General features: G+C 44.7%; 2 protein-coding genes across 3 annotated transcripts; both read right to left on the bottom strand.

The window, feature by feature from the left end:
- Positions 1–435: 435 nt before the first annotated feature.
- TMEM179B (transmembrane protein 179B) lies at positions 436–33,788 on the bottom strand. The gene is made up of 5 exons (XM_033954819.1): positions 33,608–33,788; positions 24,273–24,469; positions 19,282–19,416; positions 5,597–5,675; positions 436–1,784 (listed from the first exon to the last, which is right to left on the bottom strand). Exons 1-5 carry the CDS (start codon positions 33,701–33,703, stop codon positions 1,620–1,622), a joined length of 672 nt encoding a protein of 223 aa, XP_033810710.1. The 5' UTR covers positions 33,704–33,788; the 3' UTR covers positions 436–1,619.
- A 5,010-nt stretch (positions 33,789–38,798) lies between these two features.
- On the bottom strand, positions 38,799–48,865 carry TAF6L (TATA-box binding protein associated factor 6 like). 2 transcript variants are annotated; one of them, XM_033954818.1, is made up of 11 exons: positions 48,737–48,865; positions 48,160–48,324; positions 47,714–47,800; positions 47,484–47,634; positions 42,189–42,239; positions 42,000–42,094; positions 41,687–41,761; positions 41,231–41,451; positions 40,912–41,044; positions 40,680–40,808; positions 38,799–40,328 (listed from the first exon to the last, which is right to left on the bottom strand). In XM_033954818.1, the coding sequence occupies exons 2-11, from the start codon at positions 48,304–48,306 to the stop codon at positions 39,585–39,587; spliced, it is 1,833 nt and encodes a 610-aa protein (XP_033810709.1). In that variant the 5' UTR covers positions 48,307–48,324; positions 48,737–48,865; the 3' UTR covers positions 38,799–39,584. The 2 variants fall into 2 exon arrangements, with proteins under 2 accessions (XP_033810709.1, XP_033810708.1); XM_033954817.1 differs by lacking the exon at positions 48,737–48,865 and having other exon boundaries at positions 48,160–48,589.
- Positions 48,866–50,796: the final 1,931 nt, after the last annotated feature.

Raw genomic sequence — 50,796 nt, 5'->3', positions numbered from 1 at the left:
ATGTCTCCATTTTCAAAGCTGCCAACTGTCTCTCTTTTATTTTTGAAAATGAGCAAGGTTTAAGTTTTGGTCCTTAGCACATGTACCTTTTTGGCTCATTTTCAAAAATAAAAATGTCCACGCACAAAACCTACTAAAGCAAGTTTTGTAGATGTACTCACCAACTACCTTGTCTGATTGCGGCAGAAGGAATCCCCATAGCCGAGCTGGTTTCAGGGGATTCCTGGTGGTTCAGCTGATGGGGTAAAGTGGTGAGAAGAGATTGGATGTGCAGTCCTTTCCTAATGAAGTCCTATTACAGACATGTATATTCTATTGACATGATACAGACTCCTCCCCCTCTTGTGGTATCATCCTTGCCCCCTGCAGCTGTTCTAGAATTGTTGAACTTTTAAACTCATTCATTAGCCTTCCAGACAAGGAGCAATATCTCTGTAAATCAAATCAAGTGTACTTTCGTTTATTAGTGTAGAAAGATCATTTTTTGCATATAAGAAAAGGCCTGAAAAAGTGCATGTTAATACAAAGATCTTGTCCTCCTTATTGACAAGAAACAATATTTATATGGTTACCATATAGCTTCCAAAAAAGAAGCAATGGAAGTAAAACACAGATGTCTCAATCCATCCTCCTTCTTCTGGAGCCATATGGTAACCCTACTTATGTAACAGTACTCCTCCATTTCTTACTGAAATGCAACTCTTCACCTAAGAGCTGGTTTGGGTGTCATGAGGAAAAGGCCACTCCGAACCCCAGCGTAACAATCTCCCAAGATCTACAAAGAAGAAATCCACAAAATATGTCTCCATATATAATCAAAGGAGTTTCAGAACACAGCAGGTCAAAGGTTTACCGCAACAAGGCACCTGAGCAAAGCATAAGCATAGACTGGCCATACTTACCCTCAGTGCTACAGTCCTATTTCCTGGTACCTGTTTGTTACCAGAGTGAATGAAGGCATGTGTGTTTAATGAACAGTTCACCCAGTACCACAATCTGCATTCTGTAAAAGCCCTGATGTGTAAAGGAAGAGTGTGTGTGTGGGATGATGCATCTGGATAGTAGGGGAGGTGGTTCATATGTCTGAAAAGATATCTTGGCCAGGATTGAGCAACTGATCACGCACCCACATTTCTTCAAATATAAGAAATTTTAGCTAACTACTGCTTCTCAGCCCTAGGACTGTGTCATAGAAACATTGTTGCAAGAAGGTTCTACCTTAGTGCCTTGTATAAAACTGAAGAGGTCAAGGAAGGGGCAAGAGGAAGAAAACAGACAAAGATAAAAGCCATAAGCAGCAGTATCTAGGGATGGCTTCACAGCTTCCCTATGGCACCAAATCTGGGCAGGGCATAGTAGTTCTTCCATGTTTAACTCTGGCTCTCTAGAACTAAACAATTCCAGAGTGCACAGTCTCTCTCACTAAAATTTCTTGGCATTTTTACTTTCTGAATTCTACTGAAGACTTTAGCATTTTCAGCTTCAGAGAGCTCCTGTTGAGTCCAGCATCCTTCGCTGTTCATTCACACTAAAGGAGATTCTTCTTTCACATCCAGATTCACTCACATTTGCCTCGATGCAGTGTATTTCTGCAATCCAACATAATAACTAGTCCCTGATCAGGCTCGCTGGGTTCCAATGATTGCCTCTGTTTCACTGGTCGTCCACTCCGGGTCCAAGCCAGACAATGGCTGAAATGGGGCACTGGAGGAAGACAGCCGCTTCTGTATCGAAAGCAGAACCACAACCACAATCCAGAAGAAGAAATTCACCCAGGCAGCCGACTATGGTAAGGGAAAACAAACAAACCCACTGTTCTATTATATAGTATAAATAATAAGTTCCTCTGATAAATATAGCGTACCATAAGGTCACAGAACAATTATAAAAGAACCGTGAGGCCGCTATTTGAAAGATTCATTAGGAGGACAAATCTTGCTCTTACAGCATGCCCCCACCCCCCCATGGGCTGGTTCATCATATCCAGTGAAATCACCCAATTCAGGGCAAGAGGCAGTACTAGGGTGCAGTTTTACTTCAGCCACTTTAATATATAGCACAATTCAGTTAAAAGCATCCAGGTAACTTCAGCCAAAAGACAGGATAATTTTATTCAGATTAAATTCAGCACCACAGTTAAGCAGTTAAATGCCACTGAATCTAGATATTAGATATCAAAATATTATAGCCCAACTCAAGAAGTTTCACATTCGCTATATTCAATAAACTAGTGTTTAAGCCCGTTACATTAACGGGTGCTAGAATATATGTATTTCTGTCTTTCTTTCTGTCTGTGCTGCTCCCTGCCCCTGTCTCTTTTAGAGAGTTGCGCGGGGACAGAAATCCCACCCGTCCCCACCCGTCCTCGCCAAAGTCCCACCCGTCCCCGTGAGGAATCCCACCCGTCCCCACCCGTCCCCGTGAGGATTCCCTCCGTCCCCACCCGTCCCCGTGAGGAATCCCCTCCGTCCCCACCCGTCCCCGCCCGTCCCTATAAACTTCAGAAATAGTTATTTCATTTAATTATGCTACTGAATTAAAGGCTCTGGTAGAAACCCATTTACAAATAAGCAAAAAGACTTTATTAATTTGAAAATATTAATTGGGAAAAATACATACTTTGCAAATGGGTTTCTACCAGAGCCTCTAATGTTTATAAATTTTTATCAATACAACTAATATACTACTTTATCCTGAAGCAAAATAAAAAAAAAGAAATATAATTATTTTCCTACCTTTGTTGCCTGGTTTCTGCTTTCCTCATGTTCTCATTCAATTCCTTCCATCCACTGTCTCTCTTCCTTCTGCATCTTCCATTTGCTCTGTTACTGTGCCTCTCCCTTTCTTCCCCCTTCCAAATTGGTCTGGCACCCATCTTCTTCTCTCCGCTCCCCCCATAGTCTGGCATCTGTCTTCTTCCCTGCCAGCGTCTTCTCCCTACTCTCTCTTCCCCATTTCCTTTCAGCGTCCTTCTCCCCCCATCTTCCCCATGTCCTGTCAGCGTCCTTCTCCCCCCTCTGTCTTCCACATGTGCTTTCAGTGTCCTTCTCCCCCCTTTGCTTCCCCATGTCCTTTCAGCGTCCTTCTCCCTCTCTGTCTTCCCCATGGCCTTTCAGCGTCCTTCTCCACCCCCCCCCGTCTTCCCCATGTCCTTTCAGCGTCCTTCTCCACCCCTTTGTCTTCCCCATGTGCTTTCAGCATCCTTCTCCCCCCTCTGTCTTCCACAAGTGCTTTCAGAGTCCTCCCCCCCCACCCTTCCCATGGCCTTTCAGCGTCCTTCTCCACCCCTTTGTATTCCCCATGTGCTTTCAGCGTCCTTCTCCCTCTTCTGTCTTCAAGTGCTTTCAGAGTCCTTCCCCCCCCTCCCGTTTTCCCCATGGCCTTTCAGCGTCCTTCTCCCCACTCCTTCTCTACCGCCCCGGGTGCAGCACAGCCGGCCAGGTCCCCTTACTTTTGTGGCACTTCCCCGACCGACTGACAACAGCCCCGGTCCGACAAACCTCCCTGCCCTTAACTGCGAATCTAAATTACCTTATTACAGCTGCTGTAAGAAGATAATTTAGATTCGCGGCTACAGGGCAGGGAGGATTGTCGGACCGGGGCTGTTGTCGGTCGGTCGGGGAAGTGCCACAAAAGTAAGGGGACCTGGCCGGCTGTGCTGCAACCGGGGCGGGGTGTGGCGGGGCGGACCGCCCCCTCCCTTGGTAGCCACTCGAACCGCGAGGCTACTCTCCTCCTTACCTGCACTGCCTGCAGCACAGAGCCAAACGGAAGTCTTCCTGACGTCGGAAGGAGGGAGGGCTTTGTTTAAGTCCTCCCTCCCCTCCGACGTCAGCGCTGACGTCGGGAAGACTTCCGTTCGGCTCTGTGCTGCAAGCAGAGAAGGTAGGGAGAAGAGCCGCGCGACTGAGTACATCCAGCCCCGCAGGAACCCCGCGACCCTCGGAGGCGTCCCCACGGGATCCCCGCGACCCTAGGGGGCGTCCCCACGGGATCCCCACGACCCTAGGGGCGTCCCCACGGGATCCCCATGACCCAAAGGGGGAACCCGCGGGATGCCCGCGGGATTCCCGTCGTCCCCGTTCCCGTGCAGCTCTCTAGTCTCTTTCTTTCTATATCTCTCCCTCCCACTGTCTTTCTTTCTGTCTCTCTCGCTGTCCACTGTCTTTCTATTTCTCTGTGGCCCCTTGCCTGCCTGCCTTTCTTTGTCTTTCTCTATGGCCCCCTTCTTTATCCTTCCCAAAGCAATCCAAGATTGCTCCCTCCCCCCAAAGTAAAGCACGTTTGCTCCCTGGCCCCCTTTGTCTTCTTCCCCCCCCCCCCTGTGCAGCAGCATTATGTCCTCCAACTCCACTTCCTTGTGAAGCAACAGTTACCTACCCCCACCCCACTTCCCTGTGCAGCAGCATTCCCTCCCCCTTTATTAAAGGTATAGGCACACTCCTTGCCTCATTCAACCTGTTCAGCCTCAGCTCTATATTCCCTCTGGGTCCGATTTTGTACATCGGGCGCCATGGGAGGTGATCGGGGCTATCGGAGGTGGAGCGGCATGCAGGGCTACTTTCAGGATCAGCTGTTTTTGCAGCATCGGATCCTTTGCTTTGGCTGGCCGACTTAGGCCTGTGCGCATCGTTGGCCTGGAGGAGCCGGTCGGGGCGGTGCTCCCATGCGTAGTGGGTGATCGGCCGTTTTTCGAGCGTGGGTTCTGGGGAAGGACGGCAGCGGTGGCGGCAAACTTACAGGAAGGGAGGCTTTATCCTTCAGACGGCAAGAGCCGCCACAGCCAACAGGCTCTGCGCCGCCGCGCGCATGCGCACTCCTACCTGCGGGTCCCTACAGCTCACGGAAAACGGGAGCATGCAGGTGGGAGTGCGCATGCGCGCTTAGGGCTTTATTATATTAGATTCTTTAGATCTCTTCAGAATATTGCATATATCTCCCAGACCTCAGCGACACAACTCACCATGTCAGATCGTCACCACGCCTATTAAACATTTAGTTTTGATTTTGATTCTCTTACTCCAGTCTCCCCAGACCATAGACTAAACAGTTTAAAAAGATAAGTCTAAATTAATATTGAATTCACTCACTTTGCTAATGTGGATTAGTCTTTAAAGTATGTTATTAGTATTTAAAGCAGAAATTATTTATAAACATTGAATAAGAGAATCAAAATCAAGGCTGGTTAAATTTACCGATAACGATCTGGCACGTGAAACAGGACTGCTATGAGATGGTTTGAGCGGTACGTTGTATCGCTGAGGTCCGGGAGATATATGCAATATTCTGAAGAGATACAAAGCATTTATTGAATATAGTGAATGTAACTTCTTGGGACTTGGGATATAATATTTTGATATCTAATCCTAAGTTGAAAGAGTATTAAAAAAAACAACTATACATTAGGGACTAAATCTAGATAAACATATCCAATTATCCGAGTTGCTCAGTAGGTTTTTGAACATGGATTTGTGCACCCTTCAATCCTGTGCAATGCTTATAAAGTGATAATACATGTCCTATACATACACACACAGTTCACCATCTCTAAGCCCTTTTCCCTCCCTTTGCCCCTCTACCAGTGGCAGACACTGACCTCAGCACTGTAAAGATTTGTGTAAAACCTGGAGCCGTCATATGGAGATATCCAGGTTAAGTCCTGAGCCTCGGCACACCTGAAGACAAAAACCTTCTCTAAGTTACCAAGATCTGCACATTATAATGGGTGGAAAAATGCTTGGGCACTATCCAAAACCTTTAGAAGTTAGAGAGCATGTTGCTACCTTTTATATATGGGGGTGGGGAGAATTTCAAATTTTTTTTATAGCGCTTGACCCACGCATGAATGCTTTTGAAAATCTGCCTAGCCAGAGGTACGACTTTGTTGAAGCAAGATACAGTCAAACCTCAGTTTGCGAGTAACCCGGTTTGCGAGTGTTTTGCAAGACGAGCAAAACACTCAGCAAACTTTTGACTCGCAAACCGAGTGTTAACTCGATTTGCGAGCACCCTACCCCCCGATAACTGGCATCGCTTCCCCCGCTCGCAAAGGCCCCCTCGCCCCCCCCCCCTTCTAGCGCAGGCACAGATCGTGTGCCTAGAAGATCTTTCGGGTTCCAGCTTCTGCCTGCCTGCCTGCCTTGAGCATGCATCTGCGCATGCTCAAGGATTTCTAATTCTCCCTCTCGCCGAGATTCTCGGCGAGAGGGAGAATTAGAAGTCCTTGAGCATGCGCAGATGCATGCTCAAGGCAGGCAGATGCCGGAAGATCTTCTAGGCACACGATCTGTGCCTGCGCTAGAAGGGGGGGGGGTAAGTTAAAGTTGTACGGGGGGGGGGGGGGGCGGTTCACGAGGGGGCCTTTGCGAGCAGGGGGGGAAGAAGCGATGCCGGTTATCAGGGGGGGGGTGAACGTATCAAAGCGAGTTTCCATTATTTTCTATGGGGAAACTTAAACGAGCATTTTGGATTACGAGCATGCTCCTAGAACGGATTATGCTCGTAATCCAAGGTACCACTGTAAATGGAACCTGACTTTGTGTGGTCAACCATGGGCCCAAAGACTCAGAATCTGAACAGTTGTTGCAAAATACACAAAGCTTGGCCAGAAGCATGTTACTGATGACATCTGCTAAGTTGTGTTAAAAAGTAAATCACAACATAAAATTTAGACTAAACAAGTTAATGAAACATCAGGTTTTATTTTTGTGGGTGCATTTTGTTCTTTGTCTTACAAATCACACATAAAAATTTGCCGTTGACTACACCAATCCAATCCAAACCAGTAGGTTATATCCTTCAAACACATGGAGGTACAGAAAATAAACTACACTGACATCATCAGCATAAGAGAAGGTGAAACCTGGAGCTAGTCAGTATTTCTACTTCCAGCAGATAATGCAAGTTGGAATTTTTTTGTTTAGGCCTAATGTCCAAAACCTGAGCAACGGCTGGGGATGCCTGTGTTTAGGTCTGGGAGCAATATATTCTCAAGGATCAGCCCACAGGTTCCCTTCTTGAATCGGAGGTGCTGTATTTAGGATTTAACCCCCCCCCCCCCCCCAATTCTGTTCTTAGCCCTAGTCCATGGGTTAGTGCTCTGTAAGGGGCCTGGTGCAGGTTCTAGAGGGCCATTGCCAGTAGGGCCAAGGGCCCTTATGGAAGCCACCGTTCTTCCCAGCCAAAGCTTCTTGGGAGCAAACAAAAACTTAAGAGGCTCTCTGAGCCAAGCAATCTTACTAGCTGTATTCCCCAAAGCTTACTGGAAACAAACAAACAAAACAAATCAGACACAAACAGCAAGTTTAGCTCAGCAGAGGCTCTGGAGCAGGAAGGTGGCCAGAGAAATCTCTAAAAGCAGTGAACCAGATGAGTGGGCCATTTGGAAAAGGGCAGTGCAGTCTAGTGCTGCCCAATTCACAAATTGAATTGATTCACTTCGGGTAAAGCAATTTAAATCAATTTGTTTAAAATAATAATAATAATAATCAGCCTAGCTGATTTAGTGACCCAGGATTTCTCACCGCTCGTTGGGGATATGCAGGCTGACCACTGACTGCCACCGCCGCTGCTCCCCACCACAACTCCAGGAAGGTCAGAGCCAGCGTGCAGCGATTGCACGCCACTGGCCCAGAAGCTCTCCCCAAAGTCAGTTCAGACATCAGAGAGAAGGTCTGTGCCAACCACTGCTTGGCTGGCCTGAACCTTTTCTCTGACATCAGAATTGTGGGCCAACGGCGTGCAATTACTGCACGCTGGCCCTTACCTTCCTGGAGTTGCAGCAAGTAGCGGACCAGGAGGAGAGGGGGAGGAATCGATGGCGAATAGGTAGGCTTCAGTGAGGGAGGGAGGCAAGCTTTGGTGCAGCAGGAAGGGAGGGAGGAAGGGGGCACTAACTTAATTAGGAGGGAGGGAGGAAGGAAGAGGGCACTAACTCACATAGGAAGGAGGGAGAGAGGGAGGAAGGAGAGAATAAAAAGGGACAATTGTTGGTAAGTGAGTGAGTGAGCAAGTAAGTAAGACCAGAGATTCATGAAATCACCGTAGGACAAATGATTTTATTTTCTGTTTTTTGAAATGTGTATCCTGCCAGAGCTGGTAGACTGCAAACATGAGCTAGGAGTTAACAGAGAGAGGAAAAGGCTTGTTTGTTTATACCACAGCGCCAGTGTGGTAGGAGAGGGCAAAGGGGGTGAAGAGGCTATAAAATAAACCCACCTAAAAATATCAACCCGAGTGGTACATGTCTTCAGGATCACAACTCAATGTTTCCTGTATAAACCTGAATAGGTTCTTTTTGTCATACATAAGTACCTCTCCTGGATGTTGTGATCCACCAGGATGTTTGAAAAAAACAAACACCCACTTGGGTAGGAAAATTGAATCGAAAAATCGATTCAATAGGCTGAATCAAATCAAAATTTTTTTTCTTGAATCGGGCAGCTCTAGTGCAGGCAACTAGAAATAGCTAGTTGAAGTGATTGGTGGCTCTCTTCAACCCCTTGCTTTTCCTGCTCCAATTGTGGAGTGGGGTCTTCTAGTATAGTGTCTGAGGGTGCCAAAAAGCTGAACTGGTTGGCAGCAGGTGGTCAGACTAGTTCAGGAACCCCCCTTACCTGTTTTAAAGTTAATTCCTGAAGACATCATTTTTGCAGGATAGGTGACCATTATATTTGGACCATCTGTTTAATACAAGGAGGCTGGTTGACTCAGGGCTGCATTCAGAGAACTGCAACAATGCTCCCTCACCCTCTTTCCTCCTGGACACAGCCTATAGGGCCCAAGATTCTTTTTTTTTTAGTTTCCAGCTGGTGGTGGCCATTGCAGAGGGGCTGACCTGGACCCTGGTGTAGTGTGAACTATCCAGTACAGGTTGCCAGAGGGAACCCAGGATCAGTGTACCCCTTCCTATGTCTCCCTAAATGCCTTAAGGTGTAATGTTTGGGGTTGGAATAAGAGGGACCAGCCCAGCTCCTTGCTCTTTCCCCCTGCATGGATTCAGTTCAGGAGCTGACACACTCAACACCTCCCCCTTGGGCCCTGGAGTCTGTCGGTTGGCTCTCAAAGGGACTGCGAGGAGCTTCAGAAAGATCTGAGACAGCTGGAAACATGGGCGACAAAGTGGCAGATGAATTTCAACATAAATAAATGCAAGGTGATGCATCTATGAAAAAAAATTAAAGAACACGAGTATAGAATGTTTGGAGTAACATTAGCAAAATGCGAACAGGAAAGGGATTTGGGGGTACTGATTAACAGAAACCTGAAGCCATCAGCGCAATGTGCGGCGGCGGCGAAGAGAGCAAACAGGATGTTGGGCATGATTAAGAATGGGATCACGAGTAGATCGGAAGAAGTCATAATGCCACTTTATAGAGCAATGGTCAGACCACACTTAGAATACTGTGTCCAACACTGGTCTCCTTACCTCAAGAAGGATATAACTATATTGGAGAAGGTGCAAAGGCGAGCCACGAAACTAGTCAAAGGAATGAAAAATTTGAGCTATGAAGAACGCCTCAGGAAACTGGGACTGTTCACACTCGAGAGGAGAAGACTGAGAGGAGATTTGATAGAGACTTTTAAAATATTAAAAGGATTGGATGAAATAGACCAAAAAGCAGCATTACTAACATTTTCACAAGTGACACGGACAAGAGGTCACAGCCTGAAACTGGGTGGCAGCAGATTCAGGACGAATGCCAGGAAGTTCTGTTTCTCACAACGTGTGGTGGGCGCTTGGAATTCTCTTCCTGGATGTTGTGGCGGAAACTACTCTTCGAGGTTTCAAGCACAAGTTGGATATACACCTTCTTGCAAATCATATTGAGGGATACGGTAATTTCAGGTTTTCATAATAGAGAACCTAAATGGGCCGCCGCGTGAGCGGAGCGCCGGACTTGATGGACCTCGGTTTGATCCGTTGAAGGCATTTCTTATGTTCTTACTAGCTGATGCCCCGGCGTTGCACGGGTATTTAATTATAGCAATAACACTGTAAATGGATTCAAATAAAGATACTTTATAGTGGTGAATGAAATTATTTTTTTACAGCTTTATAAAAAGTACAATATTCAAATTATAATGTGAAATATTTGACAAAATGAATACAATACAACTAACACAAAACTTGATTATAAACAGCATTTTTAGTTTCAACTCCAGGAGCAAGAACATATAAATTCTTGGGTGAACCCACCCTTGAGCAAGCAACATAGAGTTGACCATGGGAAAAACAGGGGGGATCTTAAATCCACTCCACAGTATGTAATAGTCTGTCCCTGTGATTTGTTGATTGTGATAGAGAATGCAAGTCTCACTGGAATTTGCAAGCTCTTAAACTGAAAAGGAAGATGTGTTGCAAGTTTCGTTCAAATCGGGCAAGCCGTTTTTGCGTTGGCAGCTTTTTACAATTTTTCCATTGACATGAATGGGTGAAATCAGATTTTCTGTTTGTAGCTCCGTCCACATGTGCAGGTGGGCCACGAGACCCCCAGAACATATCACCCCAGGTAGTGAGGGATCTGCATACCAAGTTTAGTTCAAATCGGGCAAGCCGTGTTTGCGTTGGCAGATTTTTACATTTTTTCCATTGACATGAATGGGTGAAATCTGATTTTCTGTTTGTAGCTCCGCCCACGTGTGCAGGAGGGCCGCGAGACCCCCAGAACATATCACCCCAGGTAGTGAGGGATCTGCATACCATGTTTCGTTCAAATCGGTCCCACAGCTTTTTACATTTTTTCCATTGACTTGAATGGGTGAAATCTGATTTTCAGTTTGTAGCTCCGCCCACGTGTGCAGGTGGGCAGCGAGACCCACAGAACATATCACCCCAGGTAGTGAGGGATCTGCATACCAAGTTTCGTTCAAATCGGGCAAGCTGTTTTTGCGTTGGCAGCTTTTTACATTTTTTCCATTGACATGAATGGGTGAAATCTGATTTTCTGTTTGTAGCTCCGCCCACGTGTGCAGGTGGGCCGCGAGACCCCCAGAACATATCATCCCAGGTAGTGAGGGATCTGCATAGCAAGTTTCATTCAAATCGGTCAAGCCGTTTTTGCGTGATCGCGGCACATACACACACACATACATACATACATACCTCCGATTTTATATATATACAGAAGATGTTCTGGGGACAGGCTCCAGTAGTTCATCTCTTGACAGAGAGCTCCCTGCCCTTATTGGCAGGTGGTAACATTTCTGCAAATTGTAGATGGTGGGGGGAGGGGCATGAAGGTACACCCCATTCTTCAAGGTTATTAGAAGCCCACAAAGGCTTTTCCATTTCACCAAGCCTTGTTGGAGATGGTCCTCAAGGAGTAGGAGGTCCTTGGCCTAGTCTCACATAGGTCCAAGATCTTGGGGAGGCTGTACCCTGGGTAATACCCTGATCACTGCTGTGACCAAGATGATTCCATGGAAGGCAGCTTGGCCCTCAAGGATCTTCATGATAGGAAAGTGGCGATGCTCTTAAAAAAGTACCATTTTAGAACTATGGCCCTGGATGTGCAAGCTGCCATTTGTGAGGGCTATATGGCCAGGGCTGTGCATTGCTGGGCACAGCAGCTTCCTCCTTTAGGATGGTGCGACAGGATGCCCACGGGAGTGTGGTCGAAATCTCTGCCGACTCCAGAATGAGGCTTGTAAATGCATTGAGAGGCAACTGGAGAACAAATATGAGGCTTGGAATGTACAAAGATGCAGCTGGAGCATCAGAATGAAGCTTGGAACACTCAATGGTTGAATAGTGAAAACCATCCAAAAAGCCAGGGGGTGCTATTAGGAGGAAACAGAGGCCTGAAAGGAAATAAATATTAGTGTTAACTCCTGTAGGGAGTGGAGATACAATAAATTTTAGTAGGGTATTGGTTAGTTTCCAACTCTCTATTCCTCTTTCCCTGGAGTCTGTAAAACTAAATGCTGTCTTGGTCAGTGTTCTTTATCCAAATTAACGCATGGAAAAATAGTTTGTTCAACTAATCATACAACATGCAACTGTATTTGAACAAACTAATAGCAGTTACTTTTTATACCAAGACCTCAAACACCCAAGACACTACTTAATTCATTTTGTGTCCTTGCTATGGTGACGTGTTCATCGTTGGCCTTGTTTCATTTTTTAATGCAGGCTATATACCCTAACGCATCTATGTGGTGTTAAACATAATTTAAGGAAGAGCACTTAACTTATAGCCCGACAGCTACCCAGCCGTTTCACTGCTATGTTTCCTCAGGGGCTGTTGCTCTTCTCTCTTGTATTATTTAATTGTAATACTGAATGAGCTCTCTCCACACCACTTCTCAGGCTATAAGTTAAGTGCTCTTCCTTAAATTATGTTTAGCACCACATAGATGCATTAGGGTAGAGAGCCTGCATTAAAAAATGAAAAAAAACCAAAAAAACGATGATGAACACGGTACCCCAGCAAGGACACAAAATGATTTACCGTATTTTTCGCTCCGTAAGACACACTTTTTCCATCCCCAAAAAGGGGGGTGGAAATAAGGGTGCATCTTATGGAGCGAATACCCCCCCGGTTACCTTTTTTTTCATTCTGGTGCCCTCCCTCGCTGGATGCGGCTGCCTGCCAGATCCCCGCGAGCAGTGACGGCTGATGTGGCTGCCTCCGAGACCTGTTCTTTTCCCTTGCAGCAGAGCGGCGTGGGACTGAGCAGGCAGCTTTGTGCTGACCCAGACCTTCTCGCTGACATCAGAATCTATGTCAGGAGTTAGGCTTCTGGGCCGGCGGCGTGCAATCGCTGCACCTGCCTGGCCCTTCCTAGCAACTCCTTCTGTTCCGGGTGCCGCGCTGAGCTAGGAGTCCCACCCCACCCACTGCTTCTTCGTCGTCAGGAGTAGAGAATGACACGGGGAAAAAAATCTGTCCCCGTCACCGCCCCATCCCACCATCCTCTGCACCGCTCCGTCACCGCCATCCCTTTCACCGCCCCGTCACCGCCACTGCCATCCCATTCACCACCCCGTCACCGTCCCCGCAGCATCCATATAAGCCTTAGTACTGTAATATTTAGCTTATTCCTTTCTTATAAATCAAAGTTCCTGCTGCTGAACTAGAGAAAGAGATGTTCAGCTGGCAGGGCTTTGTTTATAAATTTTTATCAACACAACTAATATACTACTTTATCCTAAAGCAAAAAATAAATAAATAAATAGAATTTTTTTTCTACCTTTGTTGTCTGGTTTCTGCTTTCCATATCTTCTCATTCAATTCCTTCCATCCACTGTGTGTCTTCTCTCTGCGTCTTCCATTTGCTGTTACTGTGCCTCTCCCTTCACCCTCCCCCAATTGGTCTAGCACCCATCTTCTTCCCTCTGCTCCCCCATAGTCTGGCATCTGTCTTCTTCCCTTCCAGCATCTTCTCCCCACTCTGTCTTCCACATTTCCCTTCAGGGTCTGTTCCTCTCTACCCTCTTTCAATGTCTGTTCTATTCCTTTCCACCACCACCCTTCCCTCCCTCCTTTACAATCTGTTCCTTTCTACCACCCTTCAGCTCCTCTCGCGTGGCCTATCTATCTACCTCCCTCCCTCTTATTTTCGTGGCACGTTACAATGTAATTTGTGCAAGCCGCTGGAGCCTGCGAGCTCTGTCCCTGTCCCATTCCCACAAACTATCTCGCTTCTGTGTTCCTATTTTCCCCATTTCTAATATCTCTTCTATGTATCTGCCATTGCCCCCTCCCCTGTGTCCATATACCATCCCCATGGCATGTCCCCTTTATGTCTCTGTCCCTATGCCCCATGCACATAATTTCCCCTCTTTCTGTTACCTTCCTCTGCCAAGATTTCCCCTATCTTCCTCTTCCATACCAGCGTGTCTCTTCTTTTCAACCCCATCTAGCTTCTTTCCCTCTTTCTCCCCCCCCCCCCCTGCTTCCAGCATCTGGCTCACCTGCCTATCTTCCCCTTTCTTTCCTGCTGTGGGTTTCTTTCTTTCCCTCTTCACCCCTTGGCCCAGAATGTTTTTTCCTTTCACTCCCTCCTTCCTAGTATGAGCCGGGAACAAACGCGATCTCATGGTCTAGCAGCCCCCACCTACCCGATCGCAGCGTTTAGCCAGCTCCCTCCCTCCACCTCACCTTACATTCCGAGTTTGCCAGCTTCCTTTTTCCCCGAGCCGCACGCGTTTAAAAAGACACGTACGTGCAGCTGCGCGAGTCCATCAAGCTTCTCCTCTCCTGCAACTTCCTGTTTCCGGTTGCGTCAGAGGAGAAGCTTGATGGACTCGCGCAGCCGCGCGTGCACAGCTTTTTGAATACGTGTGACTCAGGAAAATGGAAGCCGGCAAACTCAGAATTTAAGGTGAGGTAGAGGGAGGGAGCTGGCTAAACGCTACGGGTGGGCGGTGGCTGCGGGGACCGCACGATCCTAAATGCCTCACTGCGGAGACAAGACCATTCACCGCTCCACGGGCGGTGAATGGCTTTGTCCCCGTCCCCGCAGCGACTGTTATTTTTCATTCCCCGTTCCGGCAGGTTACCCGCGGATAAATGCGGCTAGCCGTGGGTAACCGCCATCGTAATGTAATGTAATGTAATTTATTTCTTATATACCGCTACATCCGTTAGGTTCTAAGCGGTTTACAGAAAATATACATTAAGATTAGAAATAAGAAAGGTACTTGAAAAATTCCCTTACTGTCCCGAAGGCTCACAATCTAACTAAAGTACCTGGAGGGTAATAGAGAAGTGAAAAGTAGAGTTAGAGGAAAAATAAAAATAAAATAAACATTTTAACAAGACAGCATTGATCTAAATACTTTGGAAGGTAGAAGAGAGGAGAGAAAGGAATAGAAGCAGAAGGGGGAGCCGTTGAACAGTAGAATTCTGGAGAAATTTAAATGATAGAAATAGAACAAAACAAAGACAAAAGGCAAAACAATAGATAAGATTAAAGATAAATCATAAGCTGGAAAGAAAAATAAAATAAAACTTAAAATAAAAAATAAAATCGTGTCATTCTCTAGTCAGGAGTAAGGCTTCTGGACTGGTGGCGTGCAATCGCTGCACCCACCTGACCTTTCCAAGCAATTTTTCTTCGTAGGGGGTGGAAACGCGCTGTAGGGAGTGAAGCGCTGCTGGGTCCCTACTCATCCCTCGCTCTCTGTGCTTTAGACAGGAGTCATCCCCCACCCCCGCTGCTTCGTGGACATATTCTCACAGTGGCAGCAGTGGGTGGGAAGGCTTTTGGGGAGGAGGCAGAAGAGGATAGGCTTGAAGGCAGTGAGGGGAACATAGGAGGGAGGGAGGAAGGGACGATTGTTGGGCCTGAGTTGGGGGGGAGGGGAAAGATGACCAAGGCAGTGAGGGGAATATAGGAGGGAGAGAGGGACAATTGTTGGGCCTGAGTTGGGGGGGGGGGGAAGATGACCAAGGCAGTGAGGGAAACATAGGAGGGAGGGAAGAAGGGACAATTGGGCCTTAGGAAAGAAAGAAAGAAATCACCAAACAAAGGTAAGAAAAATGATTTTATTTTCAATTCAGTGATCAAAATGTGTCAGTTTGGAGAATTTATATCTGCTGTCTATATTTTGCCCTATATTTGTCTATTTTTCTATAGTTGTTACTGAGGTGACATTGCATATTTTAAAAAGTCATCTGCCTTGACATCTGTGCCCTGTCCATGCCCGCCCAGTCCCAGCCTACCACTAGACCACCAGAGGGGGGAAAGGGTGCAGAGCTTGGCAATGAGTATGGAGTTGGGTGCAGAGCCTGGCAGGGAGAATTTGGTTTAGAATAGTTTTTTTCTTGTTTTCCTCCTCTAAATTTAGGGTGTGTCTTATGGTCAGGTGCGTCTTATGGAGCGAAAAATACAGTACTTGCTTCTGTATGCTGGAAGGTACTTTCAATTTTGGGCTCTTCCATTTAAGTTGATCACTGCACCCAGGAACTTTTCCAAGGTGATAGTGGTGGTTGCTACCTTTCTCTACAAAGAGGAGATTTGGATCCATCCCTAATTAGATGACTGGAGAAACTTCGGGCAGTCAAATTTTCAAGATATCCACAATGAATATTCATGAAAACCGGACTGGCTGGGGTTTCCCCAAGGACATGTTTGGCAACATTGCGCTGGATAACTGGGCTGAGTGATCAGTTATTCCAAAGTTCACTTTTCCTGGCACAGGAACTAAACTACTTGGGAGTCTGTTTTCATACCCACTAGGGGCATGTGTTCCTCACTCAAGAAAGGATGGACAAGCTCCAATCCCAGAAGAGGGCATTTTGTGCCCAGTTAGCACCAAAGGGATCGATGGCAGCTACCTTGGAGGCGGTTCCCTAGGTGTGGGCTTAAATGAATCATTTTCAGTGGGCATCATTGTTATCACATTGGAATCTCAAGGTCTGTCTACCTGAGGTCTCAGTTCACCTCTTGCTCCTGAATGGATGGTAGCACCCACCAATGCCAGCCTCAAAGACTAGGGTGCTCACCGTCATGGTTGGTGTTACTACTTTGTGGTTTTTGAGAGATGTTTAAATACCTACATGATGTAAATGCATATGAGTTGTGTCTTTTTCATTTGAAAGGAAAGCTGTGGAATGAGAGGGCATAGAATGAGGTTGAGGCAATAGACTCAGTAGTAATCTAAGGAAATACTTTTTTTACAGAGAGGGTGGTAGATGTGTGGAAAAGTCTCCTGGAAGAGGCGATAGAGACAGAGACAGAGACTGTGTCTAAATTGAAGAAAGCCTGGGATAGGCATGTGGGATCTCTTAGAGAGAGAAAAGATAATGGTTACTGTGGATGGACAGACTGAAAAGACCATTTGGCCTTTTATCTGCCATCATATTTCTATGTAAAATCCTATACGTATTCAGCTAACTTGAGATCACGAATGTGTTCAGAAGGCCAGACTACCCATTTGTTTTATTTCATGGTCAACACAAAGGGTTGTTGGCTTCTAAGGCTTCAGGTGCTTGATGGCTCAAGGTGGCCATAGAGGCACCTATACTTTGACAAAATACAGCAATTCAACTCACTTGACTAGAGCCCAGGATAGCTCCTGGATAGAGTCCCTAAGGGTTTCTACAGAGGCTGGCTGGCAGAATTTTGGTCTCCTTTCTTTTGTGAAGCATTGCAAACTTGATATATGGAGGTAACACCACCTTTATTGCTCATCAAGATTTTGTCTTCCTCCTGCTTGGATGTATAGAGCTCCAATATATCCAACTGGTTTGGACTGATCTAGCTGGATAAGGAAGATGAAATTTAATTTAGCATTTAATTTCTTTTCTTTGAGTTTTGCTAGACCAGTCCAACTTCCTGTCCTGGACGACTATGGATTTGGGTATCATCTCTAGCTTCTCTGTGGATTATTCCATTTTTTTCCTCACGCTTTTCGTTTCTTGTTCAATTGTTGTGTCTAATTCGTTGGGGGCCTGATTGTGCCCTGATGGATTCCACTTGGCTTTGGTACAGTATACCGACTAGCTTTTAGCTACACCTTCTCTTATACTGGTGATGTCAGCAAACCTTCTTTTTTCTCTACCTTCTTATGTTAGTCAGGGGATATAATATACTGGTTTGAACTGGAATAGCAGGACTCAAAGAAAGCAAATTAACAAGTTGAGATTTTCCACCTCTTTCCTCCAATCAGTCACACTCAATCCACCCCCACCCCATGCAATAAAAAACAGCTCTAGACTTTGATAATTTGTGAGCATGGGCAAGCATTGAGGGCCCAAGGACTTTTCTACCTTTGTCTTACAGCATACAAAACAGCAAAGGCTCAGATCCAGTGCAGGACCAACCCTCCACCCCCCCCTACAAAAAAGACACAAATGTGCAAATATACAGAAGCATACCCCAATACACAGACCGTGTTTATCTTGGTACATAAGATTATGTTTACAGGATTGGAAACAGATGAAGCACTTTCCTAAATAAGTAAATAAAAAAATGTTTTCTATTACTTAAGATCATATAAAAGTTCTGTTTCAGATCCAGATCTACACTGTGTTCAAAATCTATACAAAGTTGTTTTCTGTATAACTCGACCAAATTCAACAAAATTTGGGATATACAGTACATCCTAAATAAATTTGCAACAAGCCTATCCTATGCCGGCAACATCACCACCACCTAGCAATTATCACCACAATACGCACAGACACCATTTTCCTTTAAAACAAACAGTTACCACAGTTTTCAGTCAGGAGGTTCTGATCCTTAATAAAAATTTGTATCTGGAGAAAGATTTGGGTTCTCAAAGACTGGATGCAAAAGTCTCCAGAAAAGTAGAATAATAATAATTTATTTCTTATATACCGCTATATCGTGAAGTTCGAAGCGGTTTACAATAAACATAGAAACATAGAAGATGACGGCAGAAAAGGGCTACAGCCTATCAAGTCTGCCCACTCTGTCTATGCCCTAATGACCCAATTTCCTTATCTTGACCCTCGTAGGGATCCCACATGGGTATCCCATTTATTCTTAAAGTCTGGCACGCTGTCTGCCTCGATCACCTGCACTGGAAGCTTGTTCCAATGATCAATCACTCTCTCTGTGAAGAAATACTTTCTGGTGTCGCCATGAAATTTTCCGCCCTTGAGTTTGAGCGGGTGCCCTCTTGTGGCCGAGGGTCCCTTGAGATACATTTGACAGTACATGGGATAGAAACGGTTTACAATAAAGATATGTTTAGTCAGTACATGGGATGCAAGTGGTTTACATTAAAGATACATTTTGTCAGTACATGGGATGCAAGTGGGTTACAATACAAGTGGTTTACTATCAAGGTGCATTTTGTCAGTGTATGGGATACAGGTGGGTTACAATAAAGATACATTTAGTCAGTACATGGGTTACAATAAAGATACGTTTTGTCAGTACATGGGGTGCAGGTGGGTTACAATAAAGAGGGTAAGTGTAGAACATGGTTTGAAAAAACTGCCAATCAGGAAGCAGCAGGGCCTGATTAGTTTGAACTGAAAAAAACACCACGATAGTTGAAGAACGAGGTAGTGTGTATGTTAAAACCCGCTTAGTTTAGGTAGACTATAAGCTTTTTAAATAAATAGCAAAAAGGAGATGTTTAGGTAAGGTGACCGGCACGTGTAGGCTTATTGCAAATTTATTTAGGACGCTATATCCCAAATTTTATTGAAATTGGTCTGGTTTTGACAGTTTATGCAGAAAACTGCTTTGTATATATTTTTTGAAACCGTATGTGTGTATATAAATAAGACACACATGAGGGTGCACACACCAATGTGTAAAACCACTCAACACACACACGCTTTACACATTTCTTACTTTTGCACTCTCTTGGTCTTTAGGATAGAGTCACAGAGGTTGTTCATGCCAACCCGAAGAACGCAGGCCGAGACCAGCAGGAAGAAGAGGATTAGAACCGAGACAACAACAGAAATGTTCAGCCACCGGGTGCCCCTTGAGTAAAACAGCATGAATTTGATGTCATTAATACTACTTGTAACATAGTACACAATTGCTCATTCAGTTTGCCCAGTTGAGATGTCTTCTGGCTTCCTTTCACTTCAGGTAGTTGAGCACATAAATTTCCATAAAACAGCTCTGTCTCTCTCCTTGACTTTTCTGACATCTTAACCTTTTTCATACCATACTTCTATTTATCTCTTTCACAAGAATGTTCAAAATTGATTCTATTGATAACAAGAATTAGTAAGCCATTTTAAGCCTTGCCTTCTCTATATTCCCTCTAAGCAGCGCCATTTTTCTCTCCTGCCTGGTGATTGCTGGTCGCTGGTGAATTCAGCTGTGAGCTTTTACAAGCAGTGCAGATTCCCGAAGGGGGTTTTCCCCCCCCCCCGAAACGGAAGCCATTGAATATATGACAAGCATGCATATTTTATGGCTTTTTATGGACTACAGCTAAGAGATAAGTACCACATTAAACTGTTCCTAAAATATACAGCTTAAAATCTTGCTGATCTCCATTTCAGGCTCAATATGAACTATAAATGCTGAATCGTGCTTAATAGCATTAGCCAATACTCGAGTGTTTTTTCAGATTTTTTCACATCCTTTTTCACTGAGGCATGTTTGTGTAAGCCGTATAAGGCATTATAGGGAGTGAGTCTAGGGTTGTTACACTATTTAACCCCATGTAGGTATTAACAGTGACAACTAGTGCTTCATGTCATTAGCGCACAGTTGTGTAAACTGAGGACTCCTCCCACACTTCACTATTAATTTGGTCACTTAGATTCTTGATACTGGCTTCTGATAGTCTCACTATTATTCAAGAAGGATTTTCTTTTTCGCTTTCCCTCTACGCAGAGTGCATGAGCAATCACTCGGACATTTTACATGGTCGCTTACAAAAATACTGACCCAAACTGACTTTCAAACAAAATTAAACTATAAAAAAATTAAACTAAATCAATTACAGTTATGTGTGATGTTTTTTGGGCATTGCTAATACTCAGATCCAAAATTGTTGGTTTTAGAACTTGTTGCTCACTTGAAAGAGAAAAAAAACAAAACAACTCAACAAAAACAAAACTTTGCATGCATCTAGTCACTCCTTTGAGGGAGAATTACTTACATAATCGAAAACACCCAGGGCTCCCTTCTGTATCTTACTGTTAAAATGTTATAATAATCTGCTCAACCACCCAAATTAGTACAAAAACATCCCCATGTTCATTGACAGTTAAAACTAAACTATGGTCATTCCATGCACGTTGCGCCCTGGCCTTCTTAGAAGGCCAAAGCAGTTGTACCATTACTATTAAAGTTAAAACATAAGAAAACTGTCATTCACGCTTACTGACATCACACTGTGCTATTAATACTGGTCATATAATAGGATCAAACTGTGTATCATAGCATTAGAGGCCGACCAAATTTCATTTTTGATGCCAAAACTGTCCCCAAATCCTTTTTCTGCCTGGTTTTGGTGAAAGGCTACAGCCTTGATTTTGGTTTCAGCCAAAACTATATTTTCAGTGGAAGCTGAAAATTTTTGCTATGTCATGTTTATCTCCCTCCGTCCCGAACAGGAGTTGCCTACCCCATGCCCACCTGAAGGTACTCCCTTCAGGCCTATCTTACAAGCCCTGGCATTCTAGGAGTATAGTCAGAGCAGAAGTGATCCCCAGTTGCTTCTGACCATGCTGGTTCTGCTCTCAAAATTTATTTATTTGATTTTTTTAACTCATCCTTCCAAGAGAGCCCAGAACAGGTTACAATAATTACATAAACAGTATAAGACATATCAGATACAGACTCTTGCACAGGGAAAAGTAGGAATTAATATTTCAGAACAGGGAGATTGCCACAACAAGTTACAACAGCCATTTTGAAAGAAGAGCTGATATGGACAAGTGACTGGGGACACTCCTGCCCTGCCTACACCCTAAGGGATTGTAAAGTAGTTGTGGAGGAGGGAACCACTCTTTGCAATTTTTTTTTTTTTTGTATAATATGATTGCAAGTCATGCAGTTATGATCTTGCTTAGTAGTTTATGGTACATAAAATGCTCCAAATTCCTACTAAACTTTTGTAGCAAAAGCAGTTAAATGTATACATTTGGGATAAGAAGCTCCTTAGGATTTAGCCTCTCTGTGAAGATATGACATCAGCTGTCCAAATGTGGTTCAAAGTCAGACTTTGTAAAAGTACTGTGGATTTTAGTTTCATGTTTCATTAGCTGAGATCTATGTGTGGACAGGTTATTTTTCTTGAAGGTAAAATATAGTCTATTATTTATATATACATATATATATATATATATATTCATGGCTTGGATATTATCTGAACAATTCTAAAGAATTTCTAGGCTAGAGCTGCAGAAGGTAGAGTCTATAAGAAAGGAACCTTCAGTTATTGTTTTCAAGCGCAAGTATTGGTCAAGCTTATAATGTTAGCAGGGAACTATTACTACCGGTACTACTATCTATCTATATATTTTTTTTTCTGAAAAATGTATTGCTCTCAACTGTAATTTTTCAAAGCATATAGGACTTGCATTCAATAACATCAGTGTGCTTTTTAAAAAAAATTCTGGATTGTGCATCAGGCTAGTACAGGGGTGTCCAATGTCGGTCCTCGAGGGCCGCAGTCCAGTCGGATTTTCAAGATTTCCCCAATGAATATACATGAGGTCTATTTGCATGCACTGCTTTCATTGTATGCTAATAGATCTCATGCATATTCATTGGGGAAATCCTGAAAACCCAACTGGATTGCGGCCCTCGAGGACCGACATTGGACACCCCTGGCTAGTATAAAGCCCACAATGTAGATCACCGTCTGAACTGTTCAATATCTACCTCGCCTCCCTCAGTAACCTCCTACACAAACTCAAGCTCAAATTCTTCATCTCTGCAGATGACATCACAATAGTCATCCCTCTAACCAGTCTATCCCAGGAACTTCTCACCTACATCACTAGCATACTCAGTCAGATAGAACTCTGGATGCTCTCCTTCAGACTAAAACTAAACCTGGACAAAACAAAATTCTTCCTGGCCACCCCCAAAGACAAAATCAAAGACACTACAATCCAAGTGAAAGGATTGGTTTTCCCACTCGAACAAACATTAAAAATACTGGGAGTCACGCTGGACAAACATTTATCCCTAGAAAATCACACCGACCTCACTGTTAAGAAAGGCCTTTCGGTGCTCTGGAAACTTCGCACCATAAAGAAATACTTTGATGACACCGCATTCCGCCTACTAGTACAATCCTCTATTCTCAGCATACTGGATTACTGTAATATCATTTACCTGAGCTCCACAAAGAAAATCACCAGAAGACTAAAACTGATTCAAAACACAGCCGTCCGCCTCATTTTCGGCCTGAACAAATGGGAACACATCACTCCCTTCTACCACCAACTGCATTGGCTACCTTTCGAATCCCGAGTCCTTTTCAAGTTTGCCTGCATTTGCTACAAAACAGTATTTGGTCTATCACCAAAATACCTCTCCCCCCATTTCACTATGTATTGCTCCAATAAGAAATCCCGCAGAATTCAGCTGTTTGCTTTCCCCTCCATAAAATTATGCCAGCTCAAAAGATTCCTCGACAAAACCTTCGCCTTCCAAGCTGCTAAGCTGAACCCTTGGCTAGCCCAAATGATGCTCGAGGCCCCGACCTACCTCGACTTCAGAAAACTTCTCAAAACATACCTTTTCCACAAACAGGACCCTTAACCCTTATTCCCCTGCAACAAACCAACTCCCGCCCCACCCCCTCCGTTCTCTACCCCTCCCCTCCCTTGGTTCCCTTCTCCCTCCCTCGTCTCTTCCAATCCAACTATGATAAACTTCTGCTAAAACCCCAATACTTCCTTCCTCGTTGCTTGTAATTCCTACAAAATGTTGTAAATCCGTGTTCAGACCGGATCCTAATTTAATTGATGTGAACTGCCTAGAACTCTTTGGGTAGGGCGGTATATAAGAACTTAATAATAATAATAATAATAATAACTCCTTTACCCTATTTTTGAAAGGAGTGGCCTAATGGTTAGGTACAGCCTCAGCGCCCTGAGGTTGTGGTTCAAGCCCTGTGCTACTCCCTGTGACCCTAGGCAAGTCGCTTAATCCTCCATTGCTCCAGGTATGTTAGATAGATTGTGAGCTGTTGAGACAGATAGAGACAAATACTGGAGTACCTGAATGTAAGCCACTTGGAAACCTTGATAGGCAGTATATAAATAAATAATATCATGTTTGCCCTTTCAATAGGAAACATCTCAGTGCCACTTTCTCTTATTTGTGCAGAGTTGGGTAAGCATAAAAAAACAAACCAAAACAACTAGTAATCACAGTTTTGTTTTGTTTTTTTAACATGTTCTCCCAAAGTTCCTGTCTGCACTTACCTGGCAACCTAAAATTGCCAGACTTATTGAGAAGTCTGTTAAAATGGCTCTCAGGTGTCAGCCTATGCTTGCAGTTCCCGGGATTGGAGGATAAATCTCTTGTGGGTTTAGCAGGGAGCTGACAATTGCAAGCTCTGACACTCCCCAAAGGGCCTCTTTGGTTCACATTCACAACCAAATGTTAGTTTTTTGTTTCAGCCAAAGCCAGGTGATAAATTTCAGTTGCAGTCTCGGCTGGAAGTGGTTAGACAGTGTCAGCTTTGGTCGGCCTCTACTTAGCATGATGTCATCATGTTTACAAATGGGTAATGATAGGTGACTACGGATGAGGTCTGTACATGCACGTCATAATTGGTAATCACAGGTGATGTTACTGCCATACATAACATCAGTAATGCATATTACATTATCATACATAACTTCAAAGCTCACCGTGTGACTTCATCAATACAGCTAACATAGACCCAGTACAGCATGATGCAAAAACAGTAGAGAGAAATAAGTAAGGATATGACAGATACAAAATAACAAAGGGAGTAACTGCTGAAGGCAGAGAAGGTGAAGATGGCTTTTCCTGTGCTGTTGGAACTCACATCACCATACAAGATGCAATGTCCCTCAAACTCCCCCTGAAAATAAGCAACAAAATGAAAGTAAACACCAATCATGAACTGTCTTTCTCACTGAAACTGAGAATAAAGAGCACATTGTGTTAGTCCACATTAAAAAATTATTATATAAAATCAGAATACAAGTAGCAGATAAAGTTTTTGAATTGTCCATCCAGTCTGCCCAATAGGTACAAGCATTATAAATTCATGATTAAATTCATCTTTTTAAAATATATTTCTGGGCCACAGAAGTTTGCCTGGTACTGTCCTTAGGTTTCAACTGCCTTTGAAGCTCACTCCAGCCTGTCTAAACCATCTCCAAATTACTTAATACACTGTAGATCCCCCATATAACACAGACTTTGGGGGTCTACGATATTTAACTTTCTCCGGAGACAAGCAGGGGATATGAAGCACAATTGTTAGTGAAGTCCTCTGACTGGTCCTGTGTGTCAGTGCTCTCCCCTAGCAATAGTAAACTTTGAGCTTACTGGGCATGTGCAAGATATCTTACACCAGGGCCTCGAGGGCCGCAATCCAGTCGGGTTTTCAGGATTTCCCCAATGAATATGCATGAGATCTATTTGCATGCACTGCTTTCATTGTATACTAATAGATCTCATGCATATTTCTTTGGGGAAATCCTGAAAACCCGACTGGATTGCGGCCCTCGAGGAGGGACTTTGACACCCCAGCCCTACACCTAGAACCCCTCCACTCGTCCTGTCAGTTTTTTCTTTATCCGCTCCTATACAGGCCCTCCCCTCCCCTTTCAAAAAAAAGAAAGAAAGAAAGCCAAAAGGCTTTCTAGCCATTAGGGCATTCCTTTTTTCATCATTCCTGTTTTAAACATAGAAACATAGAAATAGACGGCAGATAAGGGCCACGGCCCATCTAGTCTGCCCACCCCAATGACCCTCCCCCCTACCTTTCTCTGTGAATAGATCCCACGTGTCTATCCCATTTGGCCTTAAAATCAGGCACGCTGCTGGCCTCAATAACCTGAAGTGGAAGACTATTCCAGCGATCAACCACCCTTTCAGTGAAAAAGAATTTCCTGGTGTCCCCGTGCAGTTTCCCGCCCCTGATTTTCCACGGATGCCCCCTTGTTGCTGCGGGACCCTTGAAAAAGAAGATATCTTCTTCCACCTCGATGCGGCCCGTGAGATACTTGAATGTCTCGATCATGTCACCCCTCTCTCTGCGTTCCTCGAGTGAGTACAGCTGCAACTTATCCAGCCGTTCCTCGTACGGGAGATCCTTGAGTCCCGAGACCATCCGGGTGGCCATTCTCTGGACCGACTCCAGTCTCAGCACATCCTTACGGTAATGCGGCCTCCAGAATTGCACATAGTATTCCAGGTGGGGCCTCACCATGGATCTATACAATGGCATAATGACTTCAGACTTACGGCTGACGAAACTCCTGCATATACAACCTATGATTTGCCTTGCCTTGGATGAAGCTTGCTCCACTTGATTGGCAGTCTTCATGTTCTCACTAACGATCACCCCTAAGTCTCGTTCTGCTTCAGTTCTCGTTAGGATCTCGCCATTAAGGGTGTAAGTCTTGCATGGATTTTGGCTGCCCAGGTGCATGACTTTGCATTTTTTGGCATTGAAGCTGAGTTGCCAGGACCTAGACCAGCGCTCCAGTAGGAGTAGGTCGTGCATCATGTTGTCGGACATTGAATTTATGTTTGTTGTGCTTTTGCCCACTACATTGCTTAGTTTGGCGTCATTGGCAAATAATGTTATTTTACCTCGCAGCCCTTCTGCTAAGTCTCTTATAAAGATGTTGAATAGGATCGGGCCCAGGACCGAGCCCTGTGGCACTCCACTGATTACCTCCGTCATTTCGGAGGTGGTGCTGTTCACCACTACCTTCTGAAACCTACCTCCAAGCCAGTTCCCAACCCATTTCGTCAATGTGTCGCCCAATCCTATAGAACTCATCTTGCTCAGCAACCTGCGGTGTGGTACGCTATCGAATGCTTTACTGAACTCCAGGTATACGATGTCCAGGGACTCCCCAACATCCAGCTTCCTCATCAACCAGTCAAAGAAGCTGATCAGGTTGGATTGGCAGGATCTCCCCTTAGTAAATCCATGTTGACGGGGATCCCGTAGATTCTCCTCATTCAGGATCGTATCCAATTGGCGTTTGATTAGAGTTTCCATTAGTTTGCACACTATTGATGTGAGACTCACCGGTCTGTAGTTTGCTGTCTCCATCTTGGAGCCTTTCTTGTGGAGTGGAATGACGTTAGCCATCTTCCAGTCCAATGGGACATTACCCGTACTAAGGGAGAGATTGAAGAGCGTGGATAGCGGTTCCGCCAAGACATCACATAACTCCCTGAGCACCCTGGTGTGTAGGTTGTCAGGCCCCATTGCCTTGTTAACCTTAAGCTTTGACAGCTCGCAGTAGACACCGCTGGGTGTAAACTCGAAATTACTAAACGGGTCATCTGCGTCAACCCTTGTCTGTAGCTGAGGGCCGAGTCCTGGCGTGTGTGTGGGCAGAAGCATCTCCTCCGGTTGCGTCGGAGAAGCTTCTGCCCACACACACGCAACTGCAGGGCGGCACAGGCAGGCTTCGCCGGCTTCAGTTTATTTTCTAAAGCGCCGCGAAGGTAAGGGGGTGGGAGGGAGATAGATTTGGCCTTAGGTAGGGAAGGGGCCGCGCGTGATCAGTGACTGCGTACCTTCCCTCCCTTAACTGTGGGGACAAGGCCATTCACCGCTCCACGTGCCTGCAGTGAGAACTTTTTCCCCCCCAACGTTTCGGCAGGTTACCTGCAGCTACCCGCGGGTAACTGCCACCGTGTCATTCTCTAGTAGTTCTTATTTCAAACCTTCACCAGCCTTCGCTGCCTCTTCTGCAACCAATTCTAACAGAGGGGTATTCTTATCCTAAATTCTTACAAAAGGTATCTATTCTTCTGAGTCTTCATCATGCTGCTACGCCCACAGGCAGTAAGGATTTTCAAGCTGATCTTCAATCCTGTAAGACTCCAGTAAAGGAGATTATTTCACTGCCAGTAAATCAGATACTACAAGATCTGCAACTGGCTAACTGTCAGAAGCCCTTATCGGTCTTCACAGCTACTAAGTAGCTTAAATTAAAATATAAAGTGCAGAAAGCACCTGGTCATGACCTTCTCCCAACTCCCTTACCATTCTATGGTCTCGGAGTCAGCTATTAAGAAGTCAAAAGCATCAAAATCTCCTTGCAATATGCCCCTAGTAAAAGATTGTTGTCTCTTAGATTCCGCCAGACGCAAAATCTATCAGGGCTCCATGCTTTCATCTAGGATCATGGCTCAGCAGCTTCAAATTTTACATTTTCAACATTCAACTCTTCAGCAACTTGACATGGTTTCTGCGGAAGCCATTCCAAATCTTCATGCGGCGCTACAAGAGTCCACTTATCACTTAAAACCAACTATGATGCCTATGATAACTAGGATAGCAGCAGTGGCTATAGCCGCCCGACGCATAGCGTAGCTTAGGGCGTCAGACCTCAGGAAAGATCTCCATAAATGACTGGCTGGCTGTTTGAGAAACAGCCTGATTGGCAAAAAAGTACAAGCCACTGTCTCACAGCTTAAAGAGGATTCCTCAGCTACTCGTGAACTTTCAGTGCATCCTTCAGATCAATCCCAGCAGTTTTGTCATCCTTCCTCTACCTTTTCTTATTAGATTTAACATTTTTTATTGATTTTTTTCATACAACAACAAGTGTGTCATAAAGATTCATACAATTACCTTAAGTATACACTTGATATCTCCATAACATATTGTACATACAACATATCTTATATAATCCTTACTATAATTTTAGACATCATATAAAATTTAATAATTTTATCAACTATTATTCAATTATGAATCCCTTTCCCTCCCCTTATTTTGTTAGTTGCACACAATATAACAACTATTATGATAATTTATTTATATTTTCTGATAAATAGAATAAACCTACCCCCCTCCCCTCCTTTATCAAGTATCTTATTATAGGAAAAATTATATCAATCATTACAAAAATCTGTTAATGGTCCCCAAATCTTCTTAAACTTATCGATATATCCTTTTTGTGTTGCAAATGTACGCTCCATCTTATATATATGGCAAACTGAATTCCACCAAAAGTTGTAATTTAATCTGTCATAATTCCAATTGTATGTTATTTGTTGAACTGCTACTCCAGTCAATATAAATAAAAGTTTGTTACTCTATCTTTTCTTATTGTAGAGTATACAATCAACAATTTTTTCAACAGTATTATCCTCGGCGATGGTTTACTCCTTAAAGTAAAAACCAGCATGCAACATTCACAGCCTTCTCCTTACGTACCAAAACAACATCCTCTGCATCTCAACTACCTCCGCTTAAACTGTCTCCTAGTTTTTGACCCTCTGCTGGTGGAAGGGTGGCTAACTCTGTTCTCAGCTTTGCAAGACATCACAACAGATCAATGGGTCCTCAGCATCATTTCTCATGGGTATTTACTAAATTTCCTACCCCATATTCTACCCTGTCAGGCACCACCACCATCCACGATGCCTCATCAGTACATTCCACAACTTGCAGCAGAGTTCTCTCTTCTTCTGCAAAACAATGCTATAGAAAAGGTAGCATTTCAAATAAATCGGGGGTTTTATTCAAAAATTTTCCTCATTCCTAAGAAGACGCAAGGACTCCGCCCAATCCTCGATCTCAGACCTCTCAATGCCTGCCTCAAGGAAAAGTTCAGAATGATTTTCCTTCCAGCAATTTTTCCCTTACTGAAACAACATGATTGTTAGCCGCCCTAGACCTCAAGGATGCATATACTTCTACTTCCATTCACACTTCCCATTGGCATTTCCTAAGCTTCAAGTTTCTCAACATGCATTTCTAATACAAGGTCCTACCTTTCGGCCTGTCGTCAGCCCCACGAGTGTTCACAAAAATGTCTAGCTGTGGTAGCAGCACACTTGTGAAACACCATAAAGTGTCTCCTTACCTAGACGATTGGCTCTTGGTAGCTCATTCCATGAATCATCTGCTACTCACCATCCAAACCACAGTGCACACCTTGCAAAACCCGTCATCAATTTCAAAAATTCCAAAATAACTCAGTTCGTTCCCTCAAGTTTGTTGGAACACTTTTAAACACAATCTTTTCATTGGCATACCTTCCTTAAGAATGACATCAAGCCATCATCAATCTAGCATACCAAGTAAGACAATCTTCCCTACCAACTCACACTATTCTGCACCTATTAGGCCATATAGGAGCATCACTTTCCCTAGTGCCACATGCCAGACTCCAAATGCGACCACTACAGTGGCACCTAAAGTTACATTGGAATCACTCCACTTTCCTACAGGTAGGATGTCCGTTCCAGTTTCCACCTACTCTACTTACCATAACAACTGATACTTCGAACCAAGGGTGGGGGGGTGCACCTCAACAGCCTCAAACTCAGGGTTGAAAGGACACATTTTAATGGATAAGTTTTCTGTCTCTGTCCATGCTGGAAGTAATCAAATGTAGAATGTTGGGTGTTTACTCTCTTAATGGTTTGGGAAGAGGTCATTTAATTTATGTTAACGAAGTTAGCTCTCAGACAATGAAGGCTCGACCCCCCACTGCTATGTACCGGTTGAGATAGATAAAGGAAGCTTTTTACATCTTTTAGCTTTAAACAATGAAGTACATATCCTGCTCCTTTGTGATTACTTCTTTGAAGCCTATGTATCCTGTCACCAGATATGGTCTGTACATCATCTGCTAATACCACTGAAAGATATATAAATGAATGCAAACTAATAATAAAACAGGCAAAATCTCTTTAGAATACTGTCTACGTATCTTTCTTTCTAAGGGGAATTGCCTCCAGATGACAGAGTGTTTTGCAGGGCAGTTTTGGGACCAAGAAACGGATCCTGTTCGTTTCAAGGGTCAGTGGTCAACAAGAGAAAAACCCCTGCATATCAATCACTTAGCACTCCAAGTGGTTTATTACGCTCTTCAAGCCTTCTGTCCTTGGATTTCCAAAAAGAACATTTATTCAGACAGACAATTGAATATCAATGCTTTATATAAAAAAGCAAGAGGGTTCGGGATCCCTCCTGCTCTGCAAGGAAGCTTACCATCTATGGAACTATCATCTCTCTTTTCAAGAGAACCTTCATGCGGTATTTATACCAGGGGAGCACAATATTCTGGCGGACTCCTTCAGCAGGAAACTCTATTTTTCAACAATGGGGGAATCCTCAAATGGATCTCTTCAGTTCACAAATCAATGCAACATGTTTTGCTTCCTATATCCAGCTCCATGAGCAACAGCAAGAGCTGCTTTCTCCATTCCATGGGGGAGCAATCTTCTCTAGGCTTTCCCACCGTTTCCTCTCATTTCCAGGGTGCTTCAGAAAGTTACCGGGGACAACGCTCAACTCGTACTCATTGCACCCTGTTAGCCCAGACAGATTTGGTTTCCACTGCTCCTGGACCTTCTGGACGCTCCTCCAATTCCCTTGGGAGATCATCCTTCTCTTCTCTCCCAACAGAATGGCCAACTACTACATCCCAATCTCGGCTGTCTCAATCTCATGGCTTGGAAATTGAGAGTTCATTCCTAACCAACCTTCCTCTCTCGCTGTCAGTGAAGTCAGTTTTAATTATTTATTTTATTATTTATATACCACTTATATCCTAAGTGGTTTACATTCAGGTACTTAATCATATTTCCCTATCTGTCCTGGTGGGCTCAAACTCTATCTAGTGTACCTGGGGCAATGAGGGGGATTAAGTGACTTGCCCAGGGTCACAAGGAGCAGGGAGGGATTTGAACCCACAGCCTCAGAATGCTGAGGCTGGAGCTCTAACCCTTGCACCACACACTTCTTGCAGCAAGACGTCCTTCCACTAGAACAGGGATGTCAAAGTCCCTGCTTGAGGGCCACAATCCAGTCAGGTTTTTGGGATTTCCCCAATGAATATGCATGAGATATTAGCATACAATGAAAAGCAGTGTATGCAAATAGATCTCATGTATATTCATTGGGGAAATCCTGAAAACCCAACTGGATTGCGACCCTCGAGGAGGGACTTTGACACCCCTGCACTAGAAGTCTAATCAAGCTAAATGGAAATGTTTTTCTATATGGGCACATGCTCAAAATCAAGACCCTCTTCATTAACCACTTGACTATATCTTCACTTATCTTCTACACAACTCAGACTCTAGCCTAAAGACAAACTCTAAGATTTCATTTGTCAGCAATCTCAGCACACCATTCCCTGGTGCATGGTAAACCAATTTCACAGCACCCTCCGATTCCTCACATTATGAGAGGTCTCACCATTCTTAGGCCTCCGCTGAGAGACCCTCCTCCATCCTGGGACCTCAATATAGTCTTGGATCAATTGATGAAGGACCCTTTTGAACCACTGGGATCTGCCCCTCTCACATTCCTTTCATGGAAAACAGCTTTTATTACAGCACTCGCATCAGCTAGAAGAGTTAGTGAGCTTCAAGCTTCAGTCATGTATTATTCTTATCTACAATTTTTTGAAGAGAGCAATTACAAACTCATCCGAAGTTTCTTCCCAAAGTGGTCTTGGGCTTACATCTTAATCAAATCATCACTCTGCCTTTATTTTTTCCACCTCCACACTCATTTTCAGCAGAAGAGCATCTCCATATATTAGACTGCAGAAGAGTGCTTCTCTTTTACCTCATGGCAACTTCTCCTTTCTGCAATCCAACCAACTACGGCCAACCAGCAATTCACTTTTGTTACACAAGAGCTCGTATACAACCCTCTGGTCCAATTGAGGCACATAAACTATGAGCTACAACTTCTTCAATAGCACACTTGAAATCAATCCCTATTCAGGATATCTGCAAAGCAGGAATCTGGTCTACAATGCATACTTTTACAAAGCACTATTGTTTAGACCAGGGGTAGGCAATTCTGGTCCTCGAGAGCCACAGGCAGGTCAGATTTTCAAGATATCCACGATGAATATGTACGAGATGGATTTGCATGCACTGCCTCCTTGAGATACAGATCTATCTCATGCATTATTTATTGTGAATATCCTGAAAACCTGACCTGCCTGTGGCTCTCAAGGACCAGAATTTCCGGTTTAGACCAAAGCTTGGCATAGGACATTCATTTTGGACAATGTCTTGCGTAACTTATTTGCACTGTAATTTATATCCACCTCCCTTCTGCTTCTTTAAGCTTGGGACTCACCAGTGTGCCTGCATATCCCCTGCTTGTTTCCGGAGAAAGCAAAGTTGCTTATCTGTAACAGGTGTTCTCAGTAGACAGCAGGTGAATGCAGCCACTCTTGCCCACCTATAGTCCCCTCATCTAGACTTCCTTCTATTGCTAGACAAAACTGATGAGGGGAGGGGCTCTAGATGTAGGGTATCCTGCACATGCTCAGTTAGCTGAAAGCTTACTATAGCTAAGTAAGAACACCTACACACAGGCTCAGCCAGAGAACTTCACCAACAAGTGTGACTGCATTCTGTGTAAAAGGTAAGCAATTTTGCTATATTGTAAATTAATCTGTTTTATATTAGATCTACAATATGTAATAATAAAAAAATGAGGGGAAAAAATCCCACGTTGTTATCAAGTCACAATTTGGGGATTCTAAACATTTTAAAAAAAATATTTATTTAAGTTTAAAATTGTTACAATACATTTTTTTTTAACTATAGGTACTACTTTTGGAAAATTGGAGCCTCTTTCCTCTGGTTAGGAAATCGGGGGGGGGGGGAGGGGGGGGAGTAAGTTGAACGTTTCATTTCGAGGCCAGACTTAGCAAAGATTATTATTGTGCAGAAAGAGATTGTGCTATATAGTATGTACAATGTTAAATACATTAAGAAAAAAAATAAAGACATTTTTTGAGCAAGTGGAATCTATTACTTCCTGCTAAATGAAGCATAGTGAGCAAGATAAAAGGAATTGGAGAGGGAAGGGGAAGCCGAGATCAGAGAAGGGAAGTACCAGTAGGCGCACCAGGTGCGATTAGGGAAACTCAAGGGCGGAATCGCGAGAGTGCCCAACTAAGCAAGGCGAAATGTACGTACAGTATTATGCAAGAGGAAACATTGCCCTCGGCCCACACTCTGGCCTAACCTGGGTCACAGCAAGCGCAGCAGAGCTCACGACACCACATATAAATGAAGCTCCATAAAGCAACAGCTCCACCCGCTCCAGCCACAACAGCGCCATCGCACCCAGACACCAACGGGAAGCGACGTTCTCTCCGTCGGCTATTTGACAGCTAGAGCACGTGAGCCAAGGAGGGCAATGGGCGGGGCCACAGGTCAGGCGGACTGTGCCAATTCGTCCTGAGCGATCGTGGACGTCTCGTGCTTTGAAGCTTTGGCTGCAAGGTTTTCCGCGTCTTTTCTCCCTTCTGAATTAAACAAACAAATAAAAAAAACTGTGGTGACACTTCGGGCCAGATCTGTGGGACAGATTCTATGTACTTATGTGCCAGAGCTGCAAAATTAGTAGCTTCAAGAGGAAGGTTTTAAGCCAGCCCTGAATTTGTGACACGCCTATCCTAGCTCTTCACGAGACCTGAAAGCATGGAGTTTTCAAAGGTAGAATCCGGGTAGAATCCGCGTAGCCACAACTTTTGGATCGACCAATGGGCAAAATAGGTGGGCGAAAGCTCCCTTGAACTTAACTAGGATTCTCTTAGAACAAAGTTAGTCAGCATATCTCACCCCACCCACCGCATGCTCGGTTTTCCTGAAATAAGAACTCTAAATTTAAAAAAAAAAACAGGATTTTTCCCAGAGTAGCCCTCTTAGAACTGGGTAACTTTGTAGTTGTGAAAGACATAAAAAAAAATAAGTAAACGTTCGGTGGAGGCAGGCCAGGATTAATTCTTCGAAGGCCCCTAGGCACCCAAGTACACTGGGCCTCCTGCCCCCGACCTGTCCCGCCCCCATTTATCTGTTTTCTTATTTCCAATTGTATTTCTTTTTTTTAATTCAAAACAAAGATTAGCATACCAGTGCAGTTTTTCTTCTATGCAACCCCCAAACATCTCTGAACAAATCCCCCTTCCTTCCCACCTATGTACCCAGGTCTTTAACTCTGAACCCTTTCCATGCATATATAAAAGGGTTCAAATATTTGTAAAGCAGTAATACTATCTGAAATATAAGTCTATATTAATAACCAAGTTTACAATGCCTCTCAACTTCCTCACTCTACATCAACTGTAACCCATATGTTCAAAGAAGCGTGGGATGAACACAGAGGATCTAGAATCAGAAAATAATATTAAATATTTTTTGGCCAATACTGGGCAGACTTGCACGATCTGTATATGGCCGTTTGGGGGAGGATGGGCTGGAAAGGGCTTCAATGACTGGGAGGGTGTAGATGGGCTGGAGTAGGTTTTGACAAATTTCGGCAGTTGGAACCCAAGCACAGTACCGGGTAGAGCTTTGGATTCTTACCCAGAAATAGCTAAGAAGAAAAAATTTAAATTGAATCAGGTTGGGCAGACTGGATGGACCATTCGGGTCTTTATCTGCCGTCATCTACTATGTTACTATGTATAAACAACCAAATCTGTAACTCCTCTAGTACGTTCCACTCCATGTATGTTAACTTGCAACGAAACAACAAGTCAAGCAGTCCACCGAAGAATCCAACATGAAACAAAAGAAGATTGACAGAAAAATAAGGAAATTCAAATCAGGTTAATTCAAGGTGCTCCCAAGAACCATGCCTGATGCATTTCGCCAAACAAGGCTAGTCAACGCTAACAAAAAAAACATGTCTTTCATACAAACAGAAAACACCTTCGCCTAGTATGGAATATGTAATCACAAACTAACCTCTCCCCCTTTTACAAAACTGTACTATGGTTTATAGCCACGGCCAGCGCTAAAAAATGCTCTACAGTTTTGTAAAATGGGGGAAAAAATAGAAATACATAGACAAAGGTTAAATAAAACCACCAAGAAGCAACACCACAGAAACAGCGATGCATGTCCCCTAAAGCAAAAAAATAAATATAAATTTTTTTTCTACCTTTGTCTTCTCTGGTTTCTGCTCTCATCTTCTTGTCACTCTCTTCCTTTCATCTTTTGTCCTGTGCCTCTTCCAGAAATTGACTGCCTCTCCCTACCATCTCTTCTCCCCCTCCTCATTTGTGTAGCATCCATCATCTTCTCTTCCCTCCTCCAATGGTCTGGCATCTCTCTCCTTCCCTCTCCCACACCCCCATGGTCGGGCAATTCACTCTCTCCTCTCCCTTCCTCCCCCTTCCATCAGCATCTGCCCCCTTTCTCTCTCTCCAACCCAATTCCATCCAGGATCCTCCCACCTTATGTCTCTCTCCCCTTTCCTTGTACCCCAATTCCATCCAGTATCTCTCCCCTTATATCTCTCCCCCTTCCCCTGCACACCAATTCCATTAGCTCCTTTCTCTCCTTCTACCACCCTTCCATACCACCCTGCCATGCTCCTTTCTCTCTCCCCCTCCAAACATTGCAGCTACCGGCTTTGCCCGCTGCCGGCAACTGGTTACCCCTCCACAGCAATGCCCCTCCCCTGCAATGGCAACGGCCCCCCTCCTGCAGCAACAGCTACGCGGCCAAATCTATTACAGGAAAGTCCCATAATGACTGATTCTGCCAGTCCATCCCCCTCCGACATCACTTCTTCCGGAGCAAGTAAGTGTTGTCAGACGGGGTTGGACCGGAAGAAGCAGTCATTGCGGGATCTTCCAGTAACAGATCCGGCCGTGTTGCAGATCCCGCGTAGGGGCAGTCCGTTGCCGTTGCTGCGGGGGGGGGGGGGGGGCGGAGGGGCCCATTGTCATTGCTGTTTAAAAAAATAGCAAGGTTAGTCCTCTCAGTGGGCCCGCTTCACATTTCCAGGCCCTATGCACGTGCCTACTGGGCCTATTGATTAATCCAGCCCTGGGTGGAGGTAGCTTAGAGCAGTGGTTCCCAACCCTGTCCTGGAGGAACACCAGGCCAATTGGGTTTTCAGGCTAGCCCTAATGAATATGCATGAAGCAAATTTGCATGCCTATCACTTCCATCATATGCAAATCTCTCTCATGCATATTCATTAGGGCTAGCCTGAAAACCCGATTGGCCTGGTGTTCCTCCAGGACAGGGTTGGGAATCACTGGCTTAGAGCAGCAGTAAAATCCTTAGGGAACAAACTCAGCCATTTATTTACCGACCCCCTGATAAGTCCTTCCTCCTCACTGAGGCTCAGATTCTCAAAACTTTAACACCGTCGCTAAACTGTTTTCAGTTGGTTTGGACTGCAGGCATTTTAGCAGGGGATTATTGAAACGGCTTATCTGTCTTTAGCGCGGTTTCTAGCAGTCTCCAACACTGAAATGCTAATGGGCTCTTCATCATTGAAATGAGCACTCTGGTAGATTCTTAACAACTGCCGAGCCACTTTCTAAGAGCGGTATCAAAAATCAGCGACTGGTGGTCCAGGGGTGCCGGTACAGTGACAGCACTGTTTAAAACCCCGGCATGGCAGTGTTGGAGACAAGCAGCTGGAGCCTTGAAGTTGTGTGCAGCTGTCGGAAACCTCTCCTCTTACGCAACTTCCTGTTGCATCAGAGAACTATCCAGCAGCCACACACAACTTCAAGGCTCTGGCTGCTTGTTGAGAGAAAATAAAAAATTGCCATAAAGGTGAAGGGAGATGTCCAGATGGTGGCGATCGTTAGGAAGGAGGGAAGGGATTCTGGATCGCGCATTCCCTCCCTTAACTGCGGAGACAAGCCATTCACTGCTCCACAGAACAGTGAATGGCCTTGTCCCCGTACCTACAGCGACCACTTTTTTTCTCCCACCGTGCCACAGATAACAGCCATCATGTCATTCTCTATCCTCAACCTTTCATTCTCTACTGCTACAGTTCCTGTTATCTAGTGTGTTCCCCTTATTTTAATACAATTTGTAAAACGCTTAGAAATCTTGATTTGCGTTTTATCAAAAATTTTAATAAACTTGGATCTTTAAACATGCCATTGTTACATCCATCCTCAAAAAACCCTCACTAGACCCCTGCATCCACCTCAAACTACCGCTCCATCTCCATCCCCTTCCCATCCAAACTACTCAAATGTGCTGTTCACCACCACTGCCTGGACTTCCTTTCTTATATTCTTGACCCGCTTTAATCGGGCTTCAGCTCTATCTTACAGCTGCAATGAAGGGAAAGGAATTTCTGCCTCAAATTTTCTCCAGACACACCAAGCTTACGGATTTTGGGGCTGCCTGTTGGACAGACCCTGACCAAAACCTCTGCCCCCCTCAGAACCTCTCCATATGACCAGGAGTGGGAAAAAGCAGCCTATGCCCTGATACCCTAAGGGCTCTTACTCTGGGCGCACACAGCCTTTGCTTATGGTTAAGCCTCTGACAAGGTCAGGAAGCAAGCTTGCTCCCAGGGGAAGAGTTCCCAAGCACAGCAGGTTGGCTCCACAGGTCCACCCGAAGCTTGCCCTGTGAAGCTGCAGTCTGACTCCACAGAAACTGCTTCCTTTCCCAGGCAGAGATCCTCTCCAAAAGGGGTCTCAAGGCACCAGTCACAAAAAAAGGTCAAGCTTAAGCGAAAAAATAAGAAGAGAAGCAGAGCAGATCAGAAGCACTTCTGCATGGTCTGCTTGCAGAAATAAACTGTAGGGGACTCTGTGCTCCTCAGCTTAAGTGGGTGGAACAGAGAGAAAAAAAGTGTGTGGTTTTTTTGTTTTTGCAAGACTCATCGTACTGACTCCGGCGTAGTTGTAACAGAATTTTTATTTCCTTCTCTCCTACTGTATCTTGGTACAGTATTTTTATGAGTATATTGTAACCTAGGCTTTCTTTAATTTCCTGTCCACCCCTCTTCATCTTTTATCATTGATTTTAAAATTTGTTCACCACTCAGATATTTCTTTTTATAATGTAGTATATCAAATAAATTAAACTATAACTAGTCAACCTCTTTCTGCACTGTGCGACCAATAACATGAATGTACACCCCACAATAACTATATGCTTTGGCTCACAGTAGCTTTCTGAATTGGCCCCTTGATCTGTCCACCCCATCCATTTCCTCTACTGAAGGGAATGAGTTGGAGACCCCCTGGATGGGCCTAGCAAGCCTGTACCTGGAAGTTTCTGGTGTGGCCCCTGAGGTCCATTTTCAAGGTGTTCTCAAGTATGGCTCCTCTACTGCCTTGACATCCCTTTCTAAGAACATGTTACACCAGTTCTGTTTTTACTCTACTATACTGCATAGACCTATTTTTGAGAAAAGTCCATACATGCAATAGGAAGATATGGAAAAAGTTACTTATTTTGTATAAGTTCTTTATTGGATTTTTTCAAAAATGGATTGTGATACAGTATATTACATGTTTTTTAAAGAGTGGAGCTTTATTCAGTTGTCTGTCTTATTACTATGCCACTGCATAACACACCCTTATGTTAAGTAATGCTTACGACTTTAAAGTTGGATTAAATTTATCATGATTGGAGGACAGTTCAACACTTTTATAAAGTTGTTATTTATGAAAAATGTGTTCCACTTTTTGTCATTCCTCTGATATTATAACATAGTGTCAGATAGCATCCTTCATTCTCCACACCTTATTCCCTTGACACCACTTTCCCTCCATAACATCCTTTCACTCTTAACCCCCAGGAGCTCTGGCTTTACTCTTTGTTCACCCACCATTTTACTCATGTGACATCTGATCAGGACCAAGAACAGATAGACAGAGTTGCCAGCCCATGCTGTAGCACCATCAGCTATATAACAATGCCTTTTCAGAGCCAATGCCCTGTTTCCTCTTGTTCTAACATTATTAGATGAACATTAGTGTAGATCTGCCAGATAGTTCTTAGTGATGAAAATCAGTCACTCTCCCAGACAGAATATTGGACTCTTGTCACCTTTAACCTGACCCAGCTTTGCACATTTCAGAGCTGGATGCAGCCTAGTGTAGGCACTGTATTGGACTGAAGTTGGAAGTAATGGCAAAGGACAACAGATCCTTTCCCAAACTGGATCAGCTCTACAGTGGTCACAGCTGGCATTCAAGGAGGAACTCAGCTTGAAGTTACAGTGGTAGATACAGGGAGTTCTCTGAATGCACCCACTTTCTCACAGGCTTGTTGGTCCTGCCGATGACAGGCAGCTTCTGGGCATAGCGTGAGACATGACTGGGCCCATGGTGCTGCGGGAAAACTGTTTGGAACAGTCGACCTTGGCACCGACGCCCCACTTGCCGCCCTGCAATGACAAAGCTAAATTGTGGTGGCCTAGTTGAGAAGCGTGACTTTTGGAAGACATCCCTAATGCTAGGGGCTCGATGGCCCTGCCGAGAAGTGCTACGAGAGCGAGCTACACTGTTGGCAAGTTGGGGTACTGTTGGCCTCTGCTCTGATCGAGGGCTTTCCTCTTCCCGAGGGCTGATGGTGGCATGAGCTGTCAGTTGTGGCATTTTCCGACCTGTGTCAACAAAGGGCTCCTTCTTCACATCTGGAGTTCTTGTGCTAACACTGATGCCTCTCTCTGAGCTCCAAGGCCCAGAACCTGTGCCAAAGCGCACAGCCAAGCTGTCTCCAAAAAAGTCATAGAGCTGTCGATACATCTCTGGCAGAGAGATAGATGGGGACTCACTGGGGAGATCAGAACCTGGAGGTTGCAAGTGACCACCAATTCCATAACCAAACTCAGTCTGTGGATCTTGGAGAGGACTCAGTTGGGGAGAACGCCCTAGCAGACTCTGATCCGGGCACATTCCATCTTTTCCTGCACTAGGGCACTTTGCTCTCATCTTCAGCAGCCGCTCCACTGCCACCTGCCATATAGCCAGATAACAAAAGAATAATGTAACTTTTGGAGTGAATAGTACTTCAGTGAAACCTCTAGATCACTGCATTCTCACAATATCACACCTTGCTATTGTCACAGTCACCCTGCTGTGCCACTGTCAAACACTGTTATAGTGATTCTTCCCAGTACCGCCACATCCTGTCATAGGCTTACTGCATCACTGTCACATCGCCAGACCATCGCTGCAGCATCCTGCTTTAATCAGACTATCATCATCACACCCAGAGACCCTGACATGGTTACACCCTGCCCTACCTCTGCTCCCAGTGGCAGTGCTCTGAACTTCAGGGAAGGGATAGAGGTCAAAGAAACTCACCAGAATGGCTCCATATACTTTATGTCCGTCTGCTTTCACTTGGGCATTAGATACAGAGTAATCATCCAGCACAGCTTGGAGGTTTGACCAGTATGTGGTGAGGTGGGGGTATAGAACGCATTCTACAGCCTGTGTAAGCAAAAAGCACAGAGTCAGATACAGAGATCTGTAACTGTTGAGCTTCTTCAGTAATGGCATTCACATCAGAAGTCTCCATCATTGGTTTCCTCACCTTCCATCCAAGAGCATGGAGTCCCAGCACGGCTCCATAGTGAGAGCACAGTGGCCTCACTGGGTCCACGAGCACCTTCTGGAGAGAAAGGAGGATCTGATGATACAAGCCACTAACCAGGTCACCATGTGTCCTTAGAGACAGGGCAAAAAAACAAAAATACACTTGAACCCCAATGAAAGTAGACATTCCCATAATCCTTTAAAAGCATCAGATATAAACAGTCTGTATTTAAACACTTGTACAAGCAGAAACGGGGCTGTGTATCTCAGTCTGTATGTGTATGGCCATTTCTGGGAGTGGGTGAGCAGTTCCTCACCAGAAGATGTGACTCAGAAGCATGGCTGCATAATCCCTAAGGGTCCAGTGGTCATTGAGGGGATTAATGGAAGCTGCAAGTGGCTCTAGAACACAGTACATGACGCTGGAAATGAGGCTTTTCACATAGGAACCAAGGGAGAGGAATGGATTCTGAATCAGACTCTTCACGATGTGCAGAAGACGGTTCAGCTGCTCCAGGTCGTGACTAACAGATTTCACCTAAAAGGAAACAGTGGTTTATGAGCAGGTTTTAGTCTTCATAGAATCCAGATACAGAGTAGAGGAGAACCCTGGATAGAGTCCTGAAGAGAGGAGTAAGGGAGGTAGTGAGACCCAGATGCAGAAATGATAGAAGACCAAAGGGATGGAATTAAAATAGCACAAAGGAAAAAAAAAGGCAGAAGGGAAAGCACAGTCCCAAACACAGAGTCAATGGCAGAATCTAGGCTCTCACCCCGCTTACGACATATACAAAATATGGTAGTAAGGCTGCTATCTTGGAGTTTGTACGCAGGTCCTGCAAGGCAACCTTGGAGAGAAGAAAAGATATGTCAGAGGAGTATGTGAATTTCCTTTCTTCCCTTCTCCAGTTTTCAGCCTCCTTGTCCATCTCCTACTGTCCCTTTTCTGTTCCTACCACCACTTTTTTCTCCTTCCTGTTGATGCCCTTTTTCCCTTCCTCGACATTCCACAACCCTACTTCATTTCCTCCTGCCCTTTCTCTCTACTCTCTTTCCCTGTGCTCATCTTTCTCATTCCTCCTTCACCTTCATGAGCTGGGGGTCATCTCCCAGCACAGCACGAGTCACGTGTTGGTAATACTTAAGCAAATCATCAGTCAGCATAGAAACAGCGCTGGGAACTGCAATAGAGCACAAAGAGGAGAAGCAAGTTTGGACAGGGATACTTGAGACACCCAGCACAGCATCTTGCTATAGAAGGAACTGAATTCTTACCAGAGCCTTGAGATTCCAGATTTCCCTTTCCATCTAGATATGAAACGTGAACTGCAAAATGACAAAAAAAAAAAAAAAAGAAGAGTGTGACGGACAATATTTCCAGAGTACGATACCCATGTTCACACCAACAAAGGAATACCACAGAGACCTTGCACAGACATCAAAGTAAAAGCTTGCACAGACATAAAAGCTATTGTTAAGGGCAAGATTACTGGCCAAAGGTTAACGTCACTTAATAGGGAAGAGATGGCATGGATTTAGCAAAGTGAGTTTGTGCCTCTCTTCAAAAGTGTAATTGAGCACGTGGAGAAGAGTGAGCCAGCTGATACAATGTACTTGAAAATTCATAAAATTTTTAATGAATTCCCTTGTGAGAAACTTCTCAAAAATTAAACTCATAAGAGGTGATGATGTATTGTGGATTGGAAACCAATTAAAAAGGAGAAAAGAGTAAGATTAAATAATCAATTATCCCTACAAAAAGAGATTAGGTTCTTATCTTGATAATATCTTTCCCAGTAGATAGGTATGGTATTGCTGAACCACTCCCACAAATCCGTTGCAGGATTTCTTTCTCTTCTCTGCTGCCCCCAGTCAGTTAGTTCCAAAGCTGGCAACAGCCCTACAGAAGAGAACAGGAGGAGAACCCATCCCCCCAACAGGAACTTGATCTGCAAATACAAACAAACACAGAGCTCACAAACATGCCAAAGAAAGGAAGGGAACAAAGTTAACCCTTATAAACAAATAATCCACGAGGAACTGTAAGACTCAGGGGAAAACCCCTATAGAACTAAATATATACAATTTCTTCAAAGTAATGACAGCTGGCAAAAGGTTCAGAGACACAGCCTTCAGGTAACCAATAGTCCAGGCAGGTGCATCGACACAGATGGGCGGGGAATTCAGCATATCATCCCTATCTACTGGAAAATATATTATCAAGGTAAGAACCTAATCTCTTTTTCCAGTGCAAAAGGGATGGTATGCTGAACCAAAACTCTGGGAGAGATAAGCCTGCCCGTAAAACAGAAACTCCAAACGAGAAGTCCTCCCGAGCTGCCACATCCACTCTATAGAACTTGGTGAATGTGTGAAGAGATTACCAAGTCACCGCTCAACAAATCTCATCCAGTGGGATTGTTCTAGATTCAGCCCAAGAAGAGGCAATTCCTCTAGTTAAATGTGCTCGAAGAGTGAAAAGTGGCTGCTTTCCGCAGACAATGTAGGAGGATGAAATAGCTGACCTAATTCATATTGAAATGGTAGCCTTGAAAGCCAGCCTCCTTTCTTTGCTAGATTTGTCAAGATGAAGAGATGATCTAAGAGACGAAAATCATTTGTAACTTCCAGGCAACAAAAGATAATCCTCCGGATATCCAGCACCTTCAAGACTTTGTCCTTTTTAGAACCAGAGGGCTGGAAAGCCAGAAGCCGAACACCTCCTGATTGATATGGAATGTAGGAACCACCTTTGGCAAGAAAAAAGGGACAGTCCACAAGGATACCCTCTCATCTGTGATATGGAGGTAAGGATCCCTGCAATTGTGACATATGTCTGCAATTGACAGACAAGACCTGCAATTGTGACACACGTCTAGCAGAAGTAATGGCTACCAGAAAGACCGTCTTGATGGTCAGATCCATGAGCATAGCCTTCAGTAAGAGCTTGAATGGAGGCTGTGAGAGCCACTCCAGTACCATGTTAAGATTCTGGGAAGGACAGGGCTGGCAAATCAGAGGCCTAAACCTCAGGGCACCTCTTAAAGAGTCTGACAATATCCCTTGGCTCTGAAACAGGAAATTCCAGCCACTTGAACCTTCAAAAAAGAAACCACCAGCCCTATGTCCAAGCCTTCTTGAAGAAAGGACAACATTGATGATACCAAGGCCGTGACAGGGTCCAGCTTCTTCTTGTGACACCAGTGTTGGAAGGAATCCCCCACCTTGGCATATTCTGCAAACATGACAGGTTTCTTGGCTCTCAGAAGCGTACACACCAACAAATCTGAATAGCTCTTCTGGCCAGTAAATTTGTGCAAAAACCAGCCCATGGAGATGATTTAAAAAAAAAAAAGAGAAATGCTGAAATAGGTGTTTGGAGGTGGGGGATATGAACCTTACCCCTAGAAACTGCTAAAAACCAAGACTTTAGACACCCCCCCCCCCCCGATTTTCCCATAGGAAGTACAGGCAGTCTCCAGGTTAAGAATAAGTTCCGTTTGTTAAACCGTTTTTAAGTTGAATTTGTATGTAACTCAGATCCTGTACAGTACACAGTCTATAAAAACATTAAAGAAACAGTCCTCATAAAAAAGTACTGCAGTTTAAATAGAAAGAAAAGATAGGTTTACATTTGCTTTTGTTCTTCATCTATCCCACTGTTCCCTCTCCACCACCACATCCAACATTTCTCCCTCTCATCTCTTCCCCATGCATCTATACCTCACGTCTCTCCCACCACATTCAATATTTTTCTCCTTCCTTATGCCCAACAATTCACCTTTCTTCATTTATCCATGTGCACTGTCTCTCTTTCTCTCTCACTCAAGACACCCAAGCCCAACAATTCTCCCTTTCTATCCCCTCCCCCACCTCAGCATCTCTTTCCCTCACTCCCTCCATTGTTCCATCCTATCTCCCAAGTTCATGCTCCCTCCCTCCTTTCTTCCTTCTTTCCTTCATCTGAAATTTATGCTCCCTTCCTTCTGTGTCAATGCAACCCCCCTTCCTGTGCCAATGCACCCCTTTCTCCTCCCTTCCTGACCAAATATGACCCCCCTCCTCCCTTCAATGTCCCAACGTGCCCCTTGTAGTCTTTCCCTCTTTTCTGAGTCCCAAATATGTGCCTCCCTTGATCATTTACCTCCTCTGGCAGGCTCCCTCCTCGCAGTTCGCGTTGCAAAGCCGGCCACGGTTCCTGCATGCGGCTGACCTGGCAGCCTGACCCTTCGTTGACTCCCGTGGGCGTTTACCTCCTCTGGCCAGCTTCTCCTCCCAGTGGTACGTCTCTTTGTGAAATCACTGGTTCCTGCACGCGGCTCGCCCAGATGCCTTCCCTCTGACGTGAGGGAAGGCTTCCGGGTCAGCCGCAAACCTCATACTGGAACCAGCAGCTGTGGCTTCGCGAAGAGAAGTGCCACTGGGAGGAGAGAGCCAGCTAGAGGAAGTAAACACCCGTGGGAGGTATGAATTTGGGATGCAGAACGGAGGGAAAGATGACAAGGGGCGCATCAGAACATGGAAAGGATGTGTTGACACAGGAAGGGAGGAGGAGGAAGGGATGCCTTGACACAGGAAGGGATGCATTGACACAGGAAGGGAGAAGCAGGACCCTGGTTTGTAAGTATGAGTTTGACTTAAGTTGGGCGTTCTTAAACCGGGGACTGCCTGTAGTGGGGTCAGAGTCTCCAGAGTGCTAGCCTGTCAGATCTGTCTGTGCAGCTGAAGTGAAAGGAAAGGAATTTCTGCCTCAATTTTTCTTCCAACAGTCCACTCTTCAGGATCTTTGGGCTGCCAGTTGGATGGACCCCGACAAAAACCTCCAACACCCTCAGAACTTTGCACTGGGATTGGAGGCGGGAAAACGCAACCTGTGCCCTGATATACCAAGGGCTCTTACTCAGAGCACAAACAGCCTGCGCTTAAGCCTCTGACAATTTCAGGAACGCTGGCTCCACAGGTCTACCCAAAGCTTGCAGTCTTTCACCATGAAAATTGCTTCCTTTCCCAGGCAGAAATCCCCTCCAAAAGGGGTCTCAAGGCCCTGAAGCCTCCAAAAGGGACAAAGTTAAGCAAAAAAAACCCCTAAAAACAACAGAGCAGATCAGAAGCATTTCTGCATGGTTCACTTGCAGAAATAAAAACTGTAGGGGGCTCTGTGTTCCTCTCCTAAATAGGAGGAGCAAGGGAAAAATGTATGGCTTTCTGACTCCGGAATGGATGTAACAGAATACCGTATTATGCTCTGGTAATTCCATTTCAAAAAAGATGTAGTAAAACTAGAAAAAGTAATGAAGGTCAACTAAAAATTATACAGAATATGGAATAGTTCCTCTATAAAGAAAAGCTCTTCAGTTTGCAGAAGAGATATGATAAGAAATTTATAAAACCATGAGTGCTTTGGAACAAGGAATGATTAATCTTTCAAATAGTGCAAGAACTAAGGAAAACACCATAAACATTTACAACAAAATAGAAAGTTTTTTTCACTCAACACACAAGTTGTGAAATTTGTTGCTGGAAGATGCAATGAAAGTTAATAGCATAAACATGTAAGTTTCTAGAGGACTACTCCATTTACAATTATTAAGTATATAGCTTGGGGAATTGTCACATCTTACTACTGAATGTGAGCAACAAGAATTAGATCTCTTGCCATTAAAACTTGCCAGTTACCGTACATACTTGAATATAAGTCGATACCCCCATTTCCCCCCCCTAAAAAGGAGGAAAAATGGTTGATTCGAATATATGGTGGGCCGCTTAATATTCAAGTGCCCTGCCAGGATCTACATCCAGAGCTCCTTCCCTCCCATGTCAGACTCTGCATCTAGCTCCCTTCCCCTCCCTTTTCTGTCAGGCACTGCACAAAGCCCCCTCCCTGCCAGGCTCTGCACCCTGTCCCCCCTCCCTCCCCATCATACCTCCTCTGCCGCTGAAATCCCTGGTGGTCCAGAGGTGTAGCGGGCAGGAGCGAGCTTTCCATGCTCCTGCCTCACTGCTAACCTGGTCAGTCGCTGTCACAAGTTCTGGCTTCAGCTGCTGAGCGATACTGAGCAGGAGCGCGCTATGTGCCAGGAGAATGCGGGAGCCATTCAGGAAGACACTTAGTGTCACGCAGCAGTGCCAAAGCACGCTCCTGCTCGGTACCGCTCAGCGGCTGAAGCCAGAACTTGCGGCAGTGACCGACCGAGTTAGCAACGGGGCAGGAAAGCGGAATGCTCACTCCTGCCCACTACACCTCTGGACCACCAGGGATTCCAACAGCAAAGGAGGTACGATGGACAGGGCAGGGCGAGGGACAGGTGCACAGCCCGGCTGAGGCCTGCAATAAGTCTGGGGTGGGGGGCGCTGGCCCGAATATAAACCAGGACCCACATTTTGAGACCAATTTGTTGGCCCCCAAATCCCGGTTTATATTCGAGTATATACGGTACCTTCTAGTAACTTGGATTAGCCTTGTCAGACATTATATTGGGTTTAATGGACCCTGGCTCTGACCCTGCTTCCTTCATGATGGTACTGAAATATATCAATCTCACACTGCTGCCACCAAAGTATAACATTCACCTCGTACTGCAGTTTCTGCACAGCCCTTAGGAATGTTAGTGGCCAGTGCCAGCTCAACCAGGTTTACTTCTCGTTCCTCTATAAAGTACAATTCTGCCTCCTTGAGAGCTCGGAATGGAAGAGGATCTGGGGAACCATATCCACATACTGCCTACAATGAAAATCGCAAAAAGAAAATATCAAGGTCCTTCATCAACATTGCAATCTCACCCTTCAACTTTCCCACTCACCTCAACATTGCTCCACCTTAGGGCTCTGTTGAAATCTTCCACAGTCAGTCTTCTGCGCTTGGCATGCTTAAGAAACTGGGAACTGTTCTAAACCAAGAAGCATGAAATAAGAATAAGACATGGACAAAGAGACACACAGAATACCAAGAAGTTCTAGATTCTTAAGGATAACCATATGCATTAAATAACTATTTGCCCAATATTCACCCCACACAGTAAATGGCATGTGAATGTTGAATATAGGACAGTGTGTTTTTTGCTCAGGGTCCCACTTTTCAGCCCTTATTGGACTAAACAAGTAACATCCTACAACAATGCACACGGTCCCAAATCCCTCAAGCATACCCTTGGCAGTCTCCTGAGAAACTATTAATGAATCAAAAATGAAACAGCATATGATAATGAGAAGGAGAGTGTGTGGGAATACTCAAGTTGCTGTTTATTACCTGAGTGGCTTCTCTCAGCCGGTAGCACACATCTTCTGCAAGCATTGCAGCCACATCATCGCTCAGCTCTACCCCTGCGCTCTCTGCCATCAGCTTTACAGATTCCCGTGGGATCTCCACAAACCGTCGCTCCTCACGATCTGCCATTGCGCACAGGGGACCACGCTGCCAAGTAAGAGCAAAATGCCATACACACTACTATCACCAAGAAGAGGCTTGGGCAAGGAGTCAACAAGAGAACCCCCAAACTTTATGTGATTTTAACTCTGTAAACTGATAAAATATCACCAGAATCACCTGGTCTCTACCCATGCAAAGACCACACGCATTCTGCTGTCTTCACACTCCCCCACGCCAAGCCCACCCTCCCTAGGTTCACACGCATTCGGAAAGCAGTCTCCCCCTCCCTGTGGTCTCTTCCTTTTCTTTCATTCTTCCTGGTCCAACGTGTCTCCCTCCCTATCCTCACTGTCGAAGATCCGATACTTTTCCCCAGTTAATCCTACTGTTAAAGTCACCCCCACCCCGTTTTCCGTCTCCACTGATCTACCACCTACTTAACTTCTCTCCCTCTTACTTTTCCCCTTGCTGGAAACAGGAAGTTGCGTTAAGGAGGGCGGGACGTTGATGGATTGAAAAACGTTGCGTCAAAGGAGGGCGGGATGGTAGAGAGGTCTGTTGCGGGCACTCGTTAAAGAGAAGTTGGATGGCGAGAGCTGTGCAAGAACAGGGTTGTTGGGACTCCCATGGGGTTGGAAATGGTTCCTGTGGGGTTCACGTGGAGCAGCTAATGGTTAGTGCAAAAAGCCTGAGATCCAGAGAAACTAGATTCTAGTCCCACTGCAGCTCTTTGCGACATTGGGCAAGTCACTTAACCCTTCATTGCACCCAGTCCAAAGATAGTAAACCTACTAGGACAGAGAAAGTACCATCATCTAACGTATACAGTACTGCATACACTCAGTAGAGCTATTAGTAGTACCGGTAGCAGTACCTACCCAGGGTCCTCCAAAAACGTCCAAATTCTGCGCTGGCGCACTTGCTCTTTGCCTGTGTTGAAGCAGCAAGGTCGCACTAAAATGTGCATGGGCCAGCAGCATCAGCTGTCAAGTGATGCACTTGTATGGTGACCAACATACGCGGCCAGACCGCTTACAGGTCAGTAGATTAGTGTGAGCCTTGCTGCATCAGCCTGGGCAGAGAGCAAATGCAGAGACTTGAAAGGCTTGCTGCACAGCTAGTTAACCGTGCTTTCCCACCAAAGTACGTGTTAAATAATGCACTGGGAGTTATAAAACCAATATCAATGCTGATTGCATAAGTCATCTTCTTTTCTTTTATTAAATTTTATACTTAAAATGTAAAGAGACTCGGACAGTTTAGGGCAAACGGGGAGCCTGCATAGGTAGGTAGAGCATGAGGTTAAACAGCTCTGAATATAACTTAGGCCAATTAAATAAAAGGTCTACCTTATATACTTGAGTGGTTACAAAGTTACCAGCATATGGATTGTTAGTCCAGTAAGAAACAGTATATTAATATCTGTTTATTTATTTTGTTTTCTATCCTTTTCTCCCCAACAAACTCAGAACGGGGTACAGATTAACATATCTAATATACAGTCAAAATGAGTTATAATTTTTAACATACATAATCAGAACGGGGTTACAGTATGTCATGCCTACAATCCAGTGTGTTTGTCATATGACATATATAGTGGGTCTAGTTCCAGTATAATTTTTTTTTTTAAATATAGGATAGTAGGAAGGGATTAGGTGAAGAGGTGTGTTTTTATTGCTTTCCTAACATTCAGGAGCCCTTCAAGGGATCTGATCTGTGGGGGTAGTTGGTTCCAGTTGTATGGTACAAAATGGAAGTAGGATCATCAGGCATTCTGCAGCTGAAGCACACCACCAGGGGGTGTTTGGAGGTATGTTTCTTCCTGGGAGCAGAGTGGTCTGTTTGGTACATATGGAGCAGGGGTCTCAAAAGTCCCTCCTTGAGGGCCGCAATCCAATCGGGTTTTCAGGATTTCCCCAATGAATATGCATGAGATCAATGTGCATGCACTGCTTTCAATGCATATTCATTGGGAAAATCCTGAAAACCCAACTGGATTGCGGCCCTCAAGGAGGAACTTTGAGATCCCTGATAGGAAGTTTGGTTGACATATAGCCTGGTGCCATGTTGTGCAGGGATGTATACGCTAGCATTAAGCCTTTAAAGATGCAGCATTTGGCTATGGGTACCCAGTTGGTCGATGATAGTGCCTGGGAGACAGGATCATGGGTGTGTAGGCTCTTTAGAAGTCTGATTGCTGTGTTTTGTATGCATTGGAGATAGTGTATATTCTTTGCTGTGAGACCATTGAATAGTGTGTTGCAGTAGTCCATGCAGGAGAGGAAGAAGGCATAGAGAAAATTGGGTGGTCAGATTCTGAGTAGTTCCTTATTTTCCAGAATTGTCACAGGTATTAGAATGAGGTAGAGACCATCTGAGAGATATGGTTGGAGTTGAGAATATCCCTAAGATGCTTGCTTGATCTTTTGCAGTTATGGTAGTTGATTCTGAGTAGAGTGGGGCGGGTGCAGTCCTTTGTGTATCCAATGGAATTTCGTTCTGGAGGCATTCAGTTGC

Source organism: Geotrypetes seraphini, chromosome 8 (genome assembly GCF_902459505.1).
Source record: "Geotrypetes seraphini chromosome 8, aGeoSer1.1, whole genome shotgun sequence".
NCBI lineage: Eukaryota > Metazoa > Chordata > Amphibia > Gymnophiona > Dermophiidae > Geotrypetes > Geotrypetes seraphini.
The sequence above is the reverse complement of the archived record's forward strand: the minus strand, read 5'-3'. Positions and strand labels throughout refer to the sequence as shown.

What these genes read in the sequence shown, in the direction of transcription:
- TMEM179B (XM_033954819.1), bottom strand. Translation starts at nt 33,703, where the DNA reads ATGGCGCTGTTGTGGCTGGAGCGGGTGGAGCTGTTGCTTTATGGAGCT. An exon ending in CTGCGCTTGCTGTGACCCAG is followed by an intron (nt 24,470 to 33,607) that starts GTTAGGCCAGAG and finishes GCTTATTTTCAG; the next exon opens with GGGGAGTTTGAGGGACATTG. An exon ending in TGTATTGATGAAGTCACACG is followed by an intron (nt 19,417 to 24,272) that starts GTGAGCTTTGAA and finishes GTTTTACTCAAG; the next exon opens with GGGCACCCGGTGGCTGAACA.
- TAF6L (XM_033954818.1), bottom strand. Translation starts at nt 48,306, where the DNA reads ATGGCAGATCGTGAGGAGCGACGGTTTGTGGAGATCCCACGGGAATCT. An exon ending in TGCAGAAACTGCAGTACGAG is followed by an intron (nt 42,240 to 47,483) that starts GTGAATGTTATA and finishes GTCATTTTGCAG; the next exon opens with TTCACGTTTCATATCTAGAT. An exon ending in CTTCTGAGTCACATCTTCTG is followed by an intron (nt 41,045 to 41,230) that starts GTGAGGAACTGC and finishes CCTGTCTCTAAG; the next exon opens with GACACATGGTGACCTGGTTA.